We start from the raw sequence: 59,975 nt of genomic DNA, 5'->3' as shown, positions 1-59,975 counted from the left end.
GCCCATGGTAGCTCTTGTCAGAGACATTGTTTAAGTTTCTGTTATAGCTTTCAGTCTTATCATCATTCTTCAGAAAGGGGTCGTTATTATCAGATGTAATGAATAAAACTATGGGAGAGATTAAGTCCATTTTTAGGAAGAAATAAACAATAATTTTGCCTAATAAACAAGATATTTCAACTATTTAAAAACAAGTATATACAAAATTACAAATATATACAGGCAGGTAGTATCGTTTGTGGCAGCCAGAAAAATTATTTTACACTTAATTGAAAAAAAAATCCATCCTACTCCCCAATGCTCCCTTTCTGTTTCAAGAAAGGAATTATTATTTTAGGTCTCAAGTATATTAAGAACAATTTCAACACATTCATCTAATACATATTAAAAAATATGAAGATATATATATATATATGTATATTGATTGAAAGAGTTTTAAAAATCTGTTTTTTTTTTTAATCTGTATTTTGTCCAACATCACAAGATTTATCATTTAAATCACTGGCCCCAACTGGTAGAAGATTAAATAAACAATTAAGGGTTCTATTTTCCCCTTTGTAACCCTTATGTGTCCAGTGGCAAGGAGCCTGTTAGGAGAGCATAAAAAAGAAGCAAAAATTAATGTAGAAAAAGTCGATAATGTATCCAAAAAAATAATTTTATTTTTTTTTTTTATTTCCTCCTCCTACGGGACTTTTTCATTCCGATGTTTGTAAACCTAAAAATAAAAAAATGCTGGCCTTATTTACAAAATGTGCGGAACAAATTTTTAGTTATAAAGTTTTTTTTTTCTATTATACGTCTCTGTTTTTAAGAATTAATCTAGCCTGCTGCAGCCATATTTTCTTTGTATCTCTAGGAATTTTTTGGAGACTGATGACTACCTCTGAAATTGCTGCATATACAACAATACTTAAACGTCTTTTTTGCAAAGAAATACATTTTGTGCTCGATTGTATGTCATAACATAGAACTTTTACTTTTACAAGAACACATTTGGTGACAATTAAAGGCCTATTTCATTTGAATTAACAGTGTTTCTAGAATTTTTTATTTGTAAAATAATTGATTCACCATATATATTAAAACTTTAAATAGAATTCTAAATGAATAATTTAATCTCATGTCCTCATGTAACGAAGAAAGACTAATTAAAATAGCATTGACCTGAATTTGTGTTTCATATGTCGTATAAAGTCTGAGCTGCATTTAATCAAAGTTTTAGTGTCGGGTCTAAGCATATGTACGTACATGTATATTCCCGAGTAAAATACACATTTTGTTTAAGATCAGAGAATTGATAGCTAAACAAAATTGATACAATAATTTCCTAGCGTATTTCTCGTTAATTAACGGAAAACATTATTTTCTCAACTGTTATTTATTTTTTAAGAATCCTTTCAGTGTAAGTACATGTATTTATTTTTATAAGTTATTCTTTTTTGCAAAGTGTGTAAAAAACAATATGAGAGAGAGAGAGAGACTCATGTAACCCCATGTAACTGACATACATGTACATCTGTGAAAAAATATATGTACCGTAATTTTATTGAAATCACAATTATAGTAATTCTAATAATTTTCAATTTTCACAACTGTGGTTCATATTCAACTGTTCAACCCATTTACATATTCGTTCTATGTACCTGTACGCACACGGGGGGGGGGGGGGGGGGGGGGGGGGGGGGGGGGGCTATTACAAGGAGCTTAGCCCCACCCCCACTTTTTTCCCAATATTACTTTTTCTATTGAAAATGTTCATTGATAGACAGGTTGCCAACCCAACCCCCCCCCCCCACTTTTAAAGACGTTGCTTCGTGTCTGGCTAATTCGTATAGCTTTCTAGAAAGGGGGGGGGCTAACAGACCTTTTATAAAATAATTCATTATCTAAAAAAATGCAAACCGTTTCCTTCTTTTAAAATTTTTAAATACAGCGTGTAAGTTGATCACTATTTTGTTGGATAATCGTAATGTGTAGTCCGCGGAAGTTAGGCTAGTGTAGAAGAGTTCAGATTTTGAGGGGAGATAACTCACTTTTGAAAATGGGGAATTGTTTTTAATAATAATCACACGAAGCCTCCCACGAAATGATGTTAATTTCAATAGTCCTCACCCACTGACGTCAAACACAAAGACAGCAGCACGAGAATTTCATGCATATTTGGCCAACTAAGCTTCAGACGAAGACAAAAGTGCACGAAATTTACATGCATATTAGACCTCCTTAGCTCCTGACCTATCGACCTGCCTAATTTACATTCCGGTAGAATTATAAAGAAATCAACTCAACTAACTTTAATTTCAAAGAGTTATCACAGAGAAAACAAATAGAAATGGAAATAAAAGTCCTTAGTCCTTATATCCATTGTATAAAAAAATTACGAAATTCTCGATGATATCATAAACGTGTGATTTTAGGAGCATGCAGAAAAAAGTTTTAGGATACCAGTACATTAAAAAGGACTGACAAGAATACGGGACTGAGACAGTGGTTGCACTGAAGCACAATTATGTTGAAGAATGGAAACAATTAAAACAATAAAATCTATTCAAAAGACCTTTATTTTTACAAATATCTATGATGGTACTGCAATTAAAACATAACATTATAAATGAATGCTTTATTCAGGAGGAGGTGGTGGGCCTCTAAAATGATGCCAGGGCGGAGGGTGGTGCCGAGGGTGTCCAGGGCCCGGATGCCATGGCGGGTGATGACGTCCACGTGGCCCACAGGGATGACGTGGGTGTGGTCCGTGTGGAGGAGGAGGAGGGTGGTGGGGGTGTCCTCCATGACAACCAGGTGGCGGTGGGGGGTGATGTCGCCACGGGGGACCGTGATGGCGCTTAAATCTTGGAGGATAATGCGGAACAAAATCATATGAAGACGGACGTTCATCTGGCTCTGTCACAAAAAATACGTTTTCAACAAAAATTAGAACAATCAAAACCAATTAAGCGTATTAACTTTATGAAATAAAACAGTCTCAATATATATACAATGCAAGTAGGAAATCCGCACCTTGAATATACTCTACCATACCAGACTGGTCATTTTGGGCATCTTTATTTTTCATTTCTGTTAATTCTTTCTGCTCGTTGTGCTGTTTAACTTTCTGTACAATATTTGCCAGATGGAAATTTTTCGGGAAATTCTTTACACCCCCTGTGGGGACCTGGGCGTCAGCCCGACATTGTGGACACGTCACGGTGCTGGGACTACTGCTGTGTGTAAGGTTTTGTAAGCACTCTGTACAGAAGCTGTGGAGGCAAGGTAACGAGATGGGACAGTCGTACAATTCCAGGCATATTGGACAGGTCAACTCGTCATCAAGATTAAAAGAGCTCATCTTATGCCTGAGAAAATGTGTATGAATACTGAGGCAAAAATATAAAATCACCTGCTCTTTTTCAGGTATAAGATTTGCTAAAAAAAAAAAACAACAAACAAACAAACAAAACAAAACAAAACAAACAAACAAATAATAAACAAATGAAAGCTACTTAAATCAATTGCAAAGGAATCTCTTGCTTTATTAAAAATGTTTGATAGCATAAATCTTGCAATCACTAGCCGTGATGGACTTTACTATTCTCCTATAGGCTAACTTTTAAAAAAGTGACAGCCAGAGCAGTGAGAGCACTAGAAATTGGAATACTTACCTTCACTTCTCTCAAAACGACAAAACGAAAGTACAGGTATTACTGAATAAAATACACATGTATGTACATGCGCAGGGATGTTCACGTGTTTTTTGCGCTTAAAAGAAATACACCCCCCAACTTTCTCGACTTTGTTATGAAATACTTGAAAATAAATTATTGGTAATCATAGAAAATATGTTACAACCACAGACGTTGTATGAAGGGAGCTGTCAGAGGAGCCCCCCCCCCCTACATTTTTCCAAACAAATACTTTTTACCATTCAAAATGCTGGTTGCATTGCAGTGTAGTAAAATCAGGGTAGTATGATAATTCATGAATAAAATTTGGTTATATGAAAGAGGTTGGAATAAAAAAAAATTCCTCCCAAACGAAATAAGAAATCGGTTTCCTTTTTTTTTTTAAAATGAGTTTTCTCTGACTGCCCTGCTTTCCTTTCAAAAAACGATATTTGGCGCCTGAACCAATCTTACTACCTATATGTTTGGTTAAAAAATCCACGATTCCCATTTTAAAACAATATTAAAATATTAAAGGGTTAATTTCTATGCGACACAAAATGTGATGGTGAAAAGCATGTTAGATTTTAGCGAAGAGTAAAGTTTAATTCTCAAATGCATGTAAAACCCAAAGGTCAAGAGATAAAAAATGTTGTTACCCAAAGAAATAACGTTTCTCAATGCCTGAAATATAAAAGCCCAAGATCTAACCATTTCAAAGTCAAGTTTTTAAATGTGGGTCAAACTCCAAGGTCAAAGGTACTAGTCCGTAGAGGGATGCCTTGTCAATAGACCGTTTCACGGTAACTGCGGTACTCCTCTTTTGCAGGGCAAAATAATATAGTTTGGTGAAATATAACGTAAAAGTAATTGTTAAAGATACGTCATTTAATTATCTGTCAACAAAAACTTCGCCAAACGTTATTATTTTGCCCTGCAAAAGTGAAGTACCGCAGTTACCGTGAAGGGGCTAATAGAAATACACGTATGAAGAAGAAAAAAATTAAAGCCCTAACATCTACTCTTAAAAGTTATGGCCAAGTTTTTTTTTCAAAACTATATCAAACTCCAAGATCAAGGTCAAAATTGTTGGTATTCAAAGCTAGGAAGCTCTTGTCATAGGAAATACGGTACTTCTGTGAAATATGAAAGCCTTGTACTGTTCAAATGTTATGTCCAATTAAGGTTAAAGTTTTTAAAGGTGTCATAACTCAAAGTTCAAAATATTTAAACCATGGAAAGATCTTGCCACAAACTTGTACCAGTCTTTAACCTTGGCCAATACTTGTGTATGGGTATTTTATGCCCCCGTAATCGAAGATTCGGGGTTATATAGTTTATGTCCTTTCCGCCCGCCTGTCTGTTTGTTTTCAAAAACTTTGACCTTGTCCATAATTTTTGACTGGGCGGGACTATGGCTTTCATATTTCAAAGGTGTATTCCTTATGATAAAAAAACTTTCTTTGGATACCACCAAATTTGACCTTGACCTTAGAGTTGGACACAGTTTTACACAAAAATCTCGAACTTTTGAACGGCTAGGGCTAGGGTTTTCATACTTCACATATGTAATCCTTGTAACAAGACTTTTCTTTTAGAAACCAACAACTTTAACCTGTTGGCCTTGATGTTTGACCTACTTAAAAAAAAAACTTTAACCTTATCCATAACTTTTGATTGGGTGGGACTATGGCTTTCATACTTCACATATGCAATCCTTGTAACAAGAACTTTCTTTTAGAAACCAACAACTTTGACCTTGACCATGGAGTTTGATCTACCTTTAAGAACTTTAACCTTGGTCATAACTTTTGCTAGGGCTCTCATACATGTATTTCACAATTGCATTTCTTGTAAGGCCTTACTTTGGGCACCAACATATTTGATTTGCATTTAAGAAAATTCAGCCTTTGCTATGTTGCCATAAGGTACGGGGGCATCAATGTTTCACAGACACATCTTGTTTTTTTTTTTTTGTTTTTTTTTTTACCTTTTGGCCATATCCCTGGAATTTGATCCAGGCATTTTTTTTTTTTTTTGTGAGTAAAAAAGGCAGAGTTTACACATTGGTAAATTCTGAAAAAAAGAACGTTTAATCCTATAATATTATATTTGGGTCCATTTTTGTTGCAAATGATAAATTTCTAAAATATTTACAAATTGTAGATCCTCTACGATGTTCAGAGTTCTACCTTTCTGAAACTATCCTTTTTTTTTTTTTTTTTTTTTTTACTTCATATTCCATTATTGTGAAACTTTGAATTGAAAAAAATAAGAAATATGCGGTCAGACTTGTTCATTTCACTCATATAAACATAAGTCAAGTTGACATTTTCAATTTGTTAGACAAAATATTTGTATATCATCTTTCCTTAAAATAATTAAACCTTGGCCTTATCTTTTGAACAGTTTTTAAGACAAGCCCTTAATTTTGGTTTTTAAACAATTTTGCTCTTTTGACGTACTCTATGTATTAAAAAAATAACCTTGGCCATATCGTTTGTATTAAGACTTTTATTATATTTTATATGTACTTTTCTCCTGACAAGACTTTCCTCTGGATGCAATGAACTTTCACCCTTTGACCTTGTAGTTTGGCCCACTTAAAAAAAACAAGAGGCCCAGGGGCCACAGCGCTCACCTGAGCACATTAGCTAGGAAAAAAACACATATGCGATCAGAACTGAAAGTTAACTTCAGTTGGGGGGGGGGGGGGGCTTGAAATTTAACCCCACAGGGGATCATAATTTCAACAGATTAGAATCTACATTACCTGAGGATGTTTCCATATAAATATTACTAACCATGGCTTTGAAATACTTGAAAAGAAGATTTAAAAAGGTTTCCCTATATATTCCTATGTAAAACTTTGGTCAGCCATTTTGGCCCCACCCTACCCCCGGGGGTCATGACTTGAACAAACTTGAATCTACACTATCTGAGGATGATTCCACATGAATTTTATCTTTCCTGGCCCAGTGGTTCTTGAGAAGAAGATTTTTGAAGATTTTTCCTATATATTCCTATGTAAAACTTTGATCGGCCATTTTGGACCCGCCCTACCCCCGGGGGTCATGACTTGAACAAACTTGAATCTACACTACCTGAGGATGATTACACATGAGTTTCATCTTTCCTTGCCCAGTGGTTCTTGAGAAGAGGATTTTTAAAGATTTTTCCTATATATTCCTACGTAAAACCTTGATCGGCCATTTTGGCCCCGCCCTACCCCCGGGGGTCATGACTTGAACAAATTTGAATCTACACTACCTGAGGATGATTCCACATGAGTTTCATCTTTCCTGGCCTAGTGGTTCTTGAGAAGAAGATTTTTTAAAAATGCCATTAATTTTTCTCTAATTCATGATTATCTCCCCTTAGAAAAGGGCGTGGCCCTTCATTTGAACAAACTTGAATCCCCTTTACCCAAAGATACTTTGTGGCAAGTTTGGTTGAAATTGGCCCAGTGGTTCTTGAGAAGATGAAAATGTGAAAAGTTTACAACGACAACAACAACGACGACAGACAAATTTTGATAAGAAAAGCTCACTTGAGCCTTCGGCTCAGGTGAGCTAATAATAATTGACCTTTCAATAGCCTAACTTTAGAATGGTTGGTGCCTGTCAATTCATATTTTACAGGCTAATTTTAGTAATTTAGACAACTCCTTTCTTTGGGTTACAGAATTTTTTATCTCTTGACTTCAGACTAGAAAATGCATTTGAGAGACTTGAGCTTTCACCATATAAGCTGTCACAAACACATCTAAAGTACCTATAGTAAAGCCATCAATGATCAAGAATATACATCGAAAATATTGAGAAGAATTAAGCTAAAGCAAGAACAAAGATATTCTTGCTATACATTTTTGAGACTGGTTAATTTCATCCAAGACAAAATCATGGCTTTATGATCAAAGACAATAGAATATGATTCATTATTACTTTATTCAACAATTTTATTTACAGCAGCTTTTCACAACAGTTTTTATTTACAAATTAATCTACTTAGATAACTTAAAACACTACCTGTGTTAAAACTCACAGAACTAAAATATCAATACATCATGCTAAGGATGAAAACCTCTTTCTCTGAAGGAAGGCAAATGAATGCAATAATAAAAGGAACAAAAAAAAAAAATCCAAATAAAATACCCCCACAGATTCAGCTGATCTAGTAGGTATTTCTTTGATTAATAAATTATCGTCACCAGACAAAGCATGTACCATAAAAAGAATCACATATTTCATATATTTACATTTCAAATGTTTTTAACTGAATACGAAATTAGGCTATGTTTGTTGATGCTATTTCTTCTCACAGATTTGTAAAATATTGTGAGATGCAGAATTTCAGACAATCCTTCAAAAATTTGTTTGGAATTGTTTTCTACAGAGTGGAACATTTCTCCCATTTAGAAACCCTTGCTAAAAGTCCAAATACACAGAAAACAAATTTTCACATAAAGCCCCCCCCCCCCCCCCCAAGAACTTTGTATCTGTTTATATTTTATGCGTATTTTTATGCTTATTACGTGAATCAAATTAATGAAGGTAAAATTTACAAAAATCAGATTTTATATTTTTAGTCAATTTCTTTAAAAGAGGCGGATATTTCAATGAGGCAGGAGGCAATTCCAAACAAACAATTATTTTCTGGTCTTAGTTAAATATATTTATCAAATCATGAAACTCAATTTAATATATATACTTTGTACATAACTTGTCTCATGCAAATAAATATTACATATGTTTTGGAATATATTTCACATATAATGTATATATGTATTCATTATGAATTAACATGTAACTTGAATAGTTGAGCCAACAATAGAGTTCCACATCTTCACTTCAAATTTAAATGCAGAGGAGTCACATATATTGTTTGGATATAAATATTGGCACCAGAGTTTCCTTTTAACTTCCATTTGAAGCATAAAAAATAATCACTTGCAAACTTCACAAATACACTTGTACACAGCACAAAAGTGTCTTTTTAGTTTCGTTTTTCTTAGGTAATGTATTTTTGTTGATGACTTGTACTTAAATGAAAATTGGGAAAAAGCACATAAAGCGTTTTTCAGATAGTTTGTGAACCTTTAAGATTTTTGTCCAAATACTTAATCAAATTTAAATCCTTCCATTCCACAGTGTTATAGTCAATCAGAACACATAGTTGGGAACAATCCAATCCTCTCTTTTAAGAAACATCTGAAAAAACAACAAAAAAAAAAACAACTAAAAATTGTGCATAAATAGTTATAAGTAACATATATCTAGTAATAAAAACTCTTGCTGCTCGCTTTTTCAGAGTTACAAATTTCTTCAATAAATCCATTGCTTAGACCACAACCAAAAAGTACTTGAAAATTAGCTTTCTTTCAAATGTTCATCATGTTAATAATTGATATATACTGGTTCATCTCTAAGCAAAACTGAACAATGAAGGATAATTCCTATGTTGATAAAATCAGCATCAGAAATACCTACAAGAGGGTTAGAGCTCTTGTAGAGTTATAGCAAATTAGAAATTAGAAAATTTTTTTTTTGTTATTTAATATTTTGAAAAGTGAAGTTTTTGTGGCTTTGTAAAGGTCTACAAATTGCAAAAGGGAAAAGAATTGTTAATACTTTTCTCTTGTAAAATGTAATTAATTGTAAGATTTTAGTGAAAAATACTTAATTAAAAGATACTTACAGCTTACTGGTGTATCACCAAACCTTCTGTGAATCTGGTCGTGATTGAACTTTAAGAAAGCTTCATATTGTTCTGGAAAAAAAAGATTGAAGTTGTCTAATACTTCACTTATATTTCTATGCATTCAAATGATAAAAGATGAGGAAAAAAATGAATACTCAAGTTGTCTACTTCTTGCACAGGTAATATGATTCACATGACTCACTAAGACATTGAATTTTTAAAGGTAAGTGTCTCAAGAATATTAAGAATAAAACTTCAAAATCTTGTGAAGATTAAAATAAAAAAAAATTATTTCTTTATCCGTCTCAACGTAAAAACCGAATCATGATGCCTACCTGCTAGTTTGCATGTGAGTACTGAGTTATACTCCTGTCGCACTTGGTCCTCCCGATCCTTCAGCATGCGCTCACAGATCATGCTGACCTGCCGGAAAGTGAAGATGGGAATGTCCTTTTTGTTGGGGGAGAGGGCATTGAACAGCGAGGTAGATGAAGACCCTGAGGGGAGGTCCAGGAGCGATGACTGGGAGGAGGACTCGTGAGGGGGAGACATGTTGGGTGGGCTGGGGCATCCTGGGTACTGTAACTGTTTCCTTCTCTGCATCCTCTTTATTTCATGACTCAGATTTGTAGCAATTTGCTCTGTAAATTTAAGAACATACCTTGAATTAACTTTATCTATGCAGACTGAAACACAGAATTTTAACTTTTCTTTTCAATTTTACAGGATTTTAAAGATATAATTACAGTATTGTAAAAACTGATTCTGATTAATATGCTATAATAAGTAAAAACACTTAAATAGCTACATAAATCACAATACATGATGAAAAGCCATGTTTACACCTTAACTACATGCAATTTCCTTATATCATTCATTCTTAACCTTTTTATTCTTACACAAAATAGTAAATACGTTTTTTTCCAAAATTATTTAAACTAGCAAGATTTTTTTTTTACCTGAACTTAGTTTTGGTCCAACTTCCCCAAAAGGCGAAGGTTGAAGTTGGTGTTGTTTTGTCGGAGGAGTTGATGGAGACAGGGTCATGGGCATACATCTTCTTCGTTTTGGTGTGGTTTGACCTGGGCTGTGTAACGGGTCGAATTCTAGAGATCTTTTCAGAGTAGCACCGCAAGCCATCTTTTGTTGATGGGCACGGTTCGAAGAAAGTCAAATTTACTAAAAATATGGGAAACAGTAAGCCACTTATGTGGATGTTAGGATTGAAAAATGTATAAACTTCCTCGGTATACGATAAAATGACTTATAAGACACTCCTTTTGGGCTCGATGGATCTCGATTTAACGATATCTACGTTAACCATCCGCCACAAATATGGAGTCTCTTCAAATCAAAACAAGACAGCCTCGTTTTGAGAACAATCGATTTCGGCAAAACGAAAACGATTAATCATGTTAGTGTATATTTTATTTAGCGAATATTACAATTTCTACCAAAATATTTGTTGTTCCAAACAGTTATTAAATGATATAACAACGCTTTAAACGATAAATACTTATATATTTGGCTCATGAAGATTAAATAATTATTTCTTCTTTCGTTTTGTGCATTGTGATCGTAATTATGTTACGCAATGGTTGTTGGAAAAAATGTCAACAAAGCACTTGTCCAGTGGTTGCAGTTTTGTTGTGCACTGTCAAGGTAATGTGTCAACGTGTCAGCTAAATTTAAGCAAACGTTGTGCATATGGATCTGTTTTACATTTATTTTATCTATGCATGATTTGTTTCTGAAAAAAATTGATTTAATCCTAATCAACTGATTCGAATTTCCTCTGGTCAGGCAGAGATATAAATACCACTGTATTTCTGGGCCAGGTTCGGTATACTGTTGATTTAATGATTAAGCTACATACCTTAATAAACTATATAGCTTTATTAAGCTATTTAGATAAGCTCATTAACCTTATTTATATGCAGTTTCCTCATTTTTATTCTCTTTTTTTTTGGGGGGGGGGTATTCATATATGGACCTACTCCTGCAAGAAAAGTGGACAGGCTTTTGACAGTACACCCAGTAGATGTGGACGAAAACTTGTCTACTTATCTTAAGAGAATAATATAGACCTTGTGTTTTACTACTGGTAATGTTAAACATTCAATTCAGTTCAAACAAGAATGATTTACTGTGATGTAAGATGCTTTTCATAAATTTCAGTGTAATCTGATGGATGACCAATACAGCAGCATTGATATTCCAGTATATATTTAGCACACTGACACTTCCCAACCAAGAATAATATAAAAATGGTGAAAAGGAAAGGAAATCCACAAAGAGCCTCAGAGGAGAAACAGAGATGTTTGACTTGGAACATGATGGACTCACTTGGTGTGAGAGACCATGGAGGCTCCATGTCCATTATAAACGATGACGATCCATGTCTCTTACATGAACTTCAACAGTCAGCTTCTAGCTCCTCAAAAGAAAAACACAGAAAGGACCCTGATCAACAAACTTATCACTTCTCACAGGATCTCATGCATGACATGTTTAATATTATTTTAAGGGAATGTGTCATGTATGTGCCAATTTTAAGCTCCAAGTGTCCTGAGCATGATGGAGGGAAGTATTTTGAAATAGGGACATTTAAAGTAAAAATTACAAACGAGAGTTTCACTCCATCTGTACCATCCCAGCTGCCGGAGTGCAGGGAATATTGGCTGTACATCAACAAAAGCCACGGACAGGACACAGAAAATACTGATCATAATATGCTGTACTTTGAAACGTGTGAAGTAGATGAAAATGAACCAAAGGAGACAATTCAAAGATTATTCTGGTGTGCTGAAGTAGATCTGCCTCTACAGGTGCCGACTTTAATATATAAAAGGAAATGTGACAACCCTGATCCTCTGAAGTTTGATTTGATTTGATTTTTAAGCTTTTATTGTTGATTCTCAAAAAAAATTGTAAAATTATTATTCTTAAATTTAGTATTATTTGTTTTATTTAAACTCTGAAAAAGATTTGTTAATTTCTTTTCATTTATTTGAGTAGGTCCTAAAATCTTTAAGCGAGTGTAAGCTGCTCCAGTGTGTTGGTCGTTATGACAACAGTCAAGCCCTCCTACACGTGACTGTGTTTGGGTCAGAGAGGTTGATCACCAGACCAGCATTTGCCAGTGAACCAGTCAAGTCCAAAGTAACCAGCACAGTTCTAAAGAATGTCATAGGATATTTCTTCTCCTTGGAACCACCAGGTATAAAAATATTACTTTATATGAAAAATAATACGACTGTCAATAATCATGAACTTTTCCTGATAGAAAATAAACATTTAATATGTTACCAATCAGAAAATATTTGCAACTGAGAAAAAGAATGAATGACTTTGCTCCTGTAAGGTACAATTACTATGAGATTGTTTATGTTGTATTTCTATCAGTTAATTCTACTGTCACAGACTACTCCCATCTGCCATGTGTCAGGAATCATGACATAGAACATCTGTACGCCGTGGTGAAACAGAGACATGACGACACAGAGCTAGAGGTCAGTGTTGACGTACAACACGATTGGCTGAGACCTGAACTCCGACCTTACCAGGTCAGGGGGGTGAAGTGGATGTTACAGAAGGAATGCTACAGTCATCTGGAGGAGAACAAGCATGAAGGTATCAAGAGCTTGTGTAAAAGACAATTGATAAATGTGCTTAATTTTTTTCCTGATTAGTTTAAAAGGTTGTTTTTTTTTCCAGATAAGATCTTTCTCCACCCCCTGTACAGTGAGATAGAAACAAAAGACAAACAGACACTCTACTATAATATGCTTGGAGGAAGGTAAAATTACAAGTTAATACTTGATATCGCAATTACTTAATTTAGCGGAACTCTTTCGCGAAGGAGGTAGGAATCGTCTGTTGGGTGGGGGCAATGTGCTTTTCAATACAATGCAAGATCGATCATTGTAGCATTTATAAGGACAGATAAGTAAAAAAATCCTGGTGGAATACCTCGCTAAACAATCGCTGAACCAGCCTAATATATTTTTGAGAGGAGCCAATCCTAAATTGTCACATTTTTAACGATATCTTTAATTAAGTGGACTCTTCTCGTTATATTTTCATTGAAAATCGTCACATTTTTTAGCAGATAAAATATTCTAAACTTTCCTTAATTGACAATCTACTATTTGGAGTTCAACATCTGACAAAACATCGTGATTTCGGCATTAAATTGTTCGAATCATTCGATTGTCACTACTGTAAACAATGTCATTTGCCCCCAGAAATGTAGACTTTTCTCGACTCCCCCGCAAAAGAGCGGTAGTAAGTTAGATAACTGCGAGGTACTCATTGGTAGTCGCGATATAACGTATTTTCTTTACATTTACATCTATTATAATAATAACATTATTTTAGAGTTTGTTTTAATAAGTAATGTCATGTTTATACGACAGAGAAATTTAGCAAGGTGAATGATTATTGAGTACTAAATGTAGTAGTTGTACATTTCAGCTTACTGAGGAACAGACCAGTGTCTATAACACCACCCCCTGGAGGGCTTTTAGCAGATGAAATGGGTCTGGGTAAAACTGTGGAAGTATTAGCTTGTATCATCCTTCACCCACGACAGAATGTGGATCCACCCCAGAGAATTACTACATTGTCAGAATATCAAGTAATTTGAAAACCTCCCTCAAAGAGATATTTGCTATTTCATATCAGATAAAGCTCTAAAGGATGTTTTATGTATGTGAGTGCATGTTGTATAAGAACATAGTCAGTACATTTTGTTGTTATACATCTGTTTGATTATAAGCTATCATTAAAAAACAACAACCTGAAGAAGGTGTAGATTACAGCAATGTAAGACTTCCTAGTCTGTAGTGATATTTGCTTTTTGTTATATTTTTTATGTAAATGTTTCAGAAAAGTGAGAGACTTGGAAGTTCTGATGCTGAATTCACTTTGGAAGGTGTGAGGAAGGTGAAAGAAGAATCATTGGACCGTAGTAAAGGGCAAGATAATGGTCATATTAAAGGTCATGATGAAGGTTGTGTTAATGGTCAAATGCATTTTTCAGATGATTTGAATATAAGTCAAAGTTTAGATAAGAAAGATGATGTTTTGGATTCTGATAAAGGCGATCACTGTACCTCAAAGCTATCAGATACGACCCAAGGTATGGACACAGATTTAGGTAAGCTCAGAGATTTGCCTAACCAAATACTCAGCAATGAATCCCATTCCACTGACAAACAATTAAACAGTCCAGAGAATGGGTCTGTGGACACACAAACAACTAATAACACAGACTTATATAACAAATCAGGGAGAAATTCTGAGAAAATCCTTGTAACAAGTGAATCTGGCCCTAACACTAACCTCCTCCACCCAAACAATTCTGCTCCACAGACTGTCATAGAATCAGATGGCTCCAACAGAGACAAAAGTGAAAGTTTGAACCAAGATCATTGTATGGATGGAGAGGTACATATGGATGTAGACCTTGTAAATAGTGTAGACTCAGGTACAAAAGGAAATGGAGATGTGGAAAAGTGTGCCGATGATAGTGTGAAAAATTTACATGGAGATGAATTAGAAAATATTGAAGAAGTAAGGATGCATGATCATCCCTATATGGAAAATTCTCAATCTGACATTAACAATACAGAACAAGTCCTTCCTCAGACTGAACAAAGTCCACATTTAAAATCAACAACAAAATCAAAAAAGTCCAAATCAAAGAGACAGAGTAAAGGCAAGGATAAACCTCATAAAGAGAAGACCTTGGTCAAGCGGAAAAGTACCAACAAGTTTGTAGAACTGGTGCCTGAGGACCAGTTTCGCAGTAAGAACATTTTCGACTACACAGAGTCTGTTGCCCCCAGAAACTTCTTTGAGTGTATCTGTGGTACAGCCAATGACTCGAGGAAGGTCAATAGGTCACGAACCCAGCTACACAGGGTTCAGTGTGTGACCTGTGGTCTGTATCAGCATGCGGAGTGTGTGGGTTATGACCTTCAGGATCCGTATAGAGGGCAGTACAAATGTCCTCACTGCCTCGTCATAGCAGTAAGTCTTCACTAAATTAATTAAATGAAGTAATTTAAAGAAAAGGTCAACACTTTTATTTAGTTAAATGAAAATATTAAGTTTTTTGATGAGTTGGTAAAAGTTTTAATTTTAAATACATGTGTTTTGGCAGGAGCCAATCAAATCAGGAGCCACATTAATTATCTCTCCAGCAGCGATTAGTCATCAGTGGACAGAGGAAATACAGAAACATATCAAAAGAGAGTCCCTCAGAGTCTTTGTCAGTACCCCATACTTATCTTAATTCCTGTTAAACAATTGTCTAATTCTTAATAATAGACTGAATTTTTGAGTCTATGTCAGTACATGTACATATTTTTATCCATATACTTATCAACAAGTCTATCAGCAACAATAGATTCAATTTGTCAATTTTTTATTTTGATTTATTTGATTACTCATTATAAAACTTTCCAAACTAAAGGTATACAATGGTGTTAACAAACAGAGGTTTGTCCAACCCATGATGTTAGCCAGACAGGATATTGTAATCACGTCGTACGAAACTCTCCGCAGCGAGATCAACTATGTGGACCTACCTCACAGTAACAGTACGTACCAACCAGAGAAATACTGCACTGAGTCAGTTTTTACTGATTGTTAGAGTTCATGAATCTTAATTTATTCCCTATTTTTAGGCGAGAATGGCAGAAAGTTCCGACATCCCAAGCGCTTTATGGCGACACCTAGTCCTATCACTGCTGTAGAGTGGTGGAGGGTAAGGGGGGATGGGATTAATGAGATCTGTTTAATTTTGATACTTATTATCTGAATGGATTATATTTAGTTGAAGTTTTATTGAGACCTGTGTATTTAATTTTCGTACTCTTTTTCTGAGTAGATATGTCTGGATGAAGCTCAAATGGTGGAGTGTACCACAACCAAGGTATGATTCTCGTGATCTTCAATTAAAAGTTGATGAAACTTGGAATAAAGTGATTCAGCATTTTCTCTGAACCTTTGTATTTTATACTTCAGACTGCTGAAATGGCTCTGCGACTGAGTGCTGTGAACAGATGGTGTGTAACAGGCACGCCAATACAGAAAAGTATCGAAGGTGATGTACCTACACCTATTGTCACGTATTTTACAAAAAATGTTAATGCTTTAAACAATATGTGTCTTTGAAATTTATGTTGTCTAATACGTAGATGAAAGGCATGCAGGTTTGAAAAATTAACGTGATCAGTTTCAAATATTTTTAGCAAGAATAATTAAGATACTGGTAAATACATGTATTATTATCAACTTTTTCCCTTTCTCTCTATCGTCCTATTTGTTTTTTTACTACAGATCTATATGGCCTTCTGCTGTTCCTAGGGGTGGATCCATACTGGGTAAAGCAGTGGTGGACCAAACTGTTGTATGAACCTTTCTGCTACGGGCGGGAGGAAGCCATGATTGATCTTGTCTCCCGGGTGATGTGGAGGACGGCCAAACATGACGTCCTGAATCAGGTCAGTATAAGATAATTTTATTTTCCAATTTTGGAATTCATAATTGGTAATTCATTTCATTTGAATTTCACATTTTACAAAGTAATCAGGTTTTATACTCAACAGCCATCAAAGGAAGAGAATTACTTTTGACGAATTTGAAAAAGTAGGCTTCTTGTCATATGGATTGTGAACAACCAGTTCATATTTTTTTTTAGATTGTGATCAACAATGCCTCTGCACGCGCAATGACCCTTCGGTGAATACAGCCTCAAATCTGGGGAATATGTAGTGTTTTGAACTGTTTGCTTGTATAGATTATGTATGGAATATAACCATCAGTATCCGTGACTCGATGAAGGTCAGATTCGTACTTATCTTACTGTGGCACTCTTTTAGAGGTAAAGATTTGAGATGTTAAGGTAAAATACTGTATTAAGTTTTGGGACTTCCAAATCACTTCGACATATCCATGGTATTCGAGATGAAGTTCAACTGCATGTAGAAGCTGATATTTCGCAATTGATTATCATTGGAATTTCACATTTTACAATTTTAATGTTATTATTTGGATTGTGGGTTGTTTTTCAGTTAACATTCCTAACAAAGTGAGCATGAAATTGGCTGACATTTTCTCCTGCCACTAAATTATTTACTCCGGGTAAGGTTTTGGCCCTTTTATTGGACTGTTTAGAGGTAAACATTTACATGTATGTGTTCTTTTTCAGAAGCTGGATAATAAGATTAAGCTCAGTAGCCTGGATAGAGCCACAGCTAATCAGGTACAGTACACTGTGTATGTGTTAAATGAAACAAAATGTCATAAAATTATATTTTATTCTGTTTATTTATTTTGATATGTAATGGACAAATGTTCTACTTTATATCAAAACATGCAGTTTGCTGAGTTGTTGTTTCCCTCAAAGAAACATTGCAATGATTAATTTTTAATTTATTTGCTTTTACTTAGATTGTAATGAATATAAACATGCATACTCTGTTGTCAATTGTTTAGTTGTTGTTACCCTCAGCATACTATATATTGTTAGTGTTTCTTTTGTCAGTTGCTGGGTCCACTACTCAGACTTCGTCAGGCTTGTTGTCATCCTCAGGCAGTCAAGGGAGAATTCCTGCCTCTCCACCTCAGACGAAGGTTAGTTACAATAAAAACCTCAGAAATATTTCTTAACAACTTTGTACGGTAGGCGTTACTTATAATTCATACTATGTATATTTAAGCATAAGATCAAAAGCATACATGCCAACTTTTGAAAATTCCCATATTTTGCGTAGTAACACTTAGAATTTCTAATTTTTTAAAAATAAATGATTATGAAATACTTTTTTTAAATTATAATATTTATAACACTTATTAATACAGCACAAATAAAACAATACAAATTGAAGTTTTATTTTTCCAAATTTAAATATCTTTGCTTATAATAGTTGTCACTCTGTTTTATTAATTCACATTTTGTTTCTGGTATGTACCTTAGCGTGTCCTTATTCATATTAAGGTATATAAACAGTGCATAATTAATTTTATCTCACACACAAAACAATTTGGAGAAAAAGGTGATTAAATCACATTTAACAAAAGCTGTGAGAAAAATTAAAATTGTCAAAGTAATACACATGTGATTGTGTACAGCCCACATCACCATGAATGTTCATTCAGTTATTGTTACATATATGTAAAAAAGAAATATAACTTCTCTACAATATGACTGAAACATTTCATATCTGCAGTAATTTATTATAAGAGAGATTATTTATATTTATTTAATCTAATTATTTTCAACATTTTTTTTAAATTGAGAAGTATACAATATTTTTATTATTAGCAGTTAAAATCAGCAACTATATATGCTTTGAAATTTTCTACTTTCGTTGTAACCATGATTTGGATTCCAATTTTAATTATCATTTTATTGACTTTAATTTTTGTTTTTAATACAATGACTAATAATTAAGCCATTATTCTATGTGTTTCACTTTGCATACCCCTTCAAACTGAAAAGATTAATTATCCCCTAACTGCTCCAGGCTATAAGCTACCTGTACCTGGACAGCAGTGTGTGCGTTGAAGCGAGAAGTGATTTCCTGTGGCTAATTAACTCTGCATGCAAAATAAACAATGAGACTGATCTGTGTGCATTGAATAAACAACTCTGATATTCTTATCCTGATTGACAAAATTCGGCGGTAGGGAAACTTAAAATCTGAATTTTTTTCAAATCGGGAAATTGGGTCAATTTTTCTCTCACGATCGGGAAGGCGGGATGAAAGGGTAAAATCGGGAGGATCCCGCCTAATTCGGGAAAGTTGGCATGTATGCAAAAGTCCCATTTATCTAAATTTAGAATTTCTAAGTTTTTGAAGGTAAATCTATCTGATCTTACATACAATGCTGATATTTTACAGTGCGATGACGATGGAGGAGCTGCTGGAGTCCCTCACTAAGAAGACAAGGACAGAATGCGAGGAGAGTCATCGATTGTTGATCGCAGCCTTCAACGGTCTGGCCGGCTGGTACATCATTAACGAACAGGTATAGCACAAAACTGTGAACCAAAAATGTGAATATTGTACTGCTCACATCACCATATATGTTCATTCAGTTTTTGTTACATAGTGAAAATGCAATGTAAGCTCTCTCTCCCACCCTACCCCTTCCTGAAACATTTCATAATAATGCAGTAATTTATTATAAGAGAGATTGAGTGGTGCTTTTAGTTTTTAGACCTCTATGTTTTCTCAACATCCATATAGAGAAAGATTTTGATAAGATATTACTTTAAAAAAGAAATCTAAACCCACCTAACACATGTATTCAAATTAATCTAGGTGTAACCATGATAAAGCTTGTTAAAGCAATAAGGGAGCATGTTTTAGATTGAGCATGACAACAAAGCAAGCATACTCTGGGAGCTATATTTATCTATTTTATTATCCCCCTCCCAGTTTGTTGATGCTGTGGAGATGTACAGGGAGGTCCTGAGGTCAGTTGAGGATCACAAAGATCGTTTCCGTACCGACGACCTCCAACAGCTCCATGCCATGTATAACCTGGCAGAGATACTGCAGTCAAAACCCGAGGGGGTCCAGCCAACACTCAGGGATGGACAGCTCAAAGAACAGGTAAACAGGGGGGGGAGGACAGCCAAACTCAGAGATGGACAGCTCAAAGAACAGGTAAACAGGGGGGGGGAGGACAGCCAAACTCAGAGATGGACAGCTCAAAGAACAGGTAAACAGGGGGGGGTCCAGCCAACACTCAGGGATGGGCAGCTCAAAGAACAGGTAAACCGGGGGGGGGGGGGGGGGGGAGGACAGCCAACACTCAGGGATGGGCAGCTCAAAGAACAGGTAAACGGGGGGGGGGGGGGCCAACACTCAGGGATGGTCAGCTCAAAGAACAGGTAAACGGGTGGGGGGGGGAGAGGACAGCCAACACTCAGGGATGGACAGCTCAAAGAACAGGTAAACGGGTGGGGGGGGGGAGAGGGGCCGAGGGGGTCCAGCCAACACTCAGGGATGGGCAGCTCAAAGAACAGGTAAACGGGGGGGAGGGGGTCCAGCCAACACTCAGGGATGGACAGCTCAAAGAACAGGTAAACAGGGGGAGGGGGTCCAGCCAACACTCAGGGATGGGCAGCTCAAAGAACAGGTAAACAGGGGGAGGGGGTCCAGCCAACACTCAGGGATGGGCAGCTCAAAGAACAGGTAAACGGGTAAACAGGAAGCCAACACTCAGGGATGGACAGCTCAAAGAACAGGTAAACAGGGGGGGGGGTCCAGCCAACACTCAGGGATGGACAGCTCAAAGAACAGGTAAACAGGAGAGGGGGTCCAGCCAACACTCAGGGATGGACAGCTCAAAGAACAGGTAAACAGGAGAGGGGGTCCAGCCAACACTCAGGGATGGGCAGCTCAAAGAACAGGTAAACGGGTAAACAGGAGAGGGGGGGGGGACAGCCAACACTCAGGGATGGGCAGCTCAAAGAACAGGTAAACAGCCAACACTCAGATGGACAGCTCAAAGAACAGGTAAACGGGTAAACAGGATAGGGGGGGGGTCAGGGATGGGCAGCCAACACTCCAGGGATGGACAGCTCAAAGAACAGGTAAACGGGTAAACAGGAGAGGGGGGGGGGGGCAGCCAACACTCAGGGATGGGCAGCTCAAAGAACAGGTAAACGGGGGGGGGGTCCAGCCAACACTCAGGGATGGGCAGCTCAAAGAACAGGTAAACGGGTAAACAGGAGAAGGGGGGGGGCAGCCAACACTCAGGGACGGACAGCTCAAAGAACAGGTAAACAGGGGGGGGGGGGGGGTCCAGCCAACACTCAGGGATGGACAGCTCAAAGAACAGGTAAACGGGTAAACAGGAGGGGGGGGGGGAACAGGTAAACAGCTCAAAGAACAGGTAAACGGGGGGGGGGGGGGGGGGTCCAGCCAACACTCAGGGATGGACAGCTCAAAGAACAGGTACCCGGTATACAGGAGATTTATGTGATAAATTTGTAGATGGGATAAATAACCCTCTCCTTCCTTTTTCTACCAAAGACAGAAAATAAATAAAATCAGTTATGATAGGATAATAGTTGCTGTAAATATGATTTTGTCAGATACAAAGCCAAAAATATTTTATTATGTATTATATACTGTATATTATTAGATGGAGGAGCTGAACAGGTAAACAGTAGCCTCAGGGATGGGCAAAAAGAACAGGTAAACAGGGGGGGGGGGATGGGATCCACTCTGTGAACAGGTAACAGGGGGGGGGGGGAACACTCAGGGATGGGCAACTCCTGGGGGGGTCCAGCCAACACTCAGGGATGGGCAACTCAAAGAACAGGTAAACAGGGGGGGGGGGGTCCACACTCAGGGATGGACAGCTTCAAAGAACAGGTAAACAGGTCACTCAGGGATGGACAGCTCAAAGAACAGGTAAAATGGGGGGGGGTCCAGCCATCTCAGCTTAAAGAACAGGTACCGGGTACACAAATATAAAATTGTAGATCAAATAGCCCTCTGTGTTTAAAGAGAGGAAATAAATAAAATCAGTTATGATGGGATAATGTAAATATGATTTTTTCAGATACAAAGCCAAAAATATTTTATATATTATATACTGTATATTATTAGATGGAGGAGCTGAAAGTGAAGTACCTGACAAAGTCGCGGACTGTGGTCCACTCTGTGAATGACCAGCTGACCCCTGTTAAACAGAGTCTACAAGACCTGCAAAGAGAGGTCAGTATGGCAGGGAATAAAACTTTATTTTTTAGCTTAACACGATTTATTGGTTACAAAGTATAAAGTCATTTGGGTGTAAATAAATACATCACAATGCATACATTCTCTATGATAAAAACCAAATAACATGACGTCACGATGCATTGTAGTATGTAGTTATCTAATCGATAGATTGAGACACACTTTGATGTTTACAAAGCATTTTTATGGGTACAAAGGAAATAAATTCGTTATCCAGGTCCAATCAAGGATGTTTGGGGATTTACCCCAGGTTTTATTCCAGGATTGAACCTGGATAACTAATATTATCTCTTAGAGGAAGGAGAAACAAGTACATTTATTTACACATATAAACTTATGTTTAAGGTCGATATATATTGGGAGTAAAGTACATTTATTTACACATATAAACTTATGTTTAAGGTCGATATATATTGGGAGTAAACAGCACAAAGTAAAAAATCTCGTGTGGTAACATTCTGAAAAGTCACAATAATCACAAATGCTTTGAAACTATGTAAAAAGATATTATTGGAAGGTTCTATTTTTTAGGATTAATTTACTTATAAAGTCATTTCAAATTAAGACATTTAACTTAATCTTACCACCATTGTAGTTTATGGAGGGACAGGAATGGTGGTTGGAGGTGATTCAGTTAGCGGCTCAGAGAGATATTGATGATCGATTGATTGACCATGTGAAAAACGACCTTAGTAACCAACAGACTAGTGTACTATCAGTCTCCATGGCAGGGGCGTAAGTAGTCATAGTAACCAACAGACCAGTGTACTATCAGTCTCCATGGCAGGGGCATAAGTAGTCATAGTAACCAACAGACCAGTTATCGTCAGTCTCCATGACAGGGGTGTAAGTAGTCAAAGTAACCAACAGGCAAGTGTACTATCAGTCTCCATGGCAGGGGCGTAAGTAGTCATAGCAACCACAAACTAGTGTACATGTTCTGCCATTTACCTAGTAGGGGGCAAGAACAGGCTAGTAAACTACATGTAAAAGTGTTTATGGTGGGGGGGGGGCATAGCAAATCATAAACAACCACAGACTAGTTTACTGTCAAACTCCTTGTTACGGATATATGTAGTCATTGACAACCACATGCTTTTGTTATCTTGCTTTAAAAAAGAAAAGAATGTAACAATAGGTTGTCATTGTGGTTTAAAATTAAAGCTTCTTTTTATCAGATTTCACAATGTCTATGGACTGGAGCTGGTGATGCAGCAGAGGATGATGGCCCTGGAATCAGCCTACGAGAAACTAAAGCAGGCCCTGAACAAGGTCACGGGAGAACCCTCCCAGGATCTCATCAACGAGACAGTGGAGTGCTGTCTGAGGCCGGTAGAGGGCGTGAAAAGCAGGTAAAGACAACAGAGAATCAAATATTGTCAAAATGATATATTCAATATATTCTTACTATAAATTTATAAATATGCATAATACAGATTTCATTAGAAATAAAGTAGGGAATATCCTACATGTTATAAATTATGTCAGTTAAATAGATTATAAGGAAGTCCAGTTGTCATTGATAAACAATACAAAACTTCATTTCCAGTTGTTCCTTCTGTAAAATCCACCTCCTGTTTGAAGATTACGAAGCCAAGCTGTTTTCATTTCAAGAAAGGTATATTTAATGCAATTTCTACAGTTATGAATGAATATTCAGTAAAAATGAATGTAATATTTCAAAAAAGAAAGAGAAATGAAAATGACATGAAGCTAATAACGGAGAGCACTGTAATTATATACATTGAATTCTTTATTTTCTGACCCCCTCCCCCTTCTATTATTTAATTCTCTATTTGCTCTATCTTCCTCTCAGAGCTTTTGCTGTGGCTGAGGACACGACAGAGGTTTCGTCTGGATCTCGGCGTCAGGGCACCTGGGCCGACAGCGAGATGGAGAGGGCACTCAAGAGTGTACTCAGCTTTGCCAGGAGTCACGCAAGTAAGAGGGCTGAAATGTCTAATTCCATACAAAGATATATTTTTGTCTCGCCTGCGACGAATTTAGCGACCATAGATTCCCTCGTCGTCGTCGTCGTCGGCGTCCAACTTTTGGTTAACCCAAATGTCAAAGTTTTATAAACTTCTCAGTCTTCTTGAAATTTGGACACAATATTCAGTATGGATAAAAATTTATATCCACACAGTTTTTTCAGCCTTTGCTGTGGCTTTTTGAGGACACATCTATAACTTATAATGGCATGATGATTTGTCATTGTACAGGTTATAAGTAACCAACAACATCAGTACCAGAATTAGGTCATTTTGACCTACATTTTTCTGCATGAATGACTTTGGTTAAATTGATAATGGAGGTTCATATTTCAGCAACTATAACTTATAGTGGCATGATAGTTAGTCAGTGGATACATCATGGGTAACCACAAACGCCTGTACCAGAATTAGGTCATCTTGACCTACATTTTTCCGCATGAGTGACTTTGCATAAATTTATGGTGGAGGTCCATATCTCAGCAACTATAACTGGCATGATAATTTGTCAGTGGATACATCATGGGTAACCACAAACGCAAGAATTAGGTCATCTTGACCTACATTTTTCCGCATGAGTGACTTTGCATAAATTTATGGTGGAGGTCCATATCTCAGCAACTATAACTTATAGTGGCATGATAATTTGTCAGTCTACACATCATGGGTAACCAACAATATCAGTACCATAATTAGGTAATCTTCACCTACATTTTCTGCATATATTTTACAGTGGATTTGATTTCAAAATGCAAGTTGTTGCAATATTCTAATAAAAACATCACAATAATTTGTGAATTTACAGGGTATATGTATATATATATAAATGCCAATATAATCGCCAAGGGATTAGATATTAAGTCAGCTGTTCCATTTCTTTATTATTGTATTTTTGAGTTATTCCTTCTGAAATGTCAATAAATGCTTCAGTTTATCAGACAATCATTTCTTACTAACCACAGCGACAGCAGGCGAGACTTGCGGGCAACCCTTAAGAATAACATGCCTTTTATTGTCCAGTATCTTGGAGGATGTGTTTAACATTTTCCCCTAGAACACCTTGGAAGTACATGCTTTTTCATTGTTTTTTTATTCCAGTGGACAGGGATCTTATTCATTATGGACAGACACACATTGAGATCATGGACAAGCTGAAAAAGGAATTCAAAGTAAGACCTATTTCATTTTCTTTCTTCATGTATATATGTTTGTGTACCTGAATGTATGATTTTTACCTCACCTGAGCTGAGGACTAAGTTTTGTCCATTGTTGTCTTAATTTTGTTGTTGTCATAAACTTTTCACAATTTCATCTACCCCAGAACCACTTGGCCTTTGCACCAGGTAACCCTGAGTAAACAGGATTCAATTTAATTCAAGGAAAGGGTCAAAGCCATTTGAAAGGGGAGATAATCTAGAGAAGGCAAACATTAAGTTGATGCCTTTCAGAAACCACTGGCAAGGGCCAAATATGGTGAAAATATGAACAAGGGTATTTTGATTACATCATGGCCTCCATGTTTTGGGCCACAAGAGGAAGTTGATGTTTTCCTTGGGAATATGCAGGAAATCATTTCAAGAACAGAAGAATCATGCCTTGATACCTTGGTAATCATGGCCCCCTGGGCTAGTATGGGGTGAATTTCCTAAAGAACATTGGGAGCAAAAGAACTCAGATGAGTATTGTACCCCACAGGCCTCATGTTATCTATAAAACACATGAGAAATGTTAAATTTTTATTTTACAGTTACTGCGAGTGTTGTGGATTGAGTGTAAGGCTCACGTTTCTTCGTTTGATGAGCTGAGTATGGCCACAACCAGACTGAGATTGAGGTTACCAGACGAACCAAAACCAGACAACAACCAGCTCAACATTCTAGAACCCGCAGAGGTACTGACACAGCAGTATAATCTCAAAATAAAAATTGTAATAGCAGTTTATACAGGATATGACATCAACAGGAATAAGTAAATAGATATTTCCTATCATATTGATATAGTGAGAATAATTTTATCCAGTGAGAAATGGCTAATTTTGATTTGTTTTATTGATATAGCTGGATCAACACAAATTAAAGTTGTTGTCAGAAAAGACAATCAGTGAGAACGAACTCCGAAAAAAATTAGGACAGCTCCTCTATCTACAGAACCTGGCCAAGGTAGGAAGGAATTAAAAGCTTTTTTCACTAGAACAATTTGGGTATTTTATATTGTGGTATATATCTCATACAGATACATGTTTTATGACATGATGCATATTATGTAAATATTTTAATCAGAAAATGGTTTTTGTAGGCACAATCAAGCAATGAGAGCGGGGAAAATCCTGACCTTTGCCCTATTTGTCAAAAAGAGCTCGGAAAAGAGGTGTGTCAAGTAGATTCTAAAAATAGATTAATACGTGTTCTTTTTTCCTAGAAGACATTATTTTTTTTAAAAAACGTAATTTTAAATGTTTCTATTGTATGCAGTGGTGTGTTTTACACTGCGGTCACTGTTACTGCCTTGACTGTATCAGAGTTCTGTGTGAACAGTATAGCTTCGGGGGCCGTAATCGTCTGGTCAAGTGTGCTGTCTGCCGGGAGAAAACGTACCACAGTGACATCTCCTATGTCAGCACAGTCAAATCAGATGAAGATAAAGATGTAGAGACAAGGGTACAGGTAAACAAGTTAAATGATATTACTGTAAACCAATTTTTTTTTTCATCTTTTTATTTATTGATTTATGGATATGGTACAGGGAAAATGTGTCAGTCACTGTTTTATATATTCTGACAGAATCTTGTAAAGAAAATCTGGGTCACAATTTACATTCTCTGTTTTAAATCTCATTTTTGATACTCAAAAAACAATGTTTGAGCTTCATAACCAGTATATTTTTATTCAATTGAGAATTCTCTTATGTCTAAAGGGAAGTCACTCCACTAAGATTATTGGGATTATTCGATGTCTGAAGCAGATAAAGAGAGAAGACCCTGGTGCCAAAGTCCTGCTGTTTTCCTCTGTAAGTTCTCTCTAAAGGCTCCTCCAATGACAAGGCCTAGTATAAATAAAATTTAGTTGATTAATACCTTTTTTTAACTTCTATGTTTTGTATTTTAAAGGTACTTTGAAGATGCTTGATAAGGTTTTTTTAAACTCTGACTTTTGTGAAATTCATAATTTTTAATTGTACTATATTTAGTGGACAGACATTTTGAACATCCTGGTACAAGCTTTAGAGGAGAATGAGATCACCTTTAAAACACTGTTTTCTGGAAGTAAATTTCAGGTAAGTATTTATCATTCTAAACTGAGTATTAAAAATATTAAAATGTTCATGTTTTTTTTTTATAATAGGATAGTATGTTTAAATAACTATTTAACTGAAATATATGGCATATTAATATACATGCACAGGGTATTGTTTCTGCAAAGTTGACTTGTAAAGGTAAAATTTCTCATAGAAAAATTTGGCTGCCTTCAAGTCAGATGAGAACATAACAGTGTTACTTCTTCCAATTCATTCTGGAGCGAACGGACTGAATCTGATAGAGGCTACGTATGTTCTACTGGTGGAACCCGTGCTGAACCCTGCACAGGAGTTACAGGCCATCGGACGAGTACACAGAATAGGACAGACCAGGTAAGGGAAAATGTAGAAATAAAGTCTGATATCATTCCCGTTGTAATTTTTATTTGGTAAAGATTCACAGATTTATTGAAATTGCATAAAGAGAAGAAAATTTCAAACCATTCATGAATTAGTAATATAGAAAATACATGAGATCTAAGACGAATAAAGAGATGTTAGATGGAATTGTATATTTATGATCTCCCATGCTTTGTAGTCGGATATGATTTTTATCCAACGAGTTGTGTGTTTTTTAATCCGTGAGCCTTGGCGAGGGGATAAAAACACACAACGAGTTGGATAAAAATCATATCCAACTACAAATCATGGGAGATTCTTTTTATTCCATGTTTAATACTTCACAAACAATGTTTTACACTGTTTTTATATTGGACTCCACTTTATTTCATCACGCTAAAGCCAAAAACATTGTGACGTCATAACTGAGGGATAAAAAAAATATATCCAGTGAGTCATATCCACCAGATAAAGGGGTAAACATGGGATAAAATTTTTTTATAAGATTAAACCTAATAAATGAGTACACATCTATACATTGACTTGTAGACCAACCCAGGTCCACAGATTCGTGATCCGGGGGACGATAGAGGAGAAGATGTACAAAATGTTAAAATCAGCCGAGGCCACCGCCTCCAGTCACGATACAGAGGAAAACTGTCTCACCGTGGGGGATCTAACTTCTCTCCTGAAAGAGGAGCGGGAGGAGGATCCAGGAGAAAACTCTCAGACTCTATGACATCTCAGATTATTGTTTTTTATCCTTTTGTAAAGCAACAACAGTGATTAGGAATTTCTAAATGTTCTTTCTTTCACATGGACCAGCTTTTAATTGGAACAAGATGAGGACCAAAATAATATGTTCTAGTAAGATCAGGAAGTTGCCATATAGATGAAGTGGCTTGAATTAGATATTATAGTAAAGGTGTATCCTTTATGAATTTACACAGTGAACCTCATATTGAGGGCTGTATATACTTTTTATCTGTATACGTGTAGCTGTACTCTAGTAATGTTACACTTATCAATACAAGTTATATGTTTTTATTACATACTTAGTAATAAATACAGGATTTTTGCATATGCGATATGCCTGACATCACAATAGCTGTATCAGCCCTGCAGGGCTGATATGGATTTGTGGGGCTGGTATGGATTTGCAGGGCTGATACGGATCAATATTACACCCTTAGTAAATTAAACCTAAAAAAAAAACAGTAACTTTTTGAATGTAAGGATAATCTGATTGACAAATAGATTATTTTCAAATTACGGATCGGGGACATTTGAAATAGAAGTACATGTAGAAACAATTCCAAACCATATGAGACAAAAGACCGTGTAAATTGTAAGAATTCCATGCATGATTATTAACTTATTTTCTTCTCTACTGAAAGCGTTTAGTATTTTATTACTAAGTATGTAGTAAACATAAAAAACATACCCTTTTCCACATCACATCCTGTATCAGCCCTCGACCATTATCAGCCTCGGGCCTTCAGCCCTCTGGCTGATATTGGTGTCTCGGGCTGATACAGGATGTGATATGGAAAAGGGTATGTGTTATTCTATATTTATCGTTCTCACATACATGTATAAATGTGTGTATTTTTGTTGGATTCTTGTTTTTATGTGAAAATTGTGAATTGACACGTGTGCAATACTGCTAATATTAAAACTGAAAAGTTAAAAAGGCTTAAGGACATAAAGTCTTGATCGCATCAAGAACCAATTCAGGTTCCATGAAAAGCATGATGGTAAAAGTGCAGTTCACTGGTTGATAAATCCTTCACTATTTATGTTGGTTGTGTATTGTCTTTCAATGACACAGACACTTAATTAATAACGTGGGCATCATAAGGTTCTGCTGTGTTGTTGGACTCTGCTCTGATTTCTTTGATATTGTTTATGCGAACAAAAATAAGATGCAACATTATTTTCTAGAATGACTACACCCAGAATTATATTACTAAAATCTATTGAAAAAGTTAATAAAAGATATTGGATCACTTCAATTTTCCTCTTTTATTAACCATTCATTGCAGAATTTTGTATAAATTCTGTTCCTAAATATATGACTGTTTATGATAAAATAAATAAATGTATAGATGTGTACATATAATATATACCTTGTAGCCTTATGAATAAAGAGATAGAAATCAAGGTTTCTAATAGATATCCATTCATATGTCGACACAATATATTCCATCGCACTTGATATAATAGAAACCACAGATTTCATTTCTCGATATTTTTATTATCACAAAAGACGTTAATGGTTACCTTACAACAAATCTTTATGATGCAATATATTATAAGGAGATAACAATCAGTATTCACACTCAAAAGTCCATTTAACGTACAAAACAAAATAGGAACGGAGCAAACACAGATCTCCAAAATATCAGGCATCACCTGTGGGCCAGTCACACCCACCGTGTGCTCCTTGTAATGATTGAGAAATAACTGAAAATCCCTCAAAGACAATTCAGTCATAATTAATTGCTTATCAATTTGTATGAAAAATGTCAGAGTTTACCTAAGTGATAGATTGTATTTTTGCAAACAATGTTATTTTATCGACCATAGAACTTCACAAAATGATGACTTTAAACAAGACTGCTGATATTTTTCTATCATCAATTTGTTTGTCAATAATTTACCTTGTTTTAGAAATTCTTCATACATAGAGTATGCTCTTTCATATCTAATCAACTGAGAGATCAAAAACACCGTATGCAGTTGGTAAAGATAGTGAGGAAAGTTGACATTTAAAAAGTTATTCAGAACGCTCATCATAAAGTTTTGTTGTTAAGGTTACCAGTAACGTCTTATTTAGTAAATTATCCAAAAATGAAACATGTTTCAGACCTTGAGGCATCTGTAATCTGTGACCACAGCAAGTGATTTCGTCTTCTAAAATTTTGAGCAAATTTTGCTTCATATGAATACAGTAATAGGTCTTCCAACAATATATTCGCAATGGGCACTCATATAATAGAATTTCATTTCATTTTTGGATATTTTTATTAAAAGCCACATATAGATACTGTCAATCAGAAACTCATTGAGCATCTTTTTGATGTCAATTTCAGAGTACTTGTGTATTTTTAATGAAAAAGCAGCTGTCAATGATGTCAAAAAAGCCCCGACTTTATCGTGGGGAATGGTTGTATATAAAGTTTAAAAGTCATTTTTTATGTTGTTGATTTTGGTTAAATTTTTTATTTCAAATTTTCTTACAGGTTCCTTAAAATGTTTAAGTGCCCACATCTGATTTATACCACTTCTTGACTGTATTGCCGCACAGTACTTCAGAAGGTTCTCATTCACTACTGTTAATATTTTAGTGGGGAGTAAGAAAGCGACTTGGTAGAACATTTACTAGATCCCGCTATGTATCTCTGTAAGGATTTTTATCAAGTTTTGGAATCTAACAAAGATATGGTAATTCAAAGTCATTTTGGTTGTGGAGAATATTAAAAATATCAAAACTGTCATGAATATTAAAAATATCAAAACTTTCATGATTTTCAAGAAATCCCTCGTGAGAAAGGGAGCTATAAGGGTATATTAGTTAAATTACCACTTGTAGAATAGAAATACTGAGCTATACAAACAAAGGCAATGTTGTTCTCTGCTTTGTCAGTAGGGACCAGTACATAAAATGTTGACTTTAACTTTCTAGTTTCATCTTCCTTTACTTATACCTGTACGTAGAAATATACCCTTATCACCTGCATATGAAGATTACGTCTCGCCGTTTATTCGATACACATTGGCATGCTCTACGTATAATCAATTTTCTAACATAAGGCAAGTTTTTAACAAACAAGTAGATGAATAATTAATAATAATTAATATTATATCAAGAGTTTTATTTAAAGTCATTATTTTGCAAATTCTTTTGGCGATCAACGACTTGTCAGCAAATACAATCTATCATTAAGTCGAATGCTAACTGATTTTGTTTTCACAATATTTGTTAGGCCATTAACATGATTAATTATTTACACACTGAGTTGTGTACGGATTTGTCCGATCATGACCATGAGTACACAGAGTGTGTAACAGGTTGACATGGAATGTTCACTCCTTCATGCCAATCTCAGCCCTGATGTATTTAGAGGTTCGTATTTACTCTGCTCCCGACTTGTATTGTTTTAATGCACTTAATTGCTTGTAATCATCTGTTCAGCTCTATGACGAGAAAATTGAATGAAGTCTTAGAATGTGAATGCCGATATTTTCCGTAGGTTCATAATAAATCTACACTCATAATACCTGCTATATATTATTAGGTAGCATTGTGACAGGATGTATTTTTACCCTTTCCCTTTCCCCCCTAATTCTGAACAGTCTCTTTTGGAATGTGACTTACTGACCAAATATGAATGATCGTTAGCAAACACGGTTCTGATCGTTCACAGGGTCTTAAGCAAAATCGGGAATATAGTTTGTGAACATTCAGCAGGGGTTGCTCACTCCTCGATTGGACCTGATTCCACCTCTAATGTTTTGGAGGTCCGTGTTTGCTCTGATCATATTTTGTATTGTTTTATGTCTTGAATACTGTTCGTTCAACCAAGTCTCTTTCGTTACTCCTCACTAAGATATTGATAGTAGTGAAGGGAAAACGTCAAGAGCACTGTGCAACAACATATTCAAGAAGTGGTGTGAATCAGATGTGGATACTCAAAAATTCCAAAGAACTTTTGAACAAATTCAAATCACAAGATTTTACCAAAATCAACAGCTTAAAAACTTACACGACTTTTCAACTTTATGCACAACCATTCCCCACGATAAATTAAAGTCCAGGCTTTTTGATATCATTGACAGCTGCTTTTTCAATAAAAATGGAACTCGTAAATTTACTTACCTGGTCATTGGTCATTTGCAAAATTATTTTGTTAAAGCACATTCTGATTGCACACACAAGTTCTATGAAGTTGACATCAAAGATATGCTTGAGTTTCTGATTGACAATATTTATGTGGTTTTTGGAGACCAGGTATTCCAACAATCTATTTGAATTCCCATGGGAACCAATGGCGCTCCGTTATTAGGAGACCTATTTTTATATTCATATGAAGCAGAATTTGTGCAAAATCGTATGCGTGAAAACAAGAAAACACTTGCAGTGGCCTTCAACTCGACATTTAGATATATCGACGACGTATTGTCAATTAACAATGGTAATTTCCATTCCTACGTCGATACGATATACCCTGGTGAGCTTGAGATAAAAAATACCACAGAGTCTGATACATCTGTTTCATACTTGGATATTTAACTTGAAAAAGACGTTAATGGTAATCTAACAACCAAGCTATATGATAAACCTGATGACTTTAACTTTTCTATCGTCAACTTCCCTTACTTATGCAGGAATATATACCTTCATCACCTGCATACGGAGTATATATATCTCAGTTGATTCGATACGCAAGAGCATGCTCTACGTATGTATAATTTCTAAAACGAGGTAAATTATTGACAAGCAAGTTGATGAAACAAGAATATCAGCAGATCTTGTTTCAAGTCATCATTTCGTAAGTTCTATGGTAAATACAATGACCTTGTCAGCAAATACAATTTATCATTGAGTCAAATGCTGACTGACGATTTTCATACTAATTGTTAGTCCGTTATTTATACACGGAATTGATGACGGATTTTTCCGTTATTTCCTGATTATGACAAGGAGCACACGGCGGATGTGACCGGTCGGCAGGGGATGCTCACTCCTCCATGGTACCTGATCCCCTTCTGATGTTTCGGACGTCCGTGTTTGCTCTGCTCCTTTTTTGTATTGTTTTATGGACTTTGAGATTGAATGATGTTCGTTATCTCCATATCCTTCTCCATATGTTTCATATACAGTGTGTACCCGATTTTGCTAAGTTGTCTCAAGATCCTGTGATTCTGATGAAATAAATAAAATATAACAACAATTACAAGAGCTAATGAAAAAAAAATCAAAACCAAGAAAGAAATTGATTTTATATTTGTAATAACACATTTATCATAATTTCCCCATCTTCCATGTTATGAAGATTGATTTTAAATATCGATTTACATAATGTAGAAATATGCTGACACTATATTGTAGGAACTCCAGGTCTTGGAATTAAAATTCAATATCTACTCTCGCTTCCTTCCATAAATCAATTAATTTTCTAATTAACTTTCTCTGAAAATACATCTTGAGCATTAGAGGACGAGAATTATATCTGGGAACTTAGCTGGTCATCAGCTACTCCGACAAGACGATGTCATTAAGAATTTTCCTCTTCTGTTTTATTGATCCTGTCCTCGTATTTAATGAGGTGCTCGCTGCTTTTACCGAAATTAATTCTAACACAGATAAACAGTGTTCTTTCGTAATTTGGAAACAGGAGACAAATCTTCATTCAGAGAAAGCTCTAAGTGTGTGGGCAATAAAATAGAACAATATATAAAAAGTCCATAATGACATTTTAGGTCACCCGAGTCACTTAGATACCAAGTACATGTATTATAATAATCTGTTTTTATCCCTCACCATTTGTGGTCAGTTAATATTTGAATATTCCAGCTTCTTCAATTCTCTAGAACAACTAAACTAGTTTTCAACCAACTTTGTTATAAAGCCTCTATTGGTCTCTTCCTTCCTGCGCCAGATGGGTATAATAAAAAACGTCAAAGCATAAAAATGGTCGTAAACTACAAATCTTGAAAACAAAGATATAAAGCGGACCCAGTAAATGTTCTGCAAAGTCTCTTTCTCAGGTAAAAGCTAAAATATTCACAACAATGAATGAAAAACTTAAGGAGAACTATACAATGTATTTAAGAGGTGGTGTTTACCAGTTGTGGATATTCAAAAACTTCATTTTTTTTAAAAACCAAAATTGAAATCACATTTCATCTCCCAAAACCATCAAAGTCTCACACAAAATGTTTCAATTTTGATGGTTTACTCGAAACAGGCATGTATAGCAACAGGAGGGGAGGGGGTCACTTTTTTTCCCAACATTACTTTTAGTATTGAAATTGTTCATTGATTGAAACGCTGGTTGCCCCCCCCCCCACTGTTTACTAAAGTAAGTAATATGAAGGTAATGTAGAACTGTATGGGGGAAAAAAAGAAAAGGCCAAACTCGAAAATCCTATTGTGTGTGTGTGTGTGTGTGTGAGGGTGTGTGTGTGTGTGGGGGGGGGGGGGGGGGGTACACACACCCAGGCAATTTTTTTTCAATGCCAATTCCTTTCAATAACCTTGTCAACTTTTTCAGGTAAGTACAAAAAAATCAGGTATGTAAAAAAAATTCTCTGGTTGCCCCCCCTTTCAAAATCGATGCTGCGTGCCTGCGAAAAGCGCGTTAGTGATAACCTGGCAATGAATGATACGGAGACAACGAACAGTAGTCAATATCAAAGTCCGTAGAACAATACAAAATAGGAGCAGAGCAAACACGAACCTCTAAAACATCAGAGGTGGGATCAGGTGCCATGGAGGAATGAACATCCCCTGCGGACCTGTCACACCCGCCTTGTGCTCCTTGACATGATTGAGAAATAACAGAAAAATCCGTCGTCAATTCAGTGTATAAATAATGGACTAACAATTAGTATGAAAAACATCAGTCAGCATTTGACTCAATGATAAATTGTATTTGCTGACAAAGTCATTGTATCGACCAAAAAAAGTACGAAATGATGACTTTAAACTTTATGATAAACGTGGTGACTTCAATTTTTCTGTCCTCACCTCTCTTATCTATGTAACTATATACTATTACTACCTGCATGTGGAGTTCATGTCTCCCAGTTGATTCGGTTGGCAAGAATAATTTTTAAAACGAGACGAGCTCTTGACAAATAATATGAAGTGAAACATATGGAGATAACGAACAGTATTCAAGATCAAAAGTCCATAAAACAAGACAAAACAGGAGCGAGCAAACACAGACCTCAAAAAATCAGAGGTGGGATCAGGTGCCATGGAGGAGTGAACATCCAAGGATATAACGACAGTGCCTTTTAAAGTCGGAATATTACATTTGAATATTACATTTGAACGTTGAAATATACTTTATTTTGATAATTGCTTTAAAAATATTGGGAAAATGTTCGTTTTTATAGGCTAGTATACTTTAAATCGATTTAAAGGAAATTGTAACAGAAGATGATGTGTATAAATATAAAAAAAAAAAAGAATTATAAGGGAGGATAAGATATTGAATTAGAGTTTTACCTTTTGTCCCCATTGTGGTCTTTTAAAATATTGTCCAGGGATGTTTGAATAACTGATATATGATTGTCACAAGTTAGAATGTCGTTTCAATAAATCATTGAAATTAATTCGAAACGGGAGTTATCTTTATTGCTTTAATTCAATTTTATTTGAAGAAAAAGATGTATGACTGTCACACTTTTAAATGATAAAGTTTCAATAGGTCTTCGGGTATTGAATTTTGGTAAAATGCATTTTGAATCACCATAAAGTGAAACCTGATTTTAGTCACACAAAGACTCTTCAAAATATAATGGAATCTTCAGTTTGAAAAAAAAAATCAACTGAGAGGCGGTTAGTATTACAGAAATTTAAATCATTTGATAATATGTTTTTAAAAAAACTATAATCATTCTTATTTGTGCTCGACCCGGTAGATAACAACAGACAAAAGGAAAAGAAAGATTAATATCAGAAAACATTGACTCAGAATTATTTCTCAATAGATTTTGATAGAACATTTAATTGGCCTACATTGTGTGTTCGCATAAATATGAACATACAAACGTCTAGATACGCTATATAAGATCAATATATATCGATAAGTAAAAATGCATATGGTATACACGCTGCAGTTAGAAGGTTTAAATGGAACCGATCATGCGCAGTGGAGTATAGCAATGGATCTTAGAACCAAGCCATGGCTTTATACTCTGATACGAGGGCTTAAATATTAATACACGTATCTAATGACGAAAATATTTTTGACATTGTTTTACAGGAGATCGAGGATTTAAATATTACAGTAAAGATGTTAATCTAGGGGAATTAAATTCTTATTTCCCAGTCTTTGGCAACATGTGGCTAAGTAGAAAACGGACGCTAGTTTAGATATGTGGATTTCTAGTTCTGGATTTATATGGAAATTTTTCATTTTTGTGGGTAAGTGTTTTAAACATATTATCTTTTTTAATCTCACGAAGAAATGTCTTCTTTCTTGAGCTGTTCAAGTTCATTGACAGGTCAATATGTATTTTCCCCAGACAATAAACTCGATGTACGGCTACTCAGAAAACATTTTTTTTTCTGAAGAATGAATGCCATAGAAGTTAAAAAGCTTAAAAATATTAACAACTGATTCAATCTTACAGTCTTTGCCTTCATTCACCAGGCAATAAAGTTGACTCCTAATCGTACCTTAGGAACAGATATAACAAAATATCAGCATATACAGCACTGTCAAGCATGGCAAAATGCTTTAATTTGATAATTCTATGTGTTCCCCCGAATGTAGAAATTGAAACGATACAGGTACATGTACACCTTCATGGTCTTGGTCCAGAACTCTGAACCACAAATCTATATAGTTGTATTGACACAAGAATTCATTTCCGACCACCGACTGTATTATAGTGTATACTGTGTTAATGCGAATGTAAATGGTATCCATTCTAATATATTGATCCCGTCCTTGGATAAACAACCTTTATCCTCAACAAGGTCGCCTTAATTGAACGGTAATCTGGCCAGCTAGGACAGAATGGCCAAAGAAAAGACACAAATATCAATTTCCTTAGTCTAACTACGTATAATATGACACTTGATTGTCAAATTCAGTCAATAGGAAATCAAAATACGCATTCACATTTAACATTTTAATTATTTTAATGAGTTTCGTGTCTTTGTCAATTCAAAGTTTAAATTTTTAAACAGTTTTGGGACATGAAATTTTTCCTTTTAAGAATTATGTGTTGTTTAGTTGTTAAATTCCTCGTTTTCAAATTAAACCTATCCTTTTGGGAGATACACATTGTTAATTGATGACTGTGTAAAAGTGACACAGCGTCAATAATAAAAGTTGTAAACATTATAAGTTGATTGCAATAATTCTATGGAGATTTGAAATCCATCAAAATTTATTAATAATAGATAGATTACTCCTTACAAAAATTGATTAAATTGAATTGAGTACATGGTTTAAATGAATTGAGTATCTTAAGGACTCACTGAAAATTGTGGGACCAGAAAAGTAAATTCTGAATAGATATATGCAATAACACTTATCTTCACAAAACTTTTTCTTTCAAAGAGCTACTCAATTTTATAAAGGACAGTTTAATTTTATTGAGTATTTGATCTCAATGCCAACGATGTTTTTAAAGGCTTTAACAATCTGATGTGAAAAAAAAAATCATTCTGAAAGATACGAGTACATGTCGTTTATCGACCAAAGATCCAGCTTGTAAAAGCTTATTGTTGAAGCATTAGACAGTGTATAGACTATTTCATCTTATTACATAAAAAAGAAAGACTATTTTTGCACTTTCTGTCAAGATTGTATACATATCCTACATAGAACTGATAAAATGGAAAAAATGGATCTGCTAATAAGATTTTTTTTAGAAAACAAAATGAAAAGAGATGATTGTGAACAAAAAGAGTTATGTTCAAGAATTATTGGTTTCACATACCATGAAAGATGAATGTTATTTTATGGACTTCTCTAATGAAACATGAAGATACAAACAAACAGTAATCATGTTGAGCAGACTCTTTACTTAAACAACACAAATCAGAAGCAGAGCAAACACGGACATCTAAACCATAGAGATGGGATCAGGTGTCATGGAGGAGAGAGCGTCCCCTGGTGAACGGTCACATCCGCTGTGTGCTTCTTGGGAAAACTAAATAATCAATGGGAAACTCAATGTGTAAAATAGTGGCAAACAGTTATTTTCAAAACTGTGCAATTTTCAGGTTCTAGTAAAATGCATTAGGTGCCTTTCGATCTAATCATTTTAATAAGAAAATATATCTAAAGATGTCGAGATCTTAATTAAAAAACCCAATTTTTTAAATCAAGTTTCTGACACGCAATCTATACTAAACGATCGAATGTTCATCATTATTATTTTTTTAACTCATTGCTTCACTTGGTATACCTGAAAGTTTTATAACCCGAGTCGACACACCTGGTGTGAGTTACGTTACTGTTAGTCTAAAAAACAATTCCTATTCAAGGCTTACGGATACCTTCTTTACCATTCCATTCTTATTCATTAGCTTTTGGACATTTAGAAAAAAGGTCAAGGTAGTAAGTACCAAAATCAGACTATGGTAAATAATGGATAATCGTTTCTTTTAACTGCGAATTGACGCAGTTTGTCTAACACAGTTTTGCAAAATATAAGGAAGACAAAGAATAAATAAAACTAAAATAAATTCCTCCCTTGAAATGTAAAAATGGTGATATAAATTTTCCTTGTTAAATAATGGTTAAAAAAGGGAAAAAACAAGCACATTCACTTAAATATCTTTGAATAATCTTGAAGCCAAAAAACTACATTTTTAACATTGATGATATTTTTGGTAAATAAATGAAACATCTGAATACAACTATTAAAAGTACACGACTAGTTTAAATACATTATTTAAAAGAAGCTCATTTTCCTTTAAAAGTCTTCTGTTTCTATCTATGGTTGTTTACAATAAAATATTAACATATTCAGAGTGAATGCTTTTAGTTCCATTATTTGGCCTACCGTTCATACATAGTTACACTACCCTTGTGTGTTTTTGTGTCACAGCTCTAACTATCCAGGTAGAAAATCATCTCGGTTTAATCCCCCTTAAGCCTTTTTGTCAACAGTCCCTACTCAGATATATAAAGGAATATCTTTTTAATCCCAAAACCCAATGTTTTATGAAAATATTAATAAAAAATGCATAGAAAAATTGAATAGCGATTTTTTTCTGTGAAGAGTCGAAGTTTTTAAATAACAACAGCTGAAAGTGGTGTTTAAAATATTAGTGAGGGGAAGATGTTTTTAGAATGTCCTCGGTAGGAAATTTTGAAATGAATTTTTAAAGATCTAATTTTTTAAATAAAGTAAACTTAATCCACTTTTACAAATTTTGTGTCTTACTTTTTCAAACGAGATATTTATTTCAAGTAAGGAGAGGCTAAAATGATTTCCATATACATTGTAACAAATGCTGGTTTTACAAGTTTTTCATTTTAAATCACGTAATGTTAGTTACTAGTATTACAAATACTAGTATTCTACTCAAAAACTAACAATTTGGGCATAGTTTTGTGCCGTTTTCAAAAAAGTTCTTAATTGTTTAATAGTCAGTAAAATTGCTGCTTTAACAAGAATTAAGATAATGTCCCAATTTTCATAAATGTATTAGTTAGAATCAATAACAACATTATTTCCTTGTGAAATATGCAAGTCAGTTGCTGCGATTGAATATTATACATATTTTTTCCAATATGCAAACAATTGTTTGACAAATATTATTCAAGATATGCAAACAATTTTCGACACTGTTTACGCATATGATACCACATCTAAATTGAATTGGTTATCATTCCTGCATTTATAGTAATCAAATAATTAATAACTTCTACAACAGCGGTTAAAAAAACTTTTCTTAAAATCATCGTCAAAGGACAATGTAGTCCCTTTCTGGCTCTTGGTTTTAAGGTTATATAGAAAAGCTGAAACTTATGTGGAAGCATCCTGGTATAATGTAGATTCTAAATTGTTCAAATAATGACCCCCGGGGGAAGGGCGGTGCCACAATGATGAATCAAAGTTTTATATAGAAATATATAGGAAAAATCTTTGAAAATCTTCTTCTCAAGAACCACTGGGCCAGAAAAAGTGAAACTTATGTGGAAGCATTCTGGGGTAGTGTAAATTCTAAATTGTAGGAATCATGACCCCCGGAGGAAGGGCGGGGCAATTATAGGGAAATCAAAGTTTTACATAGAAATATATAGGAAAAATCTTTGAAAATCTTCTTCTCAGGAACCACTGGGCCAAAAAAGCTGAAACATATGTGCCCATGGAAGGATCATGGGGTAGTGTAGATTTCAAAATGTCTAAATTATGATCAGTGGGGTAGGGTGGGGATGCATTATGTATAACAAGGGGGAAATCTGGTAAAGAACAGAATAGTCAAAGCTTCTCAGGTGAGCGATGTGGCCCATGCGCCTCTTGTTTTTTTTTTTTTTTGGCAAATTCTTAGAGTCAAGTCTAGAAACAAGATTCCAATGTTTTTACACCAAACAGACTGAACATATTATACACTTATATAATGGCGCCATTACGATTTCATGAGTTTTGTTTGTCTGCCGATTTTTTTATTATTTATAAGCAGGTGATAGAAGAAACCCTTTTCTCTAAATTTCTATCAATAATTCAGGATGCTCCCATTACAGTTCAGTCCTGTTGTTCTTACCCTTAGAAAGCTTCATGTCCTGTTGACTATCATTAAAGCCTGAAGAAAATCAATCGCCAGTCATTAAAATCTGTTTGCTAACGTCATTATATTTCGTCTACTGTTTATCGGATTTCAAGGTCTGTACTTTAATTACTCAGTTTCATTTTTCAATTAAATATTGATTAGATTCCAGTACTCTCGTCATGGTTATATTATCTTGGAGAATGTCTGCTCAATATTCCAATGGACATTATAAACGACATGTATCAAACCTATTGTAAATATTGTCAATCTAAGAATGAAATATATGGAGAAAGGGAACAGTATTCAAGCTCAAAGGTCCATTCGACAATACAAAATAGTAGCAGAGCAAACAAAGACCTAGAAATCATCAGAGGTGGGATCATGTGCCATGGGAGACTGAGTATCCTCTGCCGACCGGTCACACCCGCCGTGTGCTCCTTGACATGATCAGGAAATAACGGAAAAATCCGTCGTCAATTCTGTATAAATAATGAACTAACAATTAGGATGAAAAACGTCAGTCAGGATTTGACTTAATGATAAATTGTATTTGCTGACAAGGTTCGTTGTATCGACTTACGAACTTACGAAATGATGACTTGTAATGAGACTGATGATACTCTTGTTTCATCAACTTGTTTGTCAATTATTTACCTCGTTTTAGAATATATTCGTAAAGAATGCTCAACTGAGAAATATAAACCCCGTATGCAGGTGAAGAATGCATATTTCTGCATAAGTAAGAGAAGTTGACGATTGAAAAGTTAAAGTCATCACGTTTATCATAAAGCTTGGTTGTTAGATTACTATTAACATTTTTTTCAAATAAAATTGCCAAATATAAATCAGATTATATATATATATATCAGACTCTGTGGTATCTTTTACTTCAAGCTCTCCGGGGTATATCATATCGACATGGGAATTGAAATGACCATTGTTAATTGACAATATTACATTGATAAATCTAAATGTCGAGTTGAAGGCCACAGCAAGTGTTTTCTTCTTTTTCCTTTTTTTTTTAAAGTTAAGAACACATAAATCTTTAATCTGAAAAAGAATACCTAGTGATTTCTTTATGTTTATGCAGTAATATGTTTTGATACAGAGGTGTTGTTCCTTTTGTTTGGACTAAGAATACTAATTATTACCCATGATTTTTTAACTCCTATTTTAATATTTAATGAACACTCAGTTCGTGCGAAGAAAAGTACAATAGATTTCCATTAAGATAACATTCTGAGAGCCAATTTAAACTATCTGATTTCTGTCTTCGTTTCCGGATAGAAGATTGCTCTTCTCTCTGAATTCAATCCAAAGAGAAAGATAATTTTGAATAACAGCATTAATAAATGATTTAATAATTTGTTTTCATAATTGATGCGGCTCGTTTACTTGAGAACAGTTGAGCACAATTGCATGATAAAGCAAAATATGCAATTAATGCACCACTTATGACTAGTATATAGTGCGATATATCATTATCATGGAAAATGAAGAATAATTCACGCTAAAAAAAATTACAGAGCAACTATATTATTTCATTAACTTATGATATCAGAATTTACAAGAAAAAAATATCATGTATTCTATGTCTCCTATATGACTTTTGGAATTTAAAAGCAATTTTCTTATACTCAATAATTTTATAAATGCTTAATTGTCTATAAGTAATTTTGTTCTTCCTTCATATGTCAATTTTAAGGTATTGAACATTTATGTTGTACACTTAGAATATGATTTCAACATAATTAAATTCTGACTAAGTTAAGAGATTGTCGAGATAATAAACAAACGGATTAAGTTCTACCGATTTGTCAGGTGGATTTTAAAGAAATCTCTCTCAATTCAGCTCCATTGTAGTCGGTATTAATAACCCCTTGTATCTGCTAAAGGTTTTAAATAACCTTTTGTCAAAGAATAGATTAAAACGACAAATAACAATGTATTCCATGATCAGGATATTGAAAACATTGTACATAAAATAGAGGTACAAGGTTCAAAATTGATGCTATGAAAAACAGCCATAAAAGGATGTATAACTACATGTATGACCTATCATTAAACAGTTTCCGTCTATATCTCTATACGTTTTGTCTGTCTTTATAACAGCTGCTGTATATCATATCATGTTTTATTTATCTGGAGTACAGCCACTCTCAAATACCTTTATGGTCCAATTACATGAGGTTATTGGTGTATTCAGGAACACATTATCTTAGCTACTGTCAATAGTCTTAGATGAAATCATAATAAAAAGATGTAGGTATTGGAAATGATACTAATTAGATGTAATTGTCGATGTTATAAATCACAATGACAAATCTTTGAATTGTATTGTTTATACTCATTAAAACATCACAGGGCATTTAAGTTTAAGGAATTTTCGTAATCAAAATATAATATTAGAAATTCTTTTCCATTTTAATATTTTTTCTATTGGCTTGTTTTTTTTTCATATCATTGTTCATTGCATTGATGAATGATAGGCCAAACAACAAAATAAAATAAATGTGATAATTTTAACTTTCGATCTTCAACTTTCCTTACTCATGTGATAATGTACCGCTATCATCTGCTTATGGGCTTTATGTCTCTCAGTTGATTTGATACGCAGGAGCTTGCTATACGAACGAACAATTTCCAGAACGAGCCATGCAAAAATTGAAAAACAAATTGATGAAAAAAGAATATAAACAGTTTCGTGTAAAATCATTTCAAATTCTATGATTGTTACAGTGATCTTCTTTGCAAATACTCACACAATCTAAGTCCAATATTAATGTACGTTTTGCCTACTAATCGATTATTTTATCACTCTTCATTGTCTACTGATTCTCCGTATTTCCCTGATCCCCGACAATTAGCACAGGGCGGGTATGATTGGTTGGTAAGGGATGTATATTCCTCCTTAGCACTTGATCCAACCTCTGATGATTTATAGGTCTGTATCTACTCTGGTCCAACCTCTGATGATTTATAAGTCTGTATCTACTCTGATGATTTATAGATCTGTATCTACTCTGGTCCAACCTCTGATGATTTATAGGTCTGTATCTACTCTGGTCCAACCTCTGATGATTTATAAGTCTGTATCTACTCTGATGATTTATAGATCTGTATCTACTCTGGTCCAACCTCTGATGATTTATAGATCTGTATCTACTCTGATCCAACCTCTGATGATTTATAGGTCTGTATCTACTCTGATGATTTATAGATCTGTATCTACTCTGATGATTTATAGATCTGTATCTACTCTGATGATTTATAGATCTGTATCTACTCTGATCCAACCTCTGATGATTTATAGATCTGTATCTACTCTGATGATTTATAGGTCTGTATCTACTCTGATGTTTTATAGGTCTGTATCTACTCTGATCCAACCTCTGATGATTTATAGATCTGTATCTACTCTGATGATTTATAGGTCTGTATCTACTCTGATCCAACCTCTGATGATTTATAGGTCTGTATCTACTCTGATGATTTATAGGTCTGTATCTACTCTGATGATTTATAGGTCTGTATCTACTCTGATCCAACCTCTGATGATTTATAGATCTGTATCTACTCTGATCCAACCTCTGATGATTTATAGATCTGTATCTACTCTGGTCCAACCTCTGATGATTTATAGGTCTGTATCTACTCTGATGATTTATAGGTCTGTATCTACTCTGATGATTTATAGGTCTGTATCTACTCTGATGATTTATAGGTCTGTATCTACTCTGATCCAACCTCTGATGATTTATAGATCTGTATCTACTCTGATGATTTATAAGTCTGTATCTACTCTGATGATTTATAGGTCTGTATCTACTCTGATGATTTATAGATCTGTATCTACTCTGGTCCAACCTCTGATGATTTATAGGTCTGTATCTACTCTGATGATTTATAAGTCTGTATCTACTCTGATGATTTATAGGTCTGTATCTACTCTGATGATTTATAGGTCTGTATCTACTCTGATCCAACCTCTGATGATTTATAGATCTGTATCTACTCTGGTCCAACCTCTGATGATTTATAGGTCTGTATCTACTCTGATGATTTATAGGTCTGTATCTACTCTGATGATTTATAGGTCTGTATCTACTCTGGTCCAACCTCTGATGATTTATAGGTCTGTATCTACTCTGATGATTTATAGGTCTGTATCTACTCTGATCCAACCTCTGATGATTTATAGATCTGTATCTACTCTGATGATTTATAGGTCTGTATCTACTCTGATCCAACCTCTGATGATTTATAGATCTGTATCTACTCTGATCCAACCTCTGATGATTTATAGATCTGTATCTACTCTGATGATTTATAGATCTGTATCTACTCTGATCCAACCTCTGATGATTTATAAGTCTGTATCTACTCTGATGATTTATAGATCTGTATCTACTCTGATCCAACCTCTGATGATTTATAAGTCTGTATCTACTCTGATGATTTATAGATCTGTATCTACTCTGATGATTTATAGGTCTGTATCTACTCTGATCCAACCTCTGATGATTTATAGGTCTGTATCTACTCTGATCCAACCTCTGATGATTTATAGGTCTGTATCTACTCTGATGATTTATAGGTCTGTATCTACTCTGATGATTTATAGGTCTGTATCTACTCTGATCCAACCTCTGATGATTTATAGATCTGTATCTACTCTGATCCAACCTCTGATGATTTATAGGTCTGTATCTACTCTGCTCCAACCTCTGATGATTTATAGATCTGTATCTACTCTGATGATTTATAGATCTGTATCTACTCTGATCCAACCTCTGATGATTTATAAGTCTGTCTGTATTTATAGGTCTGTATCTACTCTGCTCCAACCTCTGATGATTTATAGGTCTGTATCTACTCTGATGATTTATAGATCTGTATCTACTCTGATCCAACCTCTGATGATTTATAAGTCTGTATCTACTCTGATGATTTATAGGTCTGTATCTACTCTGATGTTTTATAGGTCTGTATCTACTCTGATGTTTTATAGGTCTGTATCTACTCTGATCCAACCTCTGATGATTTATAAGTCTGTATCTACTCTGATGATTTATAGGTCTGTATCTACTCTGATGTTTTATAGGTCTGTATCTACTCTGATCCAACCTCTGATGATTTATAAGTCTGTATCTACTCTGATGATTTATAGGTCTGTATCTACTCTGATGATTTATAGATCTGTATCTACTCTGATCCAACCTCTGATGATTTATAGGTCTGTATCTACTCTGATGATTTATAGGTCTGTATCTACTCTGATGTTTTATAGGTCTGTATCTACTCTGATGATTTATAGATCTGTATCTACTCTGATCCAACCTCTGATGATTTATAGGTCTGTATCTACTCTGATCCAACCTCTGATGATTTATAGGTCTGTATCTACTCTGCTCCAACCTCTGATGATTTATAAGTCTGTATCTACTCTTCTCCAACCTCTGATGATTTATAGGTCTGTATCTACTCTGATCCAACCTCTGATGATTTATAGATCTGTATCTACTCTGATGATTTATAGGTCTGTATCTACTCTGATGTTTTATAGGTCTGTATCTACTCTGATCCAACCTCTGATGATTTATAGATCTGTATCTACTCTGATCCAACCTCTGATGATTTATAGGTCTGTATCTACTCTGATCCAACCTCTGATGATTTATAGATCTGAATCTACTCTGGTCCAACCTCTGATGATTTATAGATCTGTATCTACTCTGATGATTTATAGGTCTGTATCTACTCTGGTCCAACCTCTGATGATTTATAGGTCTGTATCTACTCTGATCCAACCTCTGATGATTTATAAGTCTGTATCTACTCTGCTCCAACCTCTGATGATTTATAGATCTGAATCTACTCTGATGATTTATAGATCTGTATCTACTCTGATGATTTATAGATCTGTATCTACTCTGATGATTTATAGGTCTGTATCTACTCTGATGTTTTATAGATCTGTATCTACTCTGATCCAACCTCTGATGATTTATAGATCTGTATCTACTCTGATCCAACCTCTGATGATTTATAGGTCTGTATCTACTCTGATCCAACCTCTGATGATTTATAGATCTGAATCTACTCTGGTCCAACCTCTGATGATTTATAGATCTGTATCTACTCTGATGATTTATAGGTCTGTATCTACTCTGGTCCAACCTCTGATGATTTATAGGTCTGTATCTACTCTGATCCAACCTCTGATGATTTATAAGTCTGTATCTACTCTGCTCCAACCTCTGATGATTTATAGATCTGAATCTACTCTGATGATTTATAGATCTGTATCTACTCTGATCCAACCTCTGATGATTTATAGGTCTGTATCTACTCTGATGATTTATAGATCTGTATCTACTCTGGTCCAACCTCTGATGATTTATAGATCTGTATCTGCTCTGATGATTTATAGGTCTGTATCTACTCTGATGATTTATAGATCTGTATCTACTCTGATGATTTATAGGTCTGTATCTACTCTGATCCAACCTCTGATGATTTATAGGTCTGTATCTACTCTGGTCCAACCTCTGATGATTTATAAGTCTGTATCTGCTCTGATGATTTATAGATCTGTATCTACTCTGATGATTTATAGATCTGTATCTGCTCTGATCCAACCTCTGATGATTTATAGATCTGTATCTACTCTGATGATTTATAGATCTGTATCTACTCTGATGATTTATAGATCTGTATCTACTCTGATGATTTATAGATCTGTATCTACTCTGATGATTTATAGATCTGTATCTACTCTGGTCCAACCTCTGATGATTTATAAGTCTGTATCTGCTCTGATGATTTATAGATCTGTATCTACTCTGATGATTTATAGATCTGTATCTGCTCTGATGATTTATAGATCTGTATCTACTCTGGTCCAACTCTGGTCCAACCTCTGATGATTTATAGATCTGTATCTACTCTGATGATTTATAGATCTGTATCTACTCTGGTCCAACCTCTGATGATTTATAAGTCTGTATCTGCTCTGATCCAACCTCTGATGATTTATAGATCTGTATCTACTCTGGTCCAAATTAATATTGTTTAAATTGACTTTCTAAAATTTGATACTGTTGACTTTGAATAAAAACATACCTGATCGTCTCTAAGGAAAGTTTAAATACTAGTACTTTGTACAATGTTTTCAGCCCGCTTTAGACATCTTCCTCAATGGTAGGAGTCTTTATTTTGGTTTAATTGCTATAAAGAGCCTGAAAAAATAGTTCTACTATTTTTAAAATAAAGGGTCAGGATTGAAAAGAATGATGAAACTTATTTTTGTTGCATTTTATTCATTGTGTGTGTACTTATAACAATAAATAGATACATAAGTACTGTCATGTTTTAAAACTTGCTTTTATGATACAAATGTTGTTTACTCCCCATGCAGTAACTCAATTTGTTATGTAGATTAAGATGATGTAAAATTCTTTCAGAAAACATACTTTTAACAATGGCTTAGATCCGTCACGTGACCATTATTCTTTGGCTGAGATATCATAAAAATGTTGCTTCATTTCAAATAACTTATGTCCGTCAATTGTCAACCATTTGTATTAACTTATTTCATATTTTTACTGTTTATAGATGCAGCTAATATAATGCATACATGTAATGCGCATGTTTAGCTTAAATTTTCCGGCCGGAAGAAAAGAAGCAGGGATCTTTATGACAAATTTCAATGTTTTCTCTTTTTAAAAATAATTCAAATTCAAATTGAGGCTTTATTATGCTGTCTTTTCAAAAATGTTTTCTCTGTAGAAACTTAATTTTAAACACAAGGTTTCACTATGTTGTTGGTGTTTTCTCATAAATATTGTTTTCACTGCTGTGATTTTTTTGGAAATCACTGGATTATTGACTTTATTGGATCATTAAATTTTTACGAGCAATTTTACTCATTAAAATTGTATAACTTGTTTTACAGGTGCATTGTTTGAGTGCTTGTCAAATGTCAAAGCAGGTATGTTGATGTAATTATATGTAAATCTACAAATTATTCATCATTTATGTTATATAATGGAATTTGAAGGGAAAAAGATTTTTTATAAAGGCAAAGAAAGTTCATTCGTTATGCTCATAAAATCATATTTTATTCAGAAATATCAATTTTTTGTATTTTGTATGAAATATAATTTTTCTATTTCCCAAGAACAATGAATGAAAATGAGTAAAATTATGTTAAAATTCTACCAGATAACAGATATATAATATCTTAAACTAAGAATAATCTTAAAAATTGCTTCACTGCACGAATAAAACCATCAAAGAGATACGAGTAGATATTTTTAGTAAATTGTCATATAAGAAATACTAAACGCTTTAAAATTCTCCATGTATCTAATTTAATTTACAAAATATATGTGCTAGAACACCAGAACTGGACCATTTTCTCTCTACTACAGGATGTGGGGGTTACATTGAGCTGACGGCTGGAGAGACACGGTCTATAGCCTCAGGCAGTACGTACGGTGCCTATACAAATTGTATATGGGTCGTAAAAACACCTGATAAATACGTGGTCAATATAGTCCTCACTTTTAAGGGTGAAAAGTCTTCCACTGGGTCCTGCGAGGATTACTTATTTGTAAGTTTTACCTGCATAATTATTTTTTTCTTAATTTAACGTTTATATATTTACAGGTGTACTAATTTAAGTGGTAATATTTTTTTAGTTTACTTAAACATGTTCTTTAATTAACTGCATTCTCTTGCATTGTGGTGTAAATTCATTATTGTAAACTAGTATTTTATCTACTCAATATTATACTAATGTCTTTCTAATTAATGACAATTTTAGCTCTGTTGAAACCATTAACACTTCTCTTTAAGATAACAGATGGGTCTGCTTCTGCCACTGGAATCTTAAATACCTGTGATGACCAAACAAACGTAAATAAAAATTCATCAGCAAGATGGATGTACATACAGTTCAAAGCTGATGGTGCTGACACAACACAGGGTCTCACCGCCACCCTGACAACTGCATATACAGGTAAATGCTTAAATAAACCACCTTGACATTTGTTATTACAGGTAAATACTAGGGATGTCAACGAATATTCGAATATTCGAATATTCATTCGATGAGTTGATATTCGAATATAAATTTATGATTCGAATATTCGTTTTTAAGTATACAAGCATTAAAAAGAGAGAAAAACCTGGCAAGTTTTATTAGAAATTGAATCAAGTTTGTACAAAAAAAAAAAAAAAAAAACACTGCTCTATAATTACCTTAAAGGTGTGAAAAGCGTATCAATTGGAGTAATTTATTTATTTGTTCACTTAATTAGTGGTATAATAGTGTCCAATACTTACAATCAGCTTGTATTGTTGTAAAGAACAGTTTTACAGTAAACACATGGATCCCTTGTTTATATAAATATCCTTAAAAATCATTTTCAGGAAATTAATTAGCAAAAAGTAATTGTATTAATATTTCACCGTTAGATAATTGTTCTGCTTGGTATAAATTTTTAGGAGCTATCAGTGTAGACTTTAGTAAGAAGATCAATTAATCTGGAACACACTAAAGAATCTTATGAATTAAAAAAAAACCCAATCATTACATTTTGGATGCATACTTTTCATATTTTCAATAATTAAAAAATATATATAAAATAGCAGTGCATTTACTGAACTCTACATGAGTTTTTATTCCAAAATAATGGCATAAAATCTACACACCTCGACGGGAGAATGAAGATATGTATTTAATAATGCAAGATGTATTTATTTTATCGAATATTCGAATATATTCGAATACTTCTATCGAATATTCGAATATCAATTATTGACAATTTTGACATCCCTAGTAAATACTCCAAAAACATCATTCTTGTCTACTTGATAATTACATAGGGCTCACGGCGGGTGTGACCGATCAAAAGGGGATAGTTACTACTCCTAGCTGATCCCACTTCTGGAATTTTCAGGCGTCTGTGTTTATGCCCTGTTCACAGATTCGTATTGTGTGAAATTTTCTGAGAGCGATCATTGTTCGTTTTCTTTACCCTTTTTCATTTCATAATGTTATTATAATTTGAGAAGGACATTACATACAAGGTATTATTGCCTTTTAATACCTAGTCATCTAGCAAGCAAAGATATTCTTGATCATGACACCTTACTCAGCAATCTGTCGAGCTAAACAGCATTATTTACAGTGTAGGATGAAATATGCTGAAAACAAACAATATTCAATCTCAAGATCCAACAAAACAAATCAGGATCAGAGCAAACACGGACCTCCAAAAATACCAGAGATGGGACCAGGTGCCCTTGAGGAGTACGGATCCCCTGCCTACTGGATACATCCACCGGGTAGTGTCATGATCAAAGAAAAACAGAAAATCCGCAGATAATTTAGTGTGTAAATAAAAAATTAGCACGAAAAATTTTAGTCATCGTTTGACTTAATTATAGATTGTATTTGCTGACATGTTTATTGTATCGATCGTAATACTTGCAAAATGGTGATTTCAAACGGAACGATTAATATCCTTGTTTCATCAACTTGCTAGTCCATAGCTTGCCGTTTTAGAAATTGTTCATATATATATATGCTCTTGCTTTTCGAATCAACTGAGATACATTAACCCCATCAGAGGGTGGTAAGTTTATTTTGCAATGTTGCCCTTGTATTTTAATATTTTTTTCATTTCAATATATATTTACCGCCGAAATATGGCTAAAATATTGCCGACTCGGCGTTGAATATCTTTAATCAATCATTTATTAATACATATAAAAACTCATTACTTTTTTATCCAGGTGCTGACTATAGCAGTGTCACAGATCCTGTACCAAGTAAGTACATGTACCTATGATAAACAGAGACGTCAACTTCTAAACCAATGGTAGGCGGATTTAATATGCAACAAGTTGATAAAAAAATCATTTTCTTTAAAATAAAGAATTTAATTAAGGACTTAAAGAGAAAACTAGAATCCCAAATGTGTTTAAATCGTATTTTATGGCGGTTGATAGAACATCGAAACTTATCAGTTCTCTATTTTTCTTTTTTCATTTTCAACAGAATGTAAATCTCACCAGTTTTCCTGCTCAAACAAACGATGTATAACAAGGTCGTACCGGTGTGATGGTTTCAACGACTGTGGTTGTGAAGTGGACTGCGATGAACAGAATTGTGACGGCATTTCAATGGGTAAATCATCTGATTAGTTTCCTAGAAATGAATGTAGAAATTAGTGTCACGTTGAAATAAAAAAATGGTTATAGCTAAACAATATTTTTATGCTTCGTGCTCGTCAAAATAAATCGATATACATATACAATGTACATGTATCTCTTTCTTTAAGAAAGAAAAAAAACTTTTATTTTTCAAACTGTATATTGTATTCTTTCAGAAAAAGGTGCCTATATGGGTCTCGGTGTAGGTTTAGGTGTAGCTATGTTTGTCGGTTGCTTTATTGGTGTATATACTTACGAAAAACGCCGGAAGCTGAAAGCCATGAGGGAGGAGGAAGAATCCCAGAGGGCGGCTAGAGGTCGACGGGGGCGAGCCAAGGACAACAAGAAAGGTAAAGACGAGAAAGATAAGGATAAAAAGGTGGCCTGGCATAGTTAGTCCGCCGACCGCCTCAGACACCGACGCCTCAGACATACACCGCCTCAGACACCGACGCCTTAGACATACACCGCCTCAGACATTCACCGCCTCAGTCATTTACCGCCTCATTGCCAAGTTTCTCTTGTGCTTCGCCAGTCAGTTTCTCCAGATCCCGGGGATTCCATTTTTTCCTGCAATGTGACAGTCAAAATATTCGGAAGCTGACTTATTTGAATATTTTTATTATCTTAAAAGTTGATAAGTGCCACGACTAGCAGTAAGGAAAAAATAAAGATAAATAATTTGTCTTTTAACAAAACTCCTCTTCAAAGCTGGCGTTTTTTCTTGTTATAAAAAATATGTGTTAAGAGAATGTTTGTGTATGTATGTGTGTGTGTTTAAATGATTTTAGCGTTACTTTTTCAATGTTTGTGATGACGAGTTGTTTTCCTTGCTTGTTTGCAATTTATCATAACAGTTTTAAGCTGAATCAAATTAATCTGAAAAATCAGATTGTATTTTGATTTGTATTTTTACCCCCCAAAATTGATAAGTTTGAAGATTAATCACTTTTTATACCTCTCATAATTCCATTTGTTGTTGCGTCATCAATTCACACTGGTACCGTTACCCAGAATTCACTCTCCCATCATATATTAAAGGTTTGATATCTGCAATGACATATTGTGTGTATTTTCCAGCTTATCAATGCTGTTAAATTATTTTTTATTAACCTAAATGTTCATTTTAGTAATACTATGATATACCATAATGTGGCATTTTGAATACTGAAATGTTATGTTTAAGAGAAATAAACGATTTTCACATTGAAAAGTTGTTCTTTTTCATATTATTATAAAGTGTAAATACATTTTAAGTTTAACAAGAATAAAATTTCATTATTGACAAAACAACATGAAAATTATTTACCCACAATTCACCGAATCCTGTCTTGTTTTCACATAAGAGAATTATTACTTATAAATGCAAGACAGTTGCTGTAATTCAGCCTACATTAAACATTTATATATTTAAAAAAAAACGTATTTTAACGATATTTATACGATAAATATTTAATAATATAAAGGAAATACAAGATTATCATGTCATTATATTTGTTCTTATACAAAGCAAAGGAAAAGTAAATAAACTGTTTCGCTAAAATCAAAACTATGCATCCTCGCATTGTACATTCGCATTTTGGACATATTAAATTATGTGCAGTATTTCTGCCTGTCAAATTTGTCAGGCCTGTTTATTGTCTTTGAATGACAAATTTAAATATCTCTTATGGAATTGTACCTTGTTCTTGTACGGAAAAATCTCAGTGAAATCCAAATTGATGATATAAATATATAAGAAATTGAAAGTATATTGTATTCTATATATTCCACTGAACAGCAACAATAGGGATCTATAGTTTTAAAAATTTTTCCCTTGGAATGAACTTATATCTAAGCAAGTGGTTACAAAATACAAATACATGCATATTTAAAAGTAATGCGTATCATGGTACATGTATGTTTTGCAGCACATTAATATTTTTTTTTAATTAAAAGTCTTATCGAGTAGCAAATTCTTTTAAACTGAAGGCAAAGTATTTTGAAATGTACTGGCATGTGATCTACTATAAGTCAGGAAATTATGTTTTGTTTAATTTGTTGGCAATCGTGAGAAATATTTCTAAATAACGTAATCTTCATCTTTCAAATATTGTTATTTCATAAAGAAGTATAATGAAGACCCTTACTCAAGTTACTGTTACAAAGTATACTTTATAAAAAAAAACTTTTCAACGCACAATGTACGTTTTCCCCTGTAATATCTTTTAATGGATCGTATGATAAATTAATCAAAGAAATCAAATAAGACGGAGATGTAGAAAACTTATATTACCAAGCACATACAGATATACAGTGGTCCTCTGCTTACGTCATAAGACATAAGAATGCCTGACGCCACGTTAGGTAAACAGAAAGCAAGTTCAAAACAATATCTGCCAACATGTAAAGGTAAAGATAACTCACAGCGATCGATCGTTAAAAAAATCTATAAACAATACAATTATGTGGAAATGGCATTAAAGGGGGATCAGGTGCATAGCAGGAGTAAGCATCCCCTTGTTGACAGGTAACACCCGCCGTGAGCCCTATGTAGTAATCAGGTGGATGGAACTTTCCGTAGTCAAATTCAGTATAAAAACAAAGGCCTAACAATGAAACAAGTCAGGCAAATTACGACCCTATCATTGAGTACATTGTTATCAAGGTCATTATAACGACCATAAATTAAACTCAATGAATTGCCGAATTTAAACGAGGTTCTTAAAATCCCTGTAACATCAACTTGTCAGTGAGTAGCTTGCCTCACCTTAAAATTTATTTGACTCAGCGCAAGCTCTTGAGTAACGAATAAGTTGGTAGACATAAACGTCATAAGCAGGTGAAAGTGGAACATTACTACAATAATAAGGAAATTGACGATGGAAAGGTTTATGACACATGATGTTTCATGGACTTCGAGCTTGAATACTGTTCGGTTTATCCTTATTTCATCTTATTAAATTGTTCTTTTCCATAAAGTAAATTAATAAATGTTTGCTCTGCTCCTATTTTGTATTATTTCATAGACTTTTGATCTTGAATACAGTTCGTTATCTCCATATGTTTTATTAATCTTTATACATGAGTGCATTGACAGAAACAGACGTCATAGTCGTTCCATATAAGTTCATTCATAACATCTATCAAAATGATTTTGTGATTGACACTCGTTAATGGTCTATACTTGTTTTATTGATAGGAGAATTCAAATTACTTCCTATCTCAAAAGTATGCATATCCCATGATTATCAAGAATTCAGAATATGTGTACCTTACGTCTAGTTAATGAAGGATCGAGCACCTGCACGGTTCAATTTAGGTACAATTTCTCCTTCACCTATATTTAAGTCAGAGAACCTAAAAATTGATGATTCAGAATTGTTTTGCTTTGGTGTTCTTACTTTAGTCCCTTCCCCAGCTGAGGAGAACCAAGCACATTTTCGTTTACACAAACCAAGTGTGCGTACTTCAGGTCAGAATATGCAGCTGCTTTTTTTTATGAAGCATCCAATAAGAGTGCAATGACCAAGAAAGACTGTGCTGTAAACAGCTGCAGTACTCCTGGGAAAACAAAATAATAAATCAGTCTTACTTGTCTTGTTTTTTTCTTCACGGACTGTAGTTTTCTATCCTTGAAGTATCGACCTATCCTCAAGGGAAAAAAAGCCTTAAATTATTAATAAATGTTTGAAAAATATAACTCAAAACAGAACAATCAAAATCAAACACCGAAAAATTAAATGCCAATGTTATTTTTTGTCATGTACTAGTATAAGTGTTTGTGAAAACACTATTCTATGGCCAAATAGCAGTCATATTTCTTAATTTTTATTTAATATATGAAAGAAGAGTGTATGATATTTTGGTGTTTTGAAGGAACGGGAGTACTCGTGACGCTATTCAATTCAATTTATTCACTCAAAATCATGTAAATGCAAAAACATATGAAACATATATACATATAATACAGTGGGTCAAGGAGATGGTGATAACTAAGGAGAACACACAATGCCATTAATATTAGAAATAAATTTACATAATTTTTCGAAAGAATCAGCATCATTTTGGCACAGATAAGCATCCTCAATAATCAATACGTTTTAGTTTTCTCATCCGGAAAAAATATGCACGAACTTATATTTTCATGAAATGTTGTTTTTTCTACAACGATGTCGATCTTTTAAGATGATATAAGAAGATAAGAAGAGAAAAAACAATAATTAGAATAGGGAGAGATCGAGCTGAAATGGATAGACAGATTTATTAAGGAAATTAAAAGAAGTGTTCTGAGTAATTTTAATTGATATCATTCCTTTGATAAAAATGATATTGCTGTCAAAATATAAGTAGACCATAAGATATGTCATCTGACACGACCATGTCTGTGACTTAGTTGTACAAACACTCAATGCCATTAAAATTCACAATACAGACAGTAAAATTACAAATTTGCATATGTTTCCTCTCGTAGTTTTGGTCGTGCAATTAATTTTATTATTTACGCAGATGACCCCGATCAATTGTACATACTTTTAAGTGTTTAATGCATTTATGACAAAGCAATCATTACAACATGTTAATTACCCCCAAGGTTCACGGCTTTCTGTCAGGTATATACATAGGCTGGCTTGGCAGTAACCTCTTCTGTGTTCCCCTAAAGCTCCAACATTAAGGCTGATTTTGGAAAACCATGGAGTATAGAATGTGTTTGTTTGTAACACTAGCTGCTCTAGTGATAACCCATGTGTCCTGTACGGTTACAAAATGCTTTGAGCCTAATCCGCAGAAAGCCAAGTATAACTACGATCCCAAGACCTGCTTGTGTAAGTCCTCTTACTGGCTTATGCTAATCAAAGGATTGCTATAGTGTGATTCCTCATGATTTCAATAATTGTTTCAACTTCTGGTATACTAGTTTAAATACTTTACCGGTCGGCAGGGGATGCTCAATCCTCCAAGACACCTGATCCCACCTCTGATGTTTTGGAGGCCCGTGTTTGCTCTGCTCTTGCTTTGTTTTGTTTTATGGACTTTTGACTTTGAACACTGTTCGTTATCTCCATATGTTTCATACATCTGTTGAATTTTTTTGACACCTTAGTTTTACCAGATGTAATTTTTATTTGTACCTCTTTGAAAGACAGCTCCTTCTCACTGGAACCAAATTTCACCTTCCTGGGGGAACTGTACAACTTTCTGGAATCTGAGACAGTCTCCTATCAACATCAACACCCTGGATACTGTCTATATGCCGATACACAAACTGGGCTTCCATAACCTGTGTAAGAGAGTCAAAGGAAAGGCCACCAACAATGGTGAGGAACTTTGACGAAAATGAATCTCTAGGACTTTGGCGATCTATATTTTCCACAAAAATTAAAATTTTATACAAATTAGTTATATGCATTTTATAAAACAAAAGCTATCATCTTACAAACACTAGAATTTAATATAAAATTATAGAATAGTTAGCACGTTTAATTGTTTTGTGCTATGTTCACAAATTTTCCGCTTTATCAATTTTTAAATAAATGTAAGGCAAATAGTGACAGTCTGAGAAATCAGCGTAATTTTCTACCCGCGGATTAAACAGAAATTGAGATTCCGCGGAATTATGACCCCGTGTAAAAAAGTACGTCTACAGTATGTTCAGCTTCAATTTTAAATCATATTTCTTTCCCTCTTTTTTAAAAGAAAAAAAAAGAAAAAAAGAAAAAGAAAAACATCAAACAAATCAAACAAACAAGATCAACCAAACTGAAAAGGACAATCTCAATCAAACATAAGTCAATATTTATCCCGCTGTAAATAATGCCAATATAAGTATTTTTTAATGCAAAAATTTATGAAAAATTACAAAGTATATCTTTTATAAGATAGTTTTTTTTTTTATAGAAGATCTAGTTAGGATTCAAAAATGTTAACTATTTCCAGTTGATATTAAACTGACAAGAAAATTATTTTATAACTATAAATATTGATACAACTTTGTACGACCTCGTATCCCTTTCCGGAAGATATTAATTATTAAATAATTATGAAACCAAAAACCTGTCAGTGTAGAAGTCTTTATTTTAAGTGACAGCCACGTATATTTACATCATAATTATATGTTATTTGTCGTTTTTGTGATTAAATTTTATCGTAATATTCGTTAATTAAAATTGTCACCAACCCAAATAAAATTCACTTTACAAGATTAAACACGCCCAATATTTTATCTAACATTGCTGATGCCTCATATTCTTAAGTTTCGCATTAATTTGATTAAAAAAAAATTGAATACTGTTCGTTATCTCTATATCCTTGTTGTATGCGTTACCAATACAATTTCAATTTAATTTTGCATATCTTAAAAAAATAAAATAAACATTCAAAATAATTTTTAAAATTAAGTATTTTTGTATTTTTAATTCTGGTTTCAGGTCATCATCCCGAGTTTGAAACTACTAATAAGAACATAAAGTTATTCAATGTCCCGGGTCAAGGTCACGACAAGTTCATATTCAAGGAAATCCACGTCCATACTGGCGTCCTGGAATCGGCCGGATCTGAACACTCCATTGACAATAACTTCACACCTATAGAGGTAATAGTTTGTTTTTAATTGCAGAATATAAGTTATTTGAGGATTGTGTCGAATTTTAAGCACATTAATTCCTTTGAATATATTTCAGAAGGAGCTTGACATTCTAACATAAGTACTAAAAATATCTGCTTCGTTCTCATATATGTTAAATAACCACACATCACGATAGATTCTACGTACTTACATATTTACTGACCATGAGGCGCCAACAGAAATTCCAATTCAGTTTTAAAGATATATTCAATGCAGACTTTTACAGAGTTGTTATGCAAATATGTTCACTGAAAATAAATAATTAAAATAATGACAAACTTGGTGAATTCCCAATGCAATTGATGTTTATAATGAAGACTTCCTTCTGAATTCCACATAAAACAATTAAAACATCATTACTTTTCTACACTATCAGATACATGCTGTGTTTTACAATGAACATTTCAAGGACGCGATGGAGGCTCAATCCAAGACAAATGGAATGACGGTTATCGCCGTCCAAGTCCAGGTGAGTACTAGTAAACAGTGTATGGGTCTTCTGAAAATGGTGCCAGGGTTTACATCTGGATTGTAGTTTTGTCAGTTTAAGGAGAGACTGCTATTTGGGGTGCAGTAAAATGCATATAATGATTTACTTTTAGAATGTTATTTCTCTGAAATTTCAAGCAAGTTATGGTAGTAAGAAGAGCTATCAAATTATTACGCAATACTAACTTCACCTTTACTGTTAACTTTTCTGCGAAAAGGAAACTGTCAAGAAAATAATCTTATCCTATAATTAGAAAAATATTTTTTTATAGGTTGCTGCTGATGAGACAGAAAATGTAGACAGCGTGTCTTTGGAACCTCGAGATATGGTAATTTATCGACACTTAGCTTAGATTTAAAATATATTTAACTTTAATCTATAATATAATTTTTGGGCAAAAATATTTAAAATCATGT

The 59,975-nt window shown here is 34.3% G+C and overlaps 5 protein-coding genes across 6 annotated transcripts in view; 3 read left to right on the top strand and 2 right to left on the bottom strand.

Annotated features, from left to right (window-relative positions):
* Positions 1-2,546: 2,546 nt before the first annotated feature.
* On the bottom strand, positions 2,547-3,404 carry LOC134245272 (RING finger protein 224-like). Its single transcript, XM_062727575.1, has 2 exons — positions 3,022-3,404; positions 2,547-2,904 (listed from the first exon to the last, which is right to left on the bottom strand). The coding sequence occupies exons 1-2, from the start codon at positions 3,347-3,349 to the stop codon at positions 2,624-2,626; spliced, it is 609 nt and encodes a 202-aa protein (XP_062583559.1). The 5' UTR covers positions 3,350-3,404; the 3' UTR covers positions 2,547-2,623.
* Positions 3,405-7,590: 4,186 nt separating this feature from the next.
* Positions 7,591-10,733, bottom strand: LOC134245298 (akirin-2-like). The gene is made up of 4 exons (XM_062727608.1): positions 10,322-10,733; positions 9,698-10,003; positions 9,360-9,431; positions 7,591-8,872 (listed from the first exon to the last, which is right to left on the bottom strand). The coding sequence occupies exons 1-4, from the start codon at positions 10,500-10,502 to the stop codon at positions 8,862-8,864; spliced, it is 570 nt and encodes a 189-aa protein (XP_062583592.1). The 5' UTR covers positions 10,503-10,733; the 3' UTR covers positions 7,591-8,861.
* Positions 10,734-10,964: 231 nt separating this feature from the next.
* Positions 10,965-29,248, top strand: LOC134245279 (E3 ubiquitin-protein ligase SHPRH-like). The gene is made up of 33 exons (XM_062727585.1): positions 10,965-11,024; positions 11,541-12,190; positions 12,381-12,582; positions 12,786-12,995; positions 13,080-13,161; positions 13,839-14,001; positions 14,253-15,398; positions 15,532-15,639; positions 15,844-15,970; positions 16,058-16,137; positions 16,261-16,305; positions 16,398-16,476; positions 16,713-16,880; positions 17,173-17,256; positions 17,447-17,463; positions 17,584-17,637; positions 17,920-18,008; positions 19,280-19,406; positions 19,820-19,996; positions 22,007-22,114; positions 22,734-22,873; positions 23,317-23,490; positions 23,688-23,756; positions 23,955-24,079; positions 25,228-25,298; positions 25,877-26,020; positions 26,187-26,288; positions 26,425-26,496; positions 26,601-26,792; positions 27,043-27,135; positions 27,316-27,402; positions 27,578-27,756; positions 28,312-29,248. The coding sequence occupies exons 2-33, from the start codon at positions 11,630-11,632 to the stop codon at positions 28,499-28,501; spliced, it is 5,265 nt and encodes a 1,754-aa protein (XP_062583569.1). The 5' UTR covers positions 10,965-11,024; positions 11,541-11,629; the 3' UTR covers positions 28,502-29,248.
* A 7,402-nt stretch (positions 29,249-36,650) lies between these two features.
* On the top strand, positions 36,651-53,664 carry LOC134245297 (deleted in malignant brain tumors 1 protein-like). Of its 2 annotated transcripts, XM_062727607.1 has the most exons (8): positions 36,651-36,925; positions 49,197-49,232; positions 49,675-49,856; positions 50,102-50,264; positions 52,046-52,081; positions 52,311-52,439; positions 52,642-52,905; positions 52,937-53,664. In XM_062727607.1, the coding sequence occupies exons 1-7, from the start codon at positions 36,877-36,879 to the stop codon at positions 52,860-52,862; spliced, it is 816 nt and encodes a 271-aa protein (XP_062583591.1). In that variant the 5' UTR covers positions 36,651-36,876; the 3' UTR covers positions 52,863-52,905; positions 52,937-53,664. The 2 variants fall into 2 exon arrangements, with proteins under 2 accessions (XP_062583591.1, XP_062583590.1); XM_062727606.1 differs by having other exon boundaries at positions 52,642-53,664.
* A 3,442-nt stretch (positions 53,665-57,106) lies between these two features.
* The window catches only part of LOC134245296 (nacrein-like protein), a 4,081-nt gene continuing 1,212 nt past the window's right edge, over positions 57,107-59,975 (top strand). Inside the window, exons 1-5 of the mRNA XM_062727605.1 lie at positions 57,107-57,270; positions 57,592-57,762; positions 58,873-59,036; positions 59,446-59,538; positions 59,831-59,887. Of these exons, the coding sequence (XP_062583589.1) occupies positions 57,138-57,270; positions 57,592-57,762; positions 58,873-59,036; positions 59,446-59,538; positions 59,831-59,887 (618 nt within the window). The 5' untranslated portion in view covers positions 57,107-57,137. The remainder of the gene's footprint in view (positions 57,271-57,591; positions 57,763-58,872; positions 59,037-59,445; positions 59,539-59,830; positions 59,888-59,975) is intronic.

Source organism: Saccostrea cucullata, unplaced genomic scaffold (assembly GCF_032062105.1).
Source record: "Saccostrea cucullata isolate Sc308-1 unplaced genomic scaffold, CSIRO_AGI_Scuc_v1 ctg125, whole genome shotgun sequence".
Classification (NCBI taxonomy): domain Eukaryota; kingdom Metazoa; phylum Mollusca; class Bivalvia; order Ostreida; family Ostreidae; genus Saccostrea; species Saccostrea cuccullata.
Note: the sequence above shows the minus strand (reverse complement) of the source record. Positions and strands in the feature narration are given on the sequence as shown.

What these genes read in the sequence shown, in the direction of transcription:
- LOC134245272 (XM_062727575.1), bottom strand. Translation starts at nt 3,349, where the DNA reads ATGAGCTCTTTTAATCTTGATGACGAGTTGACCTGTCCAATATGCCTG. An exon ending in TATGGTAGAGTATATTCAAG is followed by an intron (nt 2,905 to 3,021) that starts GTGCGGATTTCC and finishes TTTTTGTGACAG; the next exon opens with AGCCAGATGAACGTCCGTCT.
- LOC134245279 (XM_062727585.1), top strand. Translation starts at nt 11,630, where the DNA reads ATGGTGAAAAGGAAAGGAAATCCACAAAGAGCCTCAGAGGAGAAACAG. An exon ending in ATAGAGCCACAGCTAATCAG is followed by an intron (nt 17,638 to 17,919) that starts GTACAGTACACT and finishes TTCTTTTGTCAG; the next exon opens with TTGCTGGGTCCACTACTCAG. An exon ending in CACAGAATAGGACAGACCAG is followed by an intron (nt 27,757 to 28,311) that starts GTAAGGGAAAAT and finishes ATTGACTTGTAG; the next exon opens with ACCAACCCAGGTCCACAGAT.
- LOC134245298 (XM_062727608.1), bottom strand. Translation starts at nt 10,502, where the DNA reads ATGGCTTGCGGTGCTACTCTGAAAAGATCTCTAGAATTCGACCCGTTA. An exon ending in TGGACCAAAACTAAGTTCAG is followed by an intron (nt 10,004 to 10,321) that starts GTAAAAAAAAAA and finishes TTAAATTTACAG; the next exon opens with AGCAAATTGCTACAAATCTG. An exon ending in ACTCACATGCAAACTAGCAG is followed by an intron (nt 9,432 to 9,697) that starts GTAGGCATCATG and finishes TTTTTTTTCCAG; the next exon opens with AACAATATGAAGCTTTCTTA.
- LOC134245297 (XM_062727607.1), top strand. Translation starts at nt 36,877, where the DNA reads ATGTGGATTTCTAGTTCTGGATTTATATGGAAATTTTTCATTTTTGTG. An exon ending in CCTGCGAGGATTACTTATTT is followed by an intron (nt 49,857 to 50,101) that starts GTAAGTTTTACC and finishes CTTCTCTTTAAG; the next exon opens with ATAACAGATGGGTCTGCTTC. An exon ending in CCTGACAACTGCATATACAG is followed by an intron (nt 50,265 to 52,045) that starts GTAAATGCTTAA and finishes TTTTTTATCCAG; the next exon opens with GTGCTGACTATAGCAGTGTC.